Source organism: Myripristis murdjan, chromosome 6 (genome assembly GCF_902150065.1).
Source record: "Myripristis murdjan chromosome 6, fMyrMur1.1, whole genome shotgun sequence".
Classification (NCBI taxonomy): Eukaryota; Metazoa; Chordata; class Actinopteri; order Holocentriformes; family Holocentridae; genus Myripristis; species Myripristis murdjan.
The window spans coordinates 34366267-34427214 of NC_043985.1; the positions used below are offsets into that span (position 1 = coordinate 34366267).

General features: G+C 41.7%; 2 protein-coding genes across 2 annotated transcripts; both read right to left on the reverse strand.

Moving 5' to 3' along the window:
* Positions 1–10723: 10723 nt before the first annotated feature.
* Positions 10724–22864, reverse strand: LOC115361028 (peroxisomal succinyl-coenzyme A thioesterase-like). The gene is made up of 10 exons (XM_030054264.1): positions 22669–22864; positions 22156–22255; positions 19785–19975; positions 18487–18635; positions 15262–15381; positions 14020–14102; positions 13750–13843; positions 12985–13065; positions 12309–12450; positions 10724–10833 (listed from the first exon to the last, which is right to left on the reverse strand). The coding sequence occupies exons 1-10, from the start codon at positions 22862–22864 to the stop codon at positions 10724–10726; spliced, it is 1266 nt and encodes a 421-aa protein (XP_029910124.1).
* Positions 22865–33179: 10315 nt separating this feature from the next.
* LOC115361029 (peroxisomal succinyl-coenzyme A thioesterase-like) lies at positions 33180–41434 on the reverse strand. The gene is made up of 10 exons (XM_030054266.1): positions 41230–41434; positions 40047–40146; positions 39570–39760; positions 38886–39031; positions 38517–38633; positions 38014–38096; positions 37765–37858; positions 35593–35673; positions 34194–34338; positions 33180–33330 (listed from the first exon to the last, which is right to left on the reverse strand). The coding sequence occupies exons 1-10, from the start codon at positions 41432–41434 to the stop codon at positions 33221–33223; spliced, it is 1272 nt and encodes a 423-aa protein (XP_029910126.1). The 3' UTR covers positions 33180–33220.
* Between the last annotated feature and the right edge of the window lie 19514 nt (positions 41435–60948).

Below are 60948 nucleotides of genomic sequence, written 5' to 3' on the forward strand. Positions count from 1 at the left end.
CAGTTTTGTCCATTTCAGTGCATTTGTTTGGGCAGGTAAGCCTCAGGTCATGGAAATTAAAGTGATACTTCACCCATAAAACATCAATTTTATATCAAAATCTCATCGTGTGCTGCCTTCTGCCTGTGATGAGGAAAGTTTTACTCACAGGCCTTCATGCTGAACTCATATTTAAAAAAGCACCAGCCATCTCTGATTTAATGGCTTCATAATTTTACAATTATTCCTAATTTTACATGATTTTACAACAGCAATAAACTGTCCAACGTTCTGTTTAAAACTCTCACACTTGTCCTGCTGCTCGTAGGCTTAACGTTCATGCAACACACATGTTGTCTCTTAAATGTTGCAGCGAAAGCCACTTCCATAAAATCGTCTCATGCGCGGTCACGAGGCGAGCGCGCACATTCACGTGTGTTTCACTGGACGGGCAGCTGACGAAGTTTTGTTTGCTGCAAAATTTCAGTGAAATGACGTGTTTGTGAAGTTCTGAGCAGGTGACTGGATACCAGAGACTTGGATTATAGAGCATGATGAGAGTGAGCTTTTTAATCTGAACTTTTGATTGAATCAGAATCAGAAATACTTTATTGATCCCAGAGGGGAGACTGCATCAGTGGCAGTTGCTCAGATTCTCAAAAGAAAAATGTATATAAACCTAAGTGAAATGATAAGAAATAGAAAATGAAAACAAGATAAAACAGTGTGGACTTTGCAGCGGTACCAAAAGGCCACTAGATGGCGCAGTCTGCACTCCACAGTCAAAGTTCAGACAAAAGTCAGACATTTTCCAACAGGAAAGTCGAGCAGAAAACTTCCTGTGTTCCTTTAAAGAGAAACTCAACACTTCATTACATCAGATAGCAAGCCGCTGCTGCGTCGCCCCCTAGTGGCTGAAACTTTCAGGTATGTCTGGCCACACCCACTCAGTCATGCGGCCACAGGTGTTTTTATCAGTGGGAGAATACCTGCAGCTGCATCACCAAGTGGGTGTGGCCACAAACATGCCAGAATGTTTCAGCCACTAGGGGGCGGCGTGGCTGATGTTTTACTCTGGTGTTGAGGCGTCGCTTCTCCGGAGAGATTTGAACCATCAACCTGCTGATGTGTCGAGCAGTTGATGAACAAAGCAAAAGCAGAGCAGAGTTCAGTTTAATCCCACTGTCACTGACAATGACTTTTGATTTAAAGATCACATGTACCGTCTTTTTGTTACTGGTGTTACCTTACACCTTACTTAGGCCTGTTTTTTTTTTAAAGGCTTTTATGAAATATTATGTTTCAGTCTCTTCAGCAAATGTAGTCTGAGTCACAGAAGAATAACGATAAAACTACCAGTCATGATGAGATGATCTTTTATTAATATTTATCATCTTTGTTAAAAGTGTGACCGCATGTTCTTTGTTCTTTTGTGCAGCCATGTATGAAAACAAGCAAAAAACATATAAGCAAGTAATGATGCAATCCTTTACATCTCAGTGCGTGAGTGTATTCAATGGGTGTAAAATTATTCTGTCAAACGTGACACATTTTGGTTCATGTGGCAGAAACACCAGTGACATCGATAAGCAGGGGCGGACTGGCCATCTGGACGTTCTGGAGAATACCAGAACGGCCGGTGCTGCCAGTTGACCGGCGGCTGGCTGGTCTTTTTTTTTTTTTTTCTCCCCTTTTTGCTTGTAATCTACTGTTGTTCCATGTCCAGACTGATAGGTGGCAACAATGCGCTGGTAGGTCCTTAGATGCGCAGCCGTATCAAAGATACTCGTGGTAGTGTGTGCAAGTTGAGATGACTAGAGACCATGGACACCACTCGTGTTGCTAATCCTAAAAAAAAGGAAAGAAAAGGGTGGGGCCGAAGCGAAGCATCCAAATGCAGGGATGCAAACAGTGCGCCGAAAAGCGCGACTCGCTTTTTTCATGGCCATTTGGGTGACTTGTGTGAATCGTGCAGATCCGATTAGGTTTTTTTTCCCCCCCAAAAAAATGTGTTGTTTTGGGCCGGGCTTAGTCAAAGTCCAGGGCTGTTTTTGAGTCCCAGTCCACCCCTGTTGATAAGACCCAAGATCCTCATTCCTCAACTCTAATGAAGTTCCTCTGCTTCTTTAATATTTCTTTTTTTTTTTTTTTTAAGGCAGCAGATTAAGAAACACCAGCAGGCACATGGTTTTAATTAGCCGGGTTTAACTCGGCTGTTTTATTGGCTGATAAACACACAGACACATTAGATTGAGCCTCCCACGCTGGCTGACGGCTTCACTGTGTGTGTGATTAAATATATAAGGAGCTAACATCACTGCTCTTCACACTCTTCATCTGTGCTTCGTCATTTATTACAGTTTTGTGTTTAATTTCTTTAAGGATTTTTTTTTTATCTTTTCTTCTCTTCATTCTCTTTTGTTTTTGTTTTTTTTTCATTTCCGCTGTATTTTGCTGAAATTGTTCTTAATGTTTTCTTCACTTCTGTTCACTTTTTTCTTTTGTCCTCCTTTTGTCTGTTCTGCTGTTTTTCTTTCCTCTCTCTCTCTTTCTCAGGCCTTCATTTTCTCTCTGGATGTACACGTTCATCTCGGCTCTAAAGTGGTGAGCTCCTGTCAAGTTGAACTTTGGCGCAAGATCGCCACTCGCAGGCCACAGGTGGAATTACAGTCAAGCGCACACAGAGGAGGCCTTCTTTTAAACATTCAGTTTTTACATTTTTTAGCGCACACAGAGGCTCAGCGTCGGCCAATCAGCTGCATTAGAGCGAAAAAAAAACTGCATATATATTATATTACACAAAATGAAGCGCTCAGACATGACTGCTGTTGTCTGCTTGTGCCAAAACCAGGTAATATCCTCTGCCTCGTACCAATCACTGTATCGATCAGGCTGGTGCTGCTAAATTGATCAGCACACACTCACAGTAATCCATTCATGTTGCTCTGCACAGGTGAACCTGGGACACATAACCTGTCACCTGTATCACACAGGATTCCCACCGCATCACACCGCCTGGTACAGAGAAGAGCCTAATGGTTTATTAGCATTATTAATATCATATTTTTATCCTTGTTAATGGTCGGTTGTTTCGGTTGTATCTTGTAATTTAATCTCATTTATCTAATTGTTTAATCTAGCTTTTATTTACCTCTATCATTATTTTTAAACCTCTTAAATTGATTTTATTGTATAATTTTTTTCTTTTTATCAATACATTATCTAGTTTTTCCATCGAGTTTGTTTCGCTCTGTTTTACTACTGTTAGGCAGTACTGTTAGGTCAAATACAATAACCATTATGACGACCTCAATAAAATGTTGAACGATGCAGTTATGATTTTTTTTTTATTTATTTTATTCGATTTATAAAGGACAGTGTGAACTTACATAAGTTATTCAAAAGAATAAAAAAAAAATGTGATTGCACCAGATTTAGCAGGGGAGCTAATTTCCATCTGCAGTCCTTACAAAAAACATTAAAGCAATCAACACAATAAAACAAACACACCTGCACATATCAGATACAAATACATACAATATAAACACCACATAGTATGGTGACAAATGTAGGAAAAATCTGATGATCAGCTTTCTGGAGGAAGTAAAGATGTTGGGTCTTTCTGGTGGTTTTGTTTTTCATGCTCCTGAACCGTTTGCCTGATGGCAGCAGGTCAAAGTATTTGTGGAGCGGGGGAGAGGGTCTCACGGTGTTCAGTGCTCTGCTCCTGCAGGGATGGGATGTTTCCATGGAGCCATGTCTCCGTAAAAGCCAGCACACAGCAGTCTCTCCAGTCTCTGGTGTCTCTTAGCAAGCGGAGCTCGTCCAGCTTGTTCACCCTCTTCAAGTCGTCTTCAGTTTTAGGAAACCTGTGGAACATCTGGCCAGGGGCTGCAGGTGAGAAAAGCCTCTGACACATTTCCAGTCATGTGTTTATTAATGTGCACTGTCCAACATGAAATACAACTCTGTTGACAGTAAACCATCAGGTATAGAGCGTTAAACATGTTAATGTGACTTGGAGATCAACAGGTGAAGGGAGGGGCACAAAAGGAGAGGGGCTCCAGTCACAGCTCTCCAGTGTGCAATGTGCTCCCTTACCAAAAAGTAGTATACTCAAGTATACTTATAAGTATACTTTTTATGAACTAAGTATACTTTCTGTGAACTAATACTTAGGTAAGTATACTTTTCAGATTACTTTGAATGTACTATCAGGAATATACTTAACAAAAGTATACTTAGTTTATACTGACAAGTACACAGACAAAGTTTAAGTATAATCCAAGTATAACATACTCGATATACTTTAAGTATATTATCCAATAGTAGTTAAAACTTAGTACAAGTATATAAAACCTGCTTGCAACATGGAGTGTTATTTTACTGTACTAGCTGGCTTGTTGTATAGCTATTTTACACATTGGCTGCTTTGCCATAACACATACACTGTGAGTGAACCTGTAGTATACTGCTTATACTTGACTACATTTACACTTAAATACTACTATATTTATGTATATACTGTTTATAGGTTCAAGGTTGCCAGTTGCCACACACAAGGTTTGGAAGGGATCAGCGTCATCAAAACACTTGATGACGTTGATCATTTGTATGTTGCCGAATGTATATGAACGTGACTACAATATGATGATTCATGTGCAGTGTGTATTTTCTTTTCTTTTCTATTCTTTTTTTTTTTTTAATTGTAGAGCACTTTGGCACAGTGTTGTTTTTAAATGTGTTTTATAAAGAAAGATGGATGGTACTTTAAGTATGAGTTGAATTCTGATTTGAGCATTGTGTACTTGTGTGTGGCAACTGGCAACCTTGAACCTATAAACAGTATATATGTAAATATAGTAGTATTTAAGTGTAAATGTAGTCAAGTATAAGCAGTACACTACAGGTTCACTCACAGTGTATGTGTTATGGCAAAGCAGCCAATGTGTAAAATAGCTATACAACAAGCCAGCTAATACAGTAAAATAACACTCCATGTTGCAAGCAGGTACATTTTTATATACTTGTACTAAGTTTTAACTACTATTGGATAATATACTTAAACTTAAAGTATATCAAGTATGTTATACTTGGAGTATACTTAAACTTTGTCTGTGTACTTGTCAGTATAAACTAAGTATACTTTTGTTAAGTATATTCCTGATAGTACATTCAAAGTTATCTGAAAAGTATACTTACCTAAGTATTAGTTCACAGAAAGTATACTTAGTTCATAAAAAGTATACTTATAAGTATACTTGAGTATACTCCTTTTTGGTAAGGGCGGCCACGTTTCTCTTCGTGCGTAAAACTGCCATGGAGAGCCGGCGAGGAGCCGTGAAGTTGTCTGTAAGACCAACAACCTTCTATAAAAGCGCCAGAAAGGGCAAAAGTGTGGATCCGCGCAGGAAGCAGCGGTCTGGTCCGCTTCCCCCGCTGCCCCGGGCGCTCTGAGGCCGGAATGGAAGAGAGATGCGGCCGCGGAGACGCTGGAGAGAGAGAGGAGCGGAGCTGAGAGGAGGAGGGAGGGGGGGTCATCTGTCAGACCAGCCCAAGGGGGAAAAATAGTAATCCCGTAATAAACCTTAGAGGGAGTATCACAGTGTCACTGTAGAATTATCTGGGGTTATTTTGGTGCTGGACATGGGTCTAAACTGTCCAGCCGACTGAATCAGCTGAAATCGCCTAAAGTATCATTACAGGGACTGTCAAGTGTTTCTGTGGTTCGCAGTAGTGACGCTATTATACATGAAGTGTTTTTGATGAAGCTGGCTTACAACACATATTTAGAAACAAATTGAGGTGTAGTTAGGCAAATTAAATCTATATTGTTTGATAGCTACAAACAGAAATGGGCTGAAGAAATATGGAGAAAACCAAAGTAAGAACCTATTGTCTGATAAAAACCAGACAATAGCTACTAATACCTACTTATTTAAAAAGGCCTTTTGTTAGTGTCTGCCCGATTCTCCTTTTAATACTTTATTGTTCTTTTAATCCTTTTAACTCAACTCAACTCAACTCAACTTTATTTATAAAGCCCTTTAAAACAACCACAGCTGCAACAAAGTGCTGTACAAAAATAGGCAATAACAGGAAAATAAATATTAAAATAATTGTTTATTGTTTTTAAAACAATATAAAACAATAAAGCAATTTAATAAAGAGAATAAAACAATAAAAGTAAATTAAAACAAACACAGACAAATAAAAACAATAAATAAAACAAACCATAAAACACTGAAACAACACTAAAACAATTAAAAGTAAATTAAAACGAACACAAACAAATAAGAACAATAATTAAAACAAACCATAAAACACTAAAACAGAAGCGGAGTCTCATGTGGGGTTGAAAGCCAAGGAATAAAAATGGGTTTTAAGACGAGTTTTAAAAATGGACAGTGTGGAGGCCTGTCTGATGTGGAGGGGGAGCTCGTTCCACAGTTTCGGACCGGCAATTGAAAAAGCTCTGTCCCCTCTGAGCTTCCGTTTTGACCTCGGCACCTCCAGGAGCAGCAGGTCAGCTGACCTGAGGCACCGAGCAGGAGCGTAGGGGTGAAGAAGCTCAGAGAGGTAAGGAGGGGCCAGACCATTTAGGGATTTAAAAACAAATAAAAGAATCTTGAGATGAACCCTAAAGTGCACAGGCAGCCAGTGGAGGGAGGCCAGGATGGGGGTTATATGCTCCCTCTTTCGTACTCCAGTTAGAAGGCGTGCGGCTGCATTTTGCACCAACTGGAGACGTGTGAGGGAGGACTGGCTGACTCCAAAATAAAGTGCATTGCAGTAATCTAGCCGAGATGTAATGAAGGCATGGATCACTGTTTCAAAGTGCTGATGTGCTAAGAAAGGTTTGACTTTTGCCAGCTGTCGAATGTGGAAAAAGCTGGACTTTACTACTGAGCTGATTTGCCGATCCAATTTAAAATCACTGTCCATTTTAAAACCCAAGTTTGAGACTGTTTGCTTTAAAAAATCTGCCAAAGGGCCCAAGTCAACAGGGAGGGGTTCACAAAGGCCACTGGGACCAAACACCATCACTTCTGTTTCTGTTATAACATTTTATTGATCCTTTAATCTTTCTTCTTTCTCCTCTGTAGCACTTTGAGATTGTTAAATGTAAAGTGCGTTACAAATAAAATTTATTATTATTATTATTATTATTACTATTATTATTATTATTATTATTATTATTAGCTACCAGTCTGAACTCTATGTCACCCTTAACCCTATAAAGCCATTTGCATCATATATGATACACATTTTCAATTCCGTTTTTCGTTTTCAGTTTAATCAATACTTGACCAAAATCCTGTTGTATACCTTTGAACACTTCCCCTGTTCACCCTGGACCATACCATTGGCACTTCAAGTACATATCATATATCATACACCAGAAAGGTCGTGTAATAACATATTTTTGGATTTTTCTTTTTTTTATATATATTTTGTTATAGGACTAAATAAAGGGTTCAATTTCAAAAAATTGGAATTTTCTGCCAATTCTTTCATAGTTCAGGCTTTATAGTATAGTATAGTATATTGACCAGAAACCAGCGGTCTGTCTGTGCCCAGTTCCGGTGTGGCATTTTGCCCCTGGCTCTGGAAACAAGTCGCTTCCACTCTATCCCGGAAGAGGAGACAAAATGTTGCTTGTGTGACCTAAATGAGGTTGAAAATGAAATGCATTTTCTGCTTTATTGTCCATTGTACCACGCTCTTAGACGCAATCTCTTTTGTAAGGTTTCTGGCTGTGATCTACTCTCCGATGAATGAATGTTGCTATATCTCTTTACCAAAGAAGTGTTCCCACTCGCTAAGTATCTGTCAGACGCATTTCAGCTACGCAAGTCTACTCTTTATGTTGTGAGCTAGCGTGCCATTATATTTAATGCAACTCGTTTTGTTTTGCCATCTTGTTTCCTTCTGACTTTGTATTTATCTTTTTTTTTTTTTTTCAGTGTCCTGTAAGCCCATAGGGCTGGGCACCATTAATGGTGCATGACACACAAAAATGAAAACTAAACTAAACTAAACTAAACTACATGATGGCATTTAAATAGACTTTAAGAACTTAAATCCTATGTGTAACAGCCCACTTCAGCTTTTTGTGACTTTATCATAGTTGAACATATTTATATCAAAGCATGCATTCCTTTGTCCTTATAATCCAATATTTCGGTAACACTTTACAATAAGAGTACAACAATTAACGTTAGTTAATGCCGTAAAAAACATTAAGTAACAGGTAGGCCTAATAAACATTAAGTAACAGGTAACTAACTGTTAATTAATGCGTCTAAGAATCAAATACTAATGCTGTTCATGCTAAGGTATTAATTTATATGTTATTTAAGGGTTATTGTAGATATTATTAACATTAGTAAATGCCATAATAATCATTAACTAACAGTTAATTAACCACTATGGCATTAATTAACGTTAACTAACGTTAATTGTTGTACTCTTATTGTAAAGTGTTACCAATATTTCTAACGGCAACGTCAGCACAGGTAAAATGTGGACATTAAAGTTGAATTTGAGACTTACATCTGAAAGCTGACATTTGTCTTCGTCAGGAAAACAAGACAGTCACCAACTTTACAGAGACAAGAGACACAACTGACAGCATGACACTGAATGACCTCAGCCACATCTCCACTTCTTATGAACACAGCTGCAAATCAAGGGTTAGCCTTTAAACTCACCACTGAAGAAAAACATGGAGGATGGAAATGGAAAATGGAAAACAAAATATGATGAGGTAATTAGGCACCACATACACACCAGTTGAACAGTATTTTCTGAACATTATAGTGGTTGACATAAAGGATATAAAATGATTTCTAGTCATTTAGAAAGAATAATGCAGAGGAGTAATGCTGGGTGAGACTCTTGAGTCAGCTGGACTGTAAATGGCCTGTAATGTTTAGCGGCGTCTCTGCAGTTTATCACAGGAAAATCTGAGCTCCTGCAACATAAAGGAATTATTTCTTATCCGTCTCTGGCGTTTATTAGACTCCTGATCCAGTAGTGGAAGACCTACAGGTCAGTGGCGCCCTCTACAGGAAAGCCCCTTGTACTGCATCGACTGGTTGGCCCTCCAAACAGCAAGCAGGCAGTATGAGATGTTTGTGAGGGGCCAGTGGGTTTCAAAGTGAGGTTCGGGGGACTTCCGGGGGTCCCCAGCAAACTGAGGTTCAAATGCCTCTCACAAGCATTTAAGAACTGGATCCTCCAGCATCACTCATCTGACATTTTGAAATATATAATTACAATACAATACTTACAATACAATTGTAAGTATTGTTGGATTGTAATTTATTTTTCTGTAATTTTGATTTTTTCAGATTACTATCTTGTAATTTTTTTTCTCAATTTTCTATTTATTTTTTGCTGAAATACTCAGAATTCTTCTTATTTAGTTTTTATGTTTTATTATTTAAAAAAGCTTAAAGCTATTCAACACTGTTATGCTATTTATTAATATATTAGTAGTAGTACTAGTAGTAGTAGTAGTAATTAGTAGTAGTAATATTTTTCAAGACTAATCTATTCCACTATTCAAAAATCATAAGTCGTCTCATGACCCCCTGGGGGTCCCGACCCTTAGGCTGAGAACCACTTGCCTAGTCTGGTTTTTTTTTTTTTTTTTTTGTCTTTACAAGTGAGTCAGAAAGAAAATATAAACTTTTATTAGGAACCATATCTGATTTTACTAATTTTACATCCATCAGATTTCACCAAATTCTTGTTTTGAAAGTTTTTTGTTTTTGTGTCAACAGAGTGAGAGTGAGACACAAACCATCACCTGAATAAGTAACATGAAGAACCAACTACACACTGATAGTAGAAATGAAAAACCTCCTTGTCATAGTCTTACTTCTTCAACTCCTCTTCCTCTTCCTCCTCCTCTTCCTCTCTGTCCTCTGGCGTCTGTTCTTGTCCAAACCAGCTGTGAGCCTGAGGCTCCAGCTCTGATTTGTCTGAGAACTCATTATCAAAAAGTGTTTTTTCACACGTAAATGTGAAAAGGCAGTTGGCAAAATCATATAGCAATATAAAGACCAGTATCTGTAGTTATAATTTTGCTGGCAGTGTGTCAGAGGAAACTTCCAGCTGTTATAATGGTGGGGGGCGTCCGGAAACCAGGCTGATGATGGAAGGAGAGAAACAGACTGAAAAAGACTGATTGCTCACACAGTTCTAATTTTTAAAGGCAAAAAGGCAATGGGGCAAAAAAGAAAAGGAAGAAGAAGAAGAAGAAGTAGAAGAAGAGGAAGAAGAAGAAGAAGAGGAAGCCCAGCCTCTCAGATCCTGTCTGTGTTTTTATACGGAAGAAGAGGAACTAACTTCTGCTAATAATGACAGTGAAGTCTGGGTACATTTCAGCATGATAGTGACTTTAGGCACGCAAATTCCTGGATGATAATATTGTGATTCTGGGCTAAAATCATAGCATTTCCTTCTCACTAAATCTGATTGCAAAGTAGAATTAGATGAGGCTCCATGTGGCTCCTTGACCAAAAAAAAGAAAGAAGAAAAGGATGTAGAGTTTTTTTTTCTCATAAATTTATGACTTTAATCTCTCAGTTTTTTCTCAGATTAGTGCCTCCCTTCCCCCGGCTCTGTTACTTTATTTCCCCATAGTGGTTCAAATATGCCGTTGTAGAGGTGTGACATCACCACTCAACACCATGAAAGCAGCAGAAATGTGTTGGTGGCAGATTGTTGTGGCTCAGTCGGCGCTGCAGTAAAGATTCTCCTTCAGGAAGTCCAGCATCTTCCTCCAGGCGTCTTCCTGAGCGTGGGAGTGCGGCGCTGCTTCTCCGCCCCACAGCATCATTACTGAAACCAAAACAGCAGCAACACGGTGACTGGAAGAAGAAGCTGCTGACTGCCCAACCATTTTTGGGCAGGAAACCAAACACTTCAGTTCACGAGGCAAATTAGTGTGATGTGGTGAGAGCAGGTGGTGGGGCCGGGCTCAGCACAGTTCTCTTGTTAGAGGAGCTTTTCAGGTTCAGAGGACAGTGTTCTCACCTGGGAAAACCACCTGAACTGAAGCAGGAAATAAACTGGGGATGATCAGTGAGTGTGTGTTCATTAAAAGGTTTTAAGGCAGGACAGAGGCAAAGACCCACCCAACACAAAGACTCCACGAAGTGCCTTAGCACCATTTTCGGTACACCTACAACTTGATTATCCCGCTTACACCATGGTCATTTACACAGCTGATAATGAGTGAGCTTTGACAGCTGTGCTTTTAATTTTGCCATGGTCACATGTCTGGTAGCAGGTGACTTTAGCACACTGATCAAACTTTAGCCAAACTGCAATACATGGTTTTAATGCACACCTGCCAGCTAATGAGAAAAGAGTATTCACCCACACTATGGTGTAAGAACATTTATAGAGCTGCAACCAGAGATTATTTTTAACATTTTTGTTTTTTGGCATTTCTGCTCCAGTCAACAGCAACAGTAGAGAGAGACAGGAAAGGCAGGACGACATGCACCAAAGGGCTCAGGCATGAATCGAACCCAGGCTGCCACGGCAAAGACCCCACCCTGACACAGATGGACCTCCAGGGCATCCTCAACCAACCATTATTTTCATTGTCTGTTACTCTCTTGACATTTTTTTTGATTAGCACATTAATCTTTTAATATATACAGTGTGAAAATAGAGTCAAAGTTATCAGAGTCCAAAGTGATGTCATCAAATTGTTTCTGTAGTCCAAAAACACACAAAATACCAACCAGGAGTTGGACAGGGTTTATGTGTTTTTGGATATTACTGAACGTTAGAAACATGAGGCTGCATGAGGCTTGGTGGAAGGTTGGTCATGGGACAAGGAGGAACTGGGGAAATACCTTTATTACCTTTTCACACTGATTGGCCAAAGGGGGTGAGGCTTTTGAACAGATTCACACAACACCATGAAACTTTGTGGAAAGGCTGGTCATGGGTCAAGGATAAACTGATTCATTTTTCGCAGCAAAGGAGGGTGTAGCGGTGGCCTGATGAACTCATCCTGAATATCCAACAAGTGGAACTGGCAGATCTGGACAGCTGCATCGTGTTGGCAGAGGAACGCACTCTACTGAGGGCCATCCCGCTTTATCAAACATCAGATGATGTTTGGCTTTTTCACTTCCAGTAATCTCTTAATTATTGCAGATCAAAAATGAGATAGTTACTAATTTAGAACTTGACACGACAAATATCAACATTGTGAAACTCAATGCTTCCTTCATAAACACAACACACACACACACACACACACACACACACACACACACACACCATGGTTAACATACCACTCTCCTTATGGAGTGGTGTTCTAAACTTGCTGGCCCGGCAGTGTGGGCTGTACGGCGGCTCGATCAGGTGACCGGTTCCGGGATACGACAGGACGGTCAGCAGGTGGCTGTTCCCCGCTCGCTCCATCATCTGCCTCATCTGGGAACACACAGTTAAAATACTCAATGTATTCTCCTGTTCTCTGTTTTTTTTTCTTTGTTCACCACAGGTAGATAACAAAAGTATTTGTAAGATGAAAGGATTTACAAACCACAACAAAGAGTCATTAACACATGGACACATTGCAGCCTTAAACCTCTTGATGCACTCAACCTTTCCACATTTATTTTACTCTTGAAAAAAAAGCTTTGCACTTTACCTAACATAGCAGGTACATTATAGCAGTGCAGATAATACAGATAATGCAGATACAGTACAGTTGATATCAGACTGACACTGAAAGGTTAGGGAAAGGTTTGTAGACTAATAATAAAAATAGATGATTACAGTCTTCTGACCGAATGGAAGATGCAGTAGGGCCCCTTCTAACCCATACCTGTCAGGGTGATTACAACTAACAGCATCCATTCAATGGTATGATAACATTCAGATCAGGTGTAATGACAGTTTGCTGATATATTAGTGCCGTCTGACCTCAGACTGTCTGTCATGACTCAGGAACAGGAAACTCACATCATCTGCAGATTCAGGCACAGGCATGTTCTGATCATCCTCACCCACAACCAACAAGAGAGGACACTGCAGCCGGCCCACCTGCAACACAGCAAACATCCACTGCCTGTCAGTCATTTGGTGATAAAGTGTTGTCATTTATTTTTTTAGTGAACCCAAGTGGCAGATACAACTTTCTGGCTTCTGACTAACAATTAACGTTAGTTAACGTTAGTTAATGCCGTAACGGTTAATTAACTGTTAGTTAATGATTATTATGGCATTTACTAATGTTAATTATATCTACAATAACCCTTAAATAACATATAAATGAATACCTTAGCACGAATAGCATTAGTAAATGATTCTTACCTGTTACTTAATGTTTATGATGGCATTAACTAACGTTAATTGTTGTACTGTTATTGTAAAGTGTTACCGCTGTATCCGTGCAGCATGGCTATGTGGATGGTAGAGCTGTGGGGGCATATCACTGTTTGGTTCAGTTTCTACATGGTGTAAGTGAGGGACCTCCCTTTGCTGCTGCAGCCACTGAACACATCATCCTTTGAGTCCATGTCAGACACACACTTGAAACCCATTAAGCCAAATAAAAATGTTTTCTTGCAGACGGTCCCAGCAGAAGGATTTAAACACATTCAGCACAGTTTTCTCTCATTACATGGCCGAAATACATTTAAGGCTGATGAGACAAAAGTGCATCTGTTAGACTTCCAAAAGTATCAGGAGGTGTGAGACAGAAGTTTTTTAGCTGATTTCACTCACGTCCACTTTCTTGCTGGTGTCGGTTGGGATGGGCAGCAAAACACTGCGACAGAACAGTTGGTTCTCTGCGTTGCAGGGTAATTTCGTCTTGCTGCTGATCAGAAATAAAATGAGTTACCAGACTTGAAGGAAAAATCCTCCAGCTTTCACTAGACATTGTATTAATGAGGTCTCATTTACATCATACTACTACTGCCATTACTGTTAACAGCAAAAAAAAAAAAAAAACTAGTCAGAGGTGATAAAGCAATCTACCACAATATGACTTACTTCCTGATGTGAGCAAAACAGTCAGCTACAGTTCCTTCCACTGGTTGGACGTGAGTCGCACACACACACACCAGGCATCTGGGCTGGAAGACCACACACACACACACACACACACACACACATACACACACAATTTAAATACACACATCCGTGTATGGAGGTAATTTTTTCAAATATTTATAAAATTAAATTTAATGGTAAGAAGATCAATTCACAAAAACAAAATCAGAAATCAATACTTACAAGCCCAAAGTATGAATTTTGCAAAATATCATCAAATGCACAAATTTGAAAGGCAAATAAATCAGATTTGCATTCAAACTCACAACCGTTGCAAACTCAATGAAAAAATAGATGTGAATGAAAAAAAACATTTTCAGCTCTTCAGTTTCAATCACTACAATTCAGTTCCTCATGAACTGCACTTCTTTAATGATATATTTATTTTTGAATTTGAAGAAGTTTTAAAAGAATGTAGCTTGGACCAAGTAAAGCTTTAAAAGTTAAGTCAGTAAAGTCTTACAATCTATTTGTAAAACTCAAAGGCAACCAAAGTATGGAGGCGAGCATGTGTGAAATATGATCTCGTCTCCTCAAGTTAATCAGGAGCCTGGCAGCAGCATTTTGGACTACTTGGAGACAGGAGATTGTTTTTCTGGCTCAGTGCTGAATATGAAGAATTGCAATAGTCCAAACAAGATGAAATAAAAACAAGAATTACTTTTTCAAGATGTCTTTTGGTTTAAAAGGGCTTAATTCTAGCAATGACCCAAAGTTGGAGGAAACATGATTCTATCACTTTGGTCACCTGGATGTTAAACTAGAGCTTGGAATCACAGGTAACACCCAAATTGTGAGCAGGACAAGCAGCTGGTTCAGAGTGGAAGGGACCGGTGGAGCAGACGGGACAGTTTAAGAAGATCTCAGATTTCGCTTTGATCAAATGAGGGAAGTTGTGTAACAGCTTTTCATTTCCACAAGACAGGACATAATGTGATTTGACAGAACTGACAGAATCTGGATGTACAGCCGAGTGTCATCTGCATAACAGCAGAAATTAATATCGTGTCAAACAAAGACAGGGATCGTTTGCTGAATGAGGTTTATTTCTGATTGGATTTTGGGGGATTTTTTTGGAACTGACTGATTGATACAGAGATGCATCCATATTATAGCTATGGAGAAAAGGAGGAAACACAACTGTGTGCAGGTAAGACAGGAAGTGTGCAGGTATTTCCTCACCTGGATCACATTGGAGTAAACAGACATTTTCAGAACCACAGAGGAGCCGAGGGAAATTCCAACCAATCCGATCCTGTTCTTGCAGACCTGAGGGTGCTGCTGCAGCACTCTGTAGGCGTCCTGCAGGACAGCCACAGCACCAGACCTCAACACAGACCCAGGGCTTCTGAAAGCCCTTTTGAATGACATCAATGTTTAACGACAGAAACAACCACAAACTGAAACTCTCCCACTCATCCAACCCAAGTTCGTATTTCTTCTCAAGCAAGAGCACTGTTCATTAATAGGTAGCTAACATTGGGTACCTAATATTAACGAATGTTAGCTAATGTTTTGTAACCTTAACCCTGACCTTTTCCTCTTAACCAGGTATTTTTAGTGGCTAGCCCACGAACTGGCATGTTCGCTCGCTCAGGGAACTTTTTGGATCGTATTAGAGACCCTCGCGGATACAAAACACATCGCCTAAAATAAAGCCTTACATACTACTACTACTCCTACTTCTGCTACTACTACTACAATTAATAATAATAAATATAATAATGATGATGATGATGATGATGATAATGATGATGATGATGATGATAATAATAATAACTATAATAATAATAATATGGAGATATTCCCTGGGGATATAAAAAGTCAGAATGAACTTTATTTTCTCATTGACAACTATGTATTTTTTATATTGGTTTTTGATTTGTATAGGTTTCAAGGTCCAGAATTTGCTGAGACTCACTCAATACGTACGTAACCGTAGAAGTTTTAATAAATTTGAGTATGAAAGAAAAAGAACAGATATCCCCCACACAAAAGTGGCACACGGAAGGTCACTGAATTATATCCCTGAATTAAATGTTCATAAAGCTATTCAGCTCAGAGGGCTATTACATCTTAGCCAAGCAGGGGAAATGAAGTTTGTACAATATGGAGTTTGCTTATGAGGGACGAAAAATGACAAAACAATAAATAAATGAATAAATAAATAAATACGCATATAAATATATAAATGCAAAAATAATTAAATTAATAAATATTTCTACATTTATTTATTTATTTATTTCTGTTTTTATTCATGCATTTATTTATTCATTTGTGTATTTATACATTTATGCATGTATTTATTTATTTATTTTTACATTTATTTATTTATTCATTTCTACATTTATTTAATCATTTATTTATTTATATATTTATTTTTACATTTATTTATTTATACTTTTATTTATTTCTACATTTATTCATTTATTTATTCCTTCTTTTATTTCTACATTTATTTATTTATTTCTACATTTATTTATTTATTCCTACATTTATTTCTGTATTTCTACATTTCCACATTTATTTATTTCTGTATTTCTGTGTCGTATGTTAATAAGGTGGGCGGTTCTTACATTAGTCTTAAGCACGATTGGTTTGTGGGTGTGATCCTATCCACTGCTACTACCTGGACTGGCAGTAGCAGTGGATAGCAGTGGACTAGCTAGCTGCTAGGGCATTAACAACGCCAGACTTTTCCACGTCGTCGACGTTACGTCGACCCGTCAACACCGGGAGATTTTTGGGGGGCTAGCGGGGCTCTAACCGGAGGGAGGGAGGGGTTGTAGTGGAGCGCCGACCGGGCGACCGGGGGGTGAGGAGGCTGTAGTGGAGCGCCGACCGTGTGTGTGGGGGTGTGTGTGTGGGTGTGTGGGTGTTTCTTCGACTTTCGACGGGTCGATGTTTACATTAATGCCCTACTAGCTACTGTGTAAAACGCAATGGAAAGCGTTTTGAGAGCCATCGTCAGTGATTTAAGGTCACTGGCGAATGATGTGGTAAATCATGCACCCACCGACTACTTCCAGTAGTCCGACTACACACACGGTCGGCGCTCCACTACAGCCTCCTCACCACCCCGGTCGCCCGGTCGGTGCTCCACTACAACCCCTCCCTCCCTCCGGTTAGAGCCCCGCTAGCCCCCCAAAAATCTCCCGGTGTTGACGGGTCGACGTAACGTCGACGACATGGAAAAGTCTGGCGTTGTTAATGCCCTAGCAGCTAGCTAGTCCACTGCTATCCACTGCTACTGCCAGTCCAGGCAGTAGCAGTGGATAGGATCACACCCACAAACCAATCGTGCTTAAGACTAATGTAAGAACCGCCCACCTTATTAACATACGACACAGAAATACAGAAATAAATAAATATGGAAATGTAGAAATACAGAAATAAATGTAGGAATAAATAAATAAATGTAGAAATAAAAGTATAAATAAATAAATGTAAAAATAAATATATAAATAAATAAATGAATAAATAAATGTAGAAATGAATAAATAAATAAATAAATAAATGTAAAAATAAATAAATAAATACATGCATAAATGTATAAATACACAAATAAATAAATAAATGCATGAATAAAAACATAAATAAATAAATAAATAAATGTAGAAATATTTATTAATTTAATTATTTATGCATTTATATATTTATATGCGTATTTATTTATTTATTCATTTATTTATTGTTTTGTCATTTTTCGTCCCTCATATTTGCTAAAGACAGAGGCCAAAGTAAATGAAAGGGCAGCCATAAAAAAGTTTCTTATCAATACAGCAACAATATAAAATCAGTGAGTTTTTTTTTTTTTTTTTTTCCTTAGTCATGAAAACTGAGGTTTACTGCTCAGGTCGTGTTGTAATGCAGCATTATCACTGTGGCAGCTCTAACATTATGCCATCTGTAGAGGTGAATGAACCTTCATGCCTCTGAACTGCTTTTATGGGTCAATGATCACGACCAAACACAGCAGACACCACCCCACACCAAAGACCAACAGGCTGCAGCCCAGGAGACAGTGTGGTGTCTGCAGCTTTCATCCAGTCCAGTTCAACACGTTTTCAAAGCATTTATGATCTGGCCTCGTTATGCATGACAGTGCTGAACAACTGCTCTCTGGATCACCTGAGATATATTATCACTTTGTTTTCTTATTTACCCTTTATGAAAAGTCAAAATCAAAATCCCATGGAATTCTTCCACCTGAAAAAATCTACCATTAACATCTGCAAAGATTTTTCACCCCAGTCTCTCCTAATTGATATCCTATTAGTTTGTACTTTTCATTCATTGCTCCCAACATCCTGTTTCAACAGGAAATCAATCAAATTAAAAACAGGGGTGACATTCAAAAGGCACCTTGAAGCTCTCATGCTTTCCAGTCTGATCTGATTGTAATACCTCAAAGTATTCATTTTTCACATCAGCCTGTTTCAGATAGTCCAGGGCCAGAGTGGCGAAGCCGTGAGAGGCCAGCAGCGCTGAGCGGTACTCCACCAAACCGCCGCTGCTGCCCCATAGGTCCATCAGGCCGGGGAACGGTCCAGGCCCTGCAGGGGCAAACGCCAAAACAGCCGACTTTACATTCAGAGCCACACTGGCCACAAGATCAGATCCTGCTTTTTAAACTACAGCGAGAAAGTTCTTCTTCTGTTAGGTTGATTTCAGGGATATTACTAAGTGTCAATTAATCTATCAATATTTTTTTAAATTAATCATTTCATCTGGTGCCAAAAAATGCCAAAATATACACACAAAGTCTCATGGGAAGTTCACAGAACCCAAATTGTAGTGACTAGCAGCCTAAAAAGCCCTTGAACTCTGTTTCTGCTTCTACATAATAAATGAAACAAGTGTGTGGAGGGTAAATATTCACCTCATCTAGCATGGGTCTAACTACTGGTGTGTTGTATGATGGGAAAAGGCACAAGGGGAAGAAGGGAATTGGTAAATTTAAAAGAGGTCAAAAACTGACAGGGTGAATAAAATGTGTTGGGATTCCTCTTTGCAGGAATGGAATTAGGAAATTTCATGTTAGTGTTTAAATTACATACAGTGGTGGACTGGGCTGAGGGCTCACCAAAACACAGATAGTGATCATTCAATGGGAATGATACCACTCATCAAATGACAAGCTCAATCCACAACATTCAAAGACAAATGGAATCGAGTCAAATCTTTGGCCTGAGGGTGGCGCTAGAGGAAGAGGCATGAGGTCACAAAAGTTGGCAGGGTCAAGCTCTGGGTAGCATGAGCTCTCCACATTCCAAGGCAATCCGCTCTATAGACTTCACAATATCAGTGTACTCATCACATGGTGCTCTTGCTAGCAGGATGCACTCATCAAATGTCATGGAAATCTGCCCAGCAGGTTTAAAAATGTCAGATTTTACCTTCTGGCCAAAAGGTGGTGCCAGAGGAAAGGTCATAGGGTCACTGCAATCAAAGGGAATCTTCCTCTGGCGAGTACTAACACAGTCACCAATCATGTTTAACCACTGAGTAGATTTCATGGTACCTTGTGTAGAATTCAGCACTTTGACCTCAGGGTGGCGCTACAGGAAAGGTCATGAGGTCATTAAACAAATAGGGTGCATGCATGTAAGTCTCATGAATGTGGTCATCACCAGCCGGCGGGGCAAAAAGAAAAAATCTTTGACGCTCAGTCTGGCAGCTCAGGAACTCTCCTCTGCTCCTACCTGGAGGCAGGAAGAGGGCCCCGGTGACTCCACCCTCTGTGATGTTGACTCTGCGGACGCCAGGCGCCATGTACCAACGCTCCACCATCACACTGGCCAGCACCGCCAGATCCATGAAACCCTCCGACTGGTGACCCTGGTACACCGAGAGCCTCACCTGCATGGGCGTCTGGACGTCCCGCTTCCTGAACCTGAAGACGGATGAGGCAAAGTTTGCTTAGAGGAGACGTGTTTTCCACACAGAGAGTCCAGAAAGTCCATTTACCACTGTTAATCAAGCTACTTAACAGTGACTGTAATTACTGCTACCTCTGTCCTCTGTCCACACCCAAAGTGGCAGTGCAGTGTACAAACCAACAGCACCAGTTTGACAGAACAGGAGGCTTATTTCAACAACTTCATTCTATCTTTGTGCAAAACAGTTTATTCAGTGCTTTTCAGTCTGGTTTGCAACCACATCACAGCACTGAGACTGCCCTTGTTGAAGTTCTGCATGACATTCCTTTTAGCAGTGAGGCATCAAAAATTCCAGTCTTCATATTACTGGATCTCAGCGCTGTGTTCAACACTGTTGACCATAAGATACTATGCAACAGACTGGAAAAGTGGGTGGATCTAAATATGCTTTCACAGTTTCTCACGCTGGAATGTTGGGGGAGTGTTGCACAACCTGAATGACATAACTGTATACTGTAGGAAATTATCAGGTGTTATACCATGGTCTGGGTGAATACTCAATTCTGATTGGCTGCAGGGTGTCCATTAAAATGTGTTATAGGACACCTGTAAAAAAAAGTTCCGGTCAAATAGCCTGATTGTTCTAAATTCTTGCGCTGGCTCAAATGCCAGTTGGTAACCTTGGCAACAGAAACTCAGAACATACGTTAACATACGTTATTTTACAGTTTATTTATCACAACGGCAAGACAGTAGACAAAACATGAGTGATTTTGTAGTTTCCTTCAACCTATTTGGTGAATTTGATCATTTTGAAGACTGGGATGCAGCAGAAGAGAAAGAGAAAAGAGAAAATAAGAAGAAGGAGATGCGACACAAGGAGGTGACACCGGAGGAATTGAACAATTTAGAGGATGACAAGGACGAGGTAAACACAAAGAAAACCACGAAACGGGCAGTTAAAACATTAAGAGACTTCCTGGCTCAGAAAAACATGGACATCAACTTTGAGAGCCACACTGCCACTACTCTCAATGACATTTTGCGACTGTTGTATGCGTCTGTCCAGTCGACTAAGGAAGGAGGAGAATACAGTGTTGCCAGTTTGAGGAGTTTGAGAGCCGGCATTAACCGCCACTTAAGAGAAGTCAACATCATTAGCGACACTGTGTTCAAGAGCAGTAATGCGGTTTTTAAGGCGATACTGAAGCGTTACAGAAAGAGTGGGAAAGACACCAGCTTCCACCATCCTCGTATCCCTGAGTCGGACCTTGAGATAATCAGATGTTCATCTGCGCTGTCTCCCGATACGCCCCTCGGCCTCGTCAGAAAGGTGTGGTTTGACATCCAGCTGTATTTGGCTTGGCGTGGCAGGGAGGGGAACCGTGAGCTGACCATGACATCTTTCAGCATCCAGAGAGACGAGGATGGCGTTGAATACATCAGCCTAGCGCATAATCCTGACACTAAAAATCATAAAGATCTGAACGACCCACACAAGCAAAACCTAAGAGGTTTTATGTTCGCAACGCCCGGGGATCCCCTGTGCCCAGTAAAAAGTTTCAAGAAGTACATCTCTAAATGTCCCCCAGACGCAAAATCTTTTTATCTGCACCCGAATCGCTCCATCACCGTGGCATCTGATGTGTGGTACTCCAGGGAGCCGATGGGTGTCCACTACCTGGGAGACATGCTAAAAAAAATCAGTGAACAATTCTAATAATAATGTAGCCCTATGTATTATGCCTAACCCTTCTTCTGCCCTCATTAAAAGCCTGTGTGTTTATTATTGTTTCTTTAAGGTGGGTCTGTCGTGGATTTACACGAACCACAGTCTCCGGAGCACGGCTGTGGGTCGACTCTCAGACGCCCACACCCTAACCCTAATATGATCGAGACACCACTGATCTATAACTGCAGATGCAAGGCTACCTCAATCTTTTCTGCAAATGCACCATATGTGGTAGTGCTCTAAGTACACTCGTTTGACACCCCACATGAACACGTCAGAATTGCATGAGCTCTCATTCGAAAATGGCAGGATGCTTTCTAGCATACAGCGGCACCTGCTGGAGTCATTACAACATGGATGTCACTGAAGTTATTTGGGGTACATGAAACATTTGATTCATGGTTGGAGGCTGAATCAGCAGCCTCAGCAGAAAACAAAAGAAACCCAGAAGGAAACAGCAACCTGAGCCCTGGTCTGCTGCCTGGCACCGGCCTCAGGCTCCACAGCAAACCCATCGGTTCCACCCCAACATATGTTCCTCCAAGACTGGGGTCTTCAGAAACTATAAAGCACAAGGATGAAAACCATAAATTCTGACTGTCAAAAATAACTAGTTGATGCCAGTGTTTCCAGTGTTGCTACACATTTGTTATCTCAAATTAACAGACATTTCTCCAGACATCCAGAGTTTTACGAGTGAATTTGAAGTGTTCGCTACTCAAAATGAGCATGTCCTAGAGATTTAATATGTTCTCCACATTGTCTTTTCCAGACGTTTTGTGCAACTTCTACATTGTTTTCCAGAATATTTGTGGAATTTCTGCTTTCCATGACCTGAGCATTTTGTTCCAAATTAGTTTTCCTGACAAAATTTCTAAACTTTTTGCGTGAAGCTCAAACTTTGTCAAACAACGTTTTGACTGAATGCTCTTCCAGAATGGGGCTGAAGATCGGGACCATCAAGGAAGTCTGTACCGTTCACGTCCCCGCCAGCATCCGTGACGTAGTGACCGAACGCCTCCCAGGTGTCTCCGTCCTCTGAGTGCAGGAGGGCGTGCACGGTCAGCCGGTGAGCAGGCGGCGCGTTCTGCACTCGAACACTGAACTTTTCATCCACCAGTCCTCTCGATGGCTGGACTGACAGCAAGAGACGCCACAGGTTTGTCTCCATCCTGAACTGAGAGGAAAATAAAACAGTAACACTGAATATTAAAGGGGAGAAACGGGCAGATTTTAGTTTTACTACTGCAGACTTGGAGACAGAAATAATCTGATTGGTTGAGTTAAACTTCAATGAATGGAGACACAATGCTAGCTAGAAAACTTGAATGGCAAAGAAGAAACTCTGGCCAAAATCTATCTGTCAGGTGTCAGGAGTCAGGTGAGGAAACTGACTCCAAGACACCTGAAGAGTTCTGTGTAGGCTACACTTATTTTGTCCTTTGGAAGCCCCAACTTAAACTAATATGAAGCCAGAAGAAGCAATTTTCCTTATGAATTAAAACTCAGTCTTTTTTGATTTTGCCATAATTGTCCATTTGACCAAACATTGTGCATGGGGCTTATATTACAAAAGTTATATTACAAAAGTACAAATTTGATGAAATTTGGCAATAGGTAACACAAAGGCAGCAACAGTTCTGCACACTGCATCTTTGAATAAAGTCCCAACACAATCTGACGGGATGTCATCATGTTGTTCTGGGGTTCTGGGCAAGAAAAGCCCGCAAGTGCTGTAATTGGCCATAAAGTTAGCTGGCCTGTTGCTCATTTGTTGCTCACATGCACTCAGCCAATCATAACCCTGACCTTAAACAAATGGTCCAGTCTTATCCAGAACTCTGGTGGGATTCATAATAGTGTGAGGTCTTTGCCTTCCCACTATTGTCTAACATAAATTTGGAACTCTAAAGCCACTAGCAGGTTGTCTTTTACACCAGCAGATGGTGACATAAACGTTTGTGGCTAAAATGATTTAGTACCACAGAGGAGGAGGCTGATTAAACTAGTCCTATTGACCCGGGGCTGCACCGTTACTGTCCCACTATTACACAGCAAACCACAACCTCTCAAAGATATGAGCTGGGCCAGTGAGTACCAGCTCACTTCAAGCACCAGGTGTTATCACACTCCCAAAAACAACACATTCTCCTTCCCAGGGCATTGAATACTGCAGCCTGGTCACGCCCTTTTCACATCTGACACCGACACCAAAACCATCATTCAGCATCAGGATGAGATGCATCAGGCTCTCACTTTTATCACATGTCAGTGTCACGTGGTTAGGGTTAGGCAACAAAACCACTCAGTTAAGGTTGGGTTTAATAAAAAAAACAACAACACTTGTTTAAGGTTAGGGAAAGGTTAGATTTGGCAACAAAACCACCTACTGCCACTATCAGCCAGTCAGATGTCAGCATCAATCAGACAAAGTTGACAATAGCCCACCAGCACAAAATTTGATGGGTAACTGCAACAATTGACCTGGAGGTACTGTAAATTTGGGAGGAATCATTTGACCAGATTTTATGGGTAGCGCTTATATTACACCTCCTGGGTGCAGCTGGACATGTGCAGGCGGTATGCCTAAGTAACATGGGAGATTTGGGGACATATTCACCTCGAAGTGGCACTATAGCAATGTTTGAAATGGCCGCATCACAAAGGCTGTTCCAGTTTTTGCCTGATTGGTTAGGCACTATGTTTAAAACTATTAGCTATTTTTGCAAAACCTTCCACCAAACCAGCAAAACATACATCTCTTTCAAAAGCAAACAATTCTTGCAAAACCTGTCAAATTCCTTTAAGAACTTGTAGTTTTTTTGTTTGTTTTTTTTTTGTCAATACAAGAAACACCCACCATCCCACCAAACACCCACACCCACCATCATTTGAATGAGCACACAAAGCACCAACGACACACTGACAGTATATATGAACAGCATCTGTGTTTTTCTGTATGCAGGCAAAGGAGTTTGCAATAAAGTTTTGTCACACATGATACACACAGGTATCCAAATGTGTCACGTATGGATGTGTATTCCAAACATAACACACTATCAGTGCAAATAAGGAAAAAAAAAAAAGTTAATTTTTTTCCCCCAAAATGTTCTACTGTTACTCAGCACAGGGAAAATCTTGCCTTCTTTGTGAGTCTGGCCATGAGACTTCATCTAACTTCTTCCTCCTCCTCCTCCTCCTCCTCCTCCTCTTCCTCCTCCAGTTCTCTCCCCATCTTCCAGTCTTTAAGGTCAGCAAGCTAGCTAACTAGCGTACCTTTTCTAACATAGAAAACAGTGTTTCTTTGGATCCACTCAGTAATGTTTAACTCAATCAGTGAGATAATTTTGTATCAGAGGACTGTTTATATAGTTCATGTCAGTCACGTCACACTGATGCCTCACTTCCTCTGTTGTTGATTTTGAATTCATAAGTAACATTACTTCATTTCAATTAGAGCTGCTGAAGCTTCCAGAGGAGACATCATCTTCCTCACCTTTTTACATCTGATAATCAACAAGGCAATAAGCAACCCTTCTTGTAAATATGAATAAATATTAGAACTGTGTATTTACAGTGTACTTACTGCTGCACAGAGGAGATGCAAGTCAAAACACAGAGCACACTGTGCTAGAAACAGAAAATATCCACTAAGCTGCTGGACGTCGTGCTTCCTCTCTGCTCGGCAAACAAATGAAGAGCGGCTCTGGCAGGTTCCACTTAAAAAGTTCCTCTCCAGCAAAGGTCCAACCCTCATATATAACTTTCTGTGTGACCGGTACTATAAAATAAATGTAAAAAATAAAAAAATTAATATAAAATGTAATAAAGTACAATTTAAAAATAAGGCAGCCATTCTCAGACACATTTTAAAAGTAAGAAGAAGGAAATAAGCAGACCCTACCAATTGTTTTAAGCTCAATAAACCCAGATGATATTTGAGCAATTTTTCCCATTTGTCTGGGACAATGAAATCTTCCTGGACAAATGGATCAGCACCTAAAAGTCCCTGCAAGACCTTCCATGCTTCACTTGTGCAGTTAAAACGGAGCCCTCAGCCTTTTCCTGTCCAGGTGTATCTTCACGTTTTGACAAATAAAGGCTGCTCTCAGGTAGGGGCCCGGTCTTAATTAACTGCTTTTGTGGTTACCACAGATGTAGTTTTGTTTTTCTTTTTAGTCAGTCAACTGATATGTTCCTGGTAGACTGATGGATAAATCCTCAGGATGAAGAGACAGTCCTGTTCAGATGAGGACTGACGACAGCAGAATTTTATTTTCATGCATATTTTTATGGGAATCTCTTTGTGAAACTTTCATTTGAGAGTAGGCCTGTTTATTTCACTTTTCTTACATTTACAGCGTGTCTGGTGGAAGAGTGGCTGACCTATTTTTGAACTGCAAATTGAAATCCTCAATACTACATCCATGTAGGCCTACCAATCACAAGAAAAGCTGGCCATCAAGATATGATGGGATAGCTCTTTGCTGGGGAGGAAATTTGGTTATGAGCAGAGAGGAAGCAGGACGTCCAGCAGCTGAGTGGGTATTTTCTAACACAGTGTGCTCTGTGTGTACAGTCTTAGCTTCTCTGTCAGCACTAAGTACACTGTAAATACACAGTTCTAATATTTACACTTATTTACAATAAGGTTTGCTTTTTGCAAATTCCTCCTGCTCACCCTTTGACACAACAGTTAGATCTCTTTAGGAAAACAGATGTAAAAAGGGGAGGAAGATGATGTCTGCTCTGGAGGCTTCAGCAGCTCTAACTGAAGTAAAGTGGTGTTGCTTATGAATTCAAAATCAACCTCAGACGAAGTGAAGCGTCACTCGCTCTGCTTAGACTTGACTGTGTTGTGACAATAACTTACTTATTACTCTTATTTCCCTTTCTCACATGCAACTTGAAAAACCCATTCATGCTTCACATACTGCTTTTTATGTCAGAAAATAATTCAGACCATTGACACAAATTCTTAAAATCCTCATTTTGACCTTTATTTACCCAGGGCAGTATGCTGAAGAGAATAGATGCCCCACCCTGCTTCAGCACAACCTCGGTCTGCCCTGCTGGCCACCGAGCAGCTCAGATGAACCAGTGTTACAGCTGACAAAGTGATTTATTTTTTATGTCGTGTTGGTTAACACATCCACAAACCTGTCTGTTTAAGAAATGTTGCTGCAGTGGCAACAGATGCCACGAGGGAAGCTGCCCACAGGTGTATGGTGTTTGTCTCCTTGTCTGCCGAAGTGAAACTAAAACCATCTTTCCCCCTTTTTTGTGCCAGTTCTCAGGTCATTTTTTGCTGATTTGCTCATTACCATTTCTTCCCATGTTTTTGAAAGAAATTAAGTATATTGACTCTGGTTCCAAATGGCTTAATTATTTAGTCTTTTTTTATAATAATTTTTTAATTGGAATTTTTAAATATTGTTTGTAGTTTTGTGTGTAAGTGAAAATAGAATTTGCCGTTTTAGCGCTTAACACAGCTACAAGTGCTTCACACGCAGAAAACAAAAACGCATTCATAGAAAAATAAACGTAGCACAATATACAGTACAGGCCAAAAGTTTGGACACACCTTCTCATTCAATGCGTTTTCTTTATTTTCATGACCATTTACATTGTAGATTCTAACTGAAGGAATCAAAACTATGAATGAACACATGTGGAGTTATGTACTTAACAAAAAAAGGTGAAATAACTGAAAACATGTTTTATATTCTAGTTTCTTCAAAATAGCCACCCTTTGCTCTGATTACTGCTTTGCACACTCTTGGCATTCTCTCCATGAGCTTCAAGAGGTAGTCACCTGAAATGGTTTTCCAACAGTCTTGAAGGAGTTCCCAGAGGTGTTTAGCACTTGTTGGCCCCTTTGCCTTCACTCTGCGGTCCAGCTCACCCCAAACCATCTGGATTGGGTTCAGGTCCGGTGACTGTGGAGGCCAGGTCATCTGCCGCAGCACTCCATCACTCTCCTTCTTGGTCAAATAGCCCTTACACAGCCTGGAGGTGTGTTTGGGCTCATTGTCTTGTTGAAAAATAAATGATGGTCCAACTAATCGCAAACCAGATGGGATGGCATGTCGCTGCAGGATGCTGTGGTAGCCATGCTGGTTCAGTGTGCCTTCAATTTTGAATAAATCCCCAACAGTGTCACCAGCAAAACACCCCCACACCATCACACCTCCTCCTCCATGCTTCACAGTGGGAACCAGGCATGTGGAATCCATCCGTTCACCTTTTCTGCGTCTCACAAAGACACGGCGGTTGGAACCAAAGATCTCAAATTTGGACTCATCAGACCAAAGCACAGATTTCCACTGGTCTAATGTCCATTCCTTGTGTTTCTTGGCCCAAACAAATCTCTTCTGCTTGTTGCCTCTCCTTAGCAGTGGTTTCCTAGCAGCTATTTGACCATGAAGGCCTGACTGGCGCAGTCTCCTCTTAACAGTTGTTCTAGAGATGGGTCTGCTGCTAGAACTCTGTGTGGCATTTATCTGGTCTCTGATCTGAGCTGCTGTTAACTTGCGATTTCTGAAGCTGGTGACTCGGATGAACTTGTCCTCAGAAGCAGACGTGACTCTTGGTCTTCCTTTCCTGGGTCGGTCCTCATGTGTGCCAGTTTCGTTGTAGCGCTTGATGGTTTTTGCGACTCCACTTGGGGACACATTTAAAGTTTTTGCAATTTTCCGGACTGACTGACCTTCATTTCTTAAAGTAATGATGGCCACTCGTTTTTCTTTAGTTAGCTGATTGGTTCTTGCCATAATATGAATTTTAACAGTCGTCCAATAGGGCTGTCGGCTGTGTAGTAACCTGACTTCTGCACAACACAACTGATGGTCCCAACCCCATTGATAAAGCAAGAAATTCCACTAATTAACCCTGATAAGGCACACCTGTGAAGTGAAAACCATTTCAGGTGACTACCTCTTGCACACTCTTGGCATTCTCTTGATGAGCTTCATCTAGAGAATGCCAAGAGTGTGCAAAGCAGTAATCAGAGCAAAGGGTGGCTATTTTGAAGGAACTGGAATATAACACATGTTTTCAGTTATTTCGCCTTTTTTTGTTAAGTACATAACTCCACATGTGTTCATTCATAGTTTTGATTCCTTCAGTGAGAATCTACAATGTAAATAGTCATGAAAATGTAGGTGTCTGTAGGTGGCTAAGCAATCATGGAGGGAAGGAATGTGATTCAGGGGCCAGTTGTTCAAAAAATGTAATCTGGATAAATATGATCCAGGTTGGATCAAATCTTGAAAACGGGTCATTCAAAAGAAAAAGGGATTCTGTAGTTGGATTGGATCACATAATCCAAACTTAGTTTTGATCTGGATAAAACCTTCAGTTTGTGTTGTTCAAAACTTTTAGGTAAGATTGGGATACATATGATGGAAAGCTGGATTATTCTGATCTCAGGTGAAGGGTGGATTTAGCGTGGATTTCAGGGAGCAACATACAATAAAACTAAGTTAAAACTAGGCATAATACAACATTTGTATCATGTAGTGTAGATATACACATTCATTTTTAATTTGCACTTGATTTCTTCAGCCATTATAATTAGTCTACCTATTAAATCTATCCCTACACAGTTGGTACTATTGACAATAGTAATGCAGTTGGGATTACAACTAATGAGGCCTACCAGGCAATAACACAACTCGCTAATGACAAAGCATGTGGCTTTCACCAGCCCTTTTAAACATCTACATGGATGATCTTTCTCACCAACTAGGCGCCTGTAGAACTGGCTGTGTAATTGGAAACACTCTTTTAAACCATCTCATGTATGCTGATGATTTGGTAATTTTTTCCCCCAGCAGTGCTGGATTGCAACAACTACTCAATGTATGTTCTGATTATGGGATCAACCATGATATTTTATATAATGCTAGGAAGAGTATGGTTATGTTATGCAGAACTAAAGAGGATAGAGACCTTACATTTCCATTTTTTTTATTTAACAGGACAAATGCTGAGTGTCTGTACTAAAACAAAATACCTCGGCCATTTCATCACAGACCAAATGACTGATGATGATGAAATTAATAGACAGTGCCGAGTCTTATATGCTCAGGCAAACATGCTGGGAAAGAAATTTCATGTGTTCAGACCAGGTGAAAATTTGTCTCTTCAGAGCATATTGTACCCTGCTTTATACTGCCCCATTATGGTGTAAATTTAAGAAGGTGAGTATTCATAATCTTCAGGTTGCATACAACGATTGTATGAGGATACCATTGAAACAGCCGAGATGGTGTAGTGCAAGGGAGCTGTTCTGTAAGGAGAGAGTCAGCTCATTTCAGGCTTTGCTTAGACATCTGATGTAAAAGTTTATCTGCAGACTGAATGATTCTCAGAATGCCATCATTGCTCAGCTGGTTAGCCCTCGTGTCAGTGAGGTGAGATACCGGCCACCTCTGTGGAAACATTGGTACGACTGTCTTGTTTAGCACTGTTTTTCTTTTTCTTCTTGAATATTTTTATTCTTTTTAAAATCTCTTATGTATATGATTGAGTGACTTGTTGTTTTATGTAATGACTGTTGTATGTTTTTATTATGGATCTTGAGTCTGACAATAAACAATGATGATGATGATGATGATTATCAGTACAGTTAATTGAAAAAAAATAGTAACATAAAATAATTCATACAATTAAATTTAACATTTCTCACCAATAATTAGAGTGACACAGTCAAAAGTAATTTTGTACAACTGTTCTAAATTACTTTCTACTCTTATTGCACAAATGAAGAAATCTGAATGGACTTTTTCTTTCTGATCGGTGTATCATTTGCATAACAATGGTATAATATGTCTTGAAAAAAATGGTAAGATATGTCTTGACCCATAGTGTTTCAGTTCACTATGTTTTCTAGTAGTTCTTCTAGTTTTCTATTGTTACTTTTCATTTCACTGATCTCCTTGTTGTTGTTTTTTTCTATTGTTACTTTTACGTTCACTCTTCCCTTTGTGGTTTGACTGGTTGTAAAGCATATAGCATAAAATTATCACCCAATTCTGTGTTTCACCTTGTTAGTCAACTTCACTCCAACTCATTACCACCAATTTTACACTTATTTTTGTAATGTATGGTCAATAGACCTCATTTACATAAAATTATACCTCATTTTTGAGTAAAAATAAGCAGAAATTCTGAATTATTTTGACTATAGTTAAACTCAGGCATATAAATGGATGTATTATCGCAGACTGGTATATGTGAAAATGAAATGCAATCATTTCAAATGTTTGGACCACCACCCAGCACCACCCTTTGATGGGCAGATCAAATTGACCAGGGAATATCACAGTAGGGGAGAAATTGAAAAAAATATCCATAATTCAATGCAAGTAGTGATCATCAATTTTATTTGAAGTGAGTGTAACAGAGAACCATCTGCCATTTTCAGGCAGTTATATGGAGGAAAAAGTGGAGGGGACATGCCCCCCCCCCCAAATTACGTCCGTGGGCTTAGGAAAATGAGCTGAAAAAGAGGCATTATCAGTGGAGGCGTTATCACCGGCAATCACACCTACAGGTTTGGGTTAGCAGATCCCTACTGCACCGTCTAGTGGCCAGAAGCTGTTAGCATCTACTCCTATCATCAATCTGTCTTAACCAATCAGATGGGAACCTGGAGCCAGACGTACCATGACATAATATAAAGGCAGTACATACATCCACACGAAGCTAGACAGGAACGCCCACAAACGTCGCATCCGGTTTTAGCCTGGGTGGAAAACAAAGCCTTAGCGACCACTTAAAACAACGAGCGGACAATGGTTAAGGGCTGCTGTGTTATGTTTTGCACATCGAATTTTGCTAAAAATCTGAAATAAAAGTTTATACGTTTGCCAAATATAAACACAGAGCCCATTAGAAGGACAAAGTGGTTGCATGCCATCCGCCGAGAGGATAAATCTGGCCGTCTGTGGAACCCTACCACATCACATGTTTGGGTCTGCGGTCTCCACTTTATTACCGGTAAGTTTGTAAACTGCAAAAATGCATTTTCCTTCTTGTACCTGTATGAGTGACAAACAGAACCTTACTGATGCTCTTGATTATTGATAGGTTATTGTTACGTACGCTTATGTAAAGTGCTGTTTAAAACAACTACCTGTAATTCACTCAAATGAGCTCGATAAACATGATTAATTCATTACTGGCTCTTGCTGTTTGATATTAAGGTAAGTTTAATTGAACACAGCTGTAGAAAATGTAAGTGTCTCTTACCAGGCGACTCAATCAGATAGTTGTAGATATCTCCGTACGCGACCGGAGGCCATTGAGTTGGATCATCTGTCCAGTCCTTCATAAGATACGGACAACAATCGATTCCGATTTTGGTCAACTTTGACAGGTAGCGTTCTTTGTCGGCTGGCAATAAAGAATCAATGTAAGCCATTGATATTAATTTGAAAATCTCTATTTTATTAGGAAATTGGATTCAAAAATCGCGCTGAATGCATGAGAATCAATGAGAACAAACCAATGTTTTCCACCCAGGTGACTCCGCCCCCCAGCTATGACGCACTGATGACACTATGCCGTGCGTATGTATGGGTGGATGGGTAAATCAGTGACCTTCTCTCCAGAGACCTGGGATTGAGTCCTGACTGAACAAGAGCCTCTTAGCTAGCCAGTGTTGTGTTAAGTTTGCTAAACTTAGCCATTACCTTTCCCTTGCATTAAATATTACCTTATCCTGAACTTATTAATCACGACTAAGCCTTTTCTAACCTTAACACAACCTTAACCAAGAAACTAACAAAAATTAAGCTAATGAAATTGGCTAAAGCTAACACTGAGTGGTTAAAAGTGACTGATGATAGCAACAGATGCTAACAGCCTTCTGACCTAACAGGAGGTGCAGTAGGGCCCCACTAACCCATACTAAGTGATTATGACTGATAATGTCCATGCAGTCGAATCAGGTGGAAAATAGATGAGGGGAATGAAGAGGATGAGGAGGATGAAGGAGATGAGGATGATGAAGGGCAAGAGGGGCATGAAGAGGACTAAGATGATGACAGAGATGAAGAATATGATGGGGATGAAAATGATGAAAATAGATGAGGGAATGAAAGGGATGAGGGGAATGAAGAGGATGAAAAGGGTGAGGAAGATGAAGAGGATGAAGTGATGAGGGAATGAAGAGGAGGAAAAGGACAAAGAGGATGAGGAGGATGAAGAAGGCGAGGAGGTTGAAGAGGATGAAAATAGATGGGGTGAATGAAGAGGATGATAAAGGGCATGAAGAGGATGAGGAGGATAAAGAAGACAAGAGTGGTGATAATTTTTTCCCCACATAATGGTCCTAATATGCCATCAGAGACGTGCACCATCTTCACTCCAAGTCTGTTAAACTGCAAGTAAAGTGATGATGCTTCTTGTTATTGGCTATAAAAAGGTAAAAGCAGGCGAGAGGCCGCCCTGCTGCAGCGCTGCAGCCTGATGTCGGTGATCTGGCAGCAGAAATGCGTTGGTGGCAGATTGTTGTGGCTCAGTCGGCGCTGCAGTAAAGATTCTCCCTCAGGAAGTCCAGCATCTTCCTCCAGGCGTCTTCCTGAGCGTGGGAGTGCGGCGCCACCTCTCCGCCCCACAGTATCATGACTGAAACCAAAACAACAGCAACACAGTGACATTAATCCGACTCCGCTCCTCATCCTCCAATTCATTTGGGGGGATAAGCACCTTCACTTCAAACTGTCAAATCTGCAACATGGCAGACAGGAAGGAGGACCAGCTGTACCCAATTTCATCCATCTGGTTAGATCCTAATGCATCAATTTCATGGCAGGCTTAGAGCACATGTGCCAAATCACCTGTTGGAGGTTTTGGTTGGAATGAAAACCTGCAGCCTCTCAGTCTCCGTGGCACCAGTTTCACACATGTGCTTTAATACGCTCAATGTGAAAAATAAAGCCAAAGTCTCATGGGAATTATCAGAGCCCGAAGTGATGTGACAACACCATGGAACATTGTGGAAAGGCTGGTCATGGGTCAAGGATGAACCAATTCATTTTTCGCAGCAAAGGAGGGTGTAGCGGTGGCCTGATGAACTCATCCTGAATATCCAACAAGTGGAACTGGCAGATCTGGACAGCTGCATCGTGTTGGCAGAGGTACGCACTCTACTGAGGGCCATCTAGTTTTATCAGAGACCATCGTAATGTCTTAGTGAGCTTTGTGAAACTGGAATCAGATGATGTTTGGCTTTTTCACTTGATAAAAGACAAATGATTAATCTTTTATCAAAATTATAATCAAATAATTCTCTGTCAGTCTAATCAATTAATATACTGATTATTTAAGCAGTAATTTCATCATTATTATCTGTTAATTATTGCAGATGAAAAATAAGATAGTTACCAATTGAGAATGTCACACAACAAATACCAACATTTAAAGCTCAATGCTTCCATTGAAAACACAGCCACACACACACACACACACACACACTATGGTTAACTTACATTTGTTTGGACTGATAGTAGGTGCGTTAAACTTGCTGGCCCGGCAGTGTGGGCTGTACGGCGGCTCGATCAGGTGACCGGTTCTGGGATACGACAGGACGGTCAGCAGGTGGCTGTTCCCAGCTCGCTCCATCATCTCCCTCATCTGGGAACACACAATTACATTACTGAATATATTCTCCTGTTTTCTTTATTTCTTTATTGGAGGGTGGGGGGTTAAACTGCAAGGTTACTATATATATAGTAACCTTGAATTAAAAGGTTACTACATAACAGTGAATTAAAAGGTTACTGTATATATAGTAACCTTTTAATTCACTGTTTAAATGTCTGTTCTGGCATTTATTCCTGATATTCCTTATTAGCGCATATCCAATCAGATAATGTGTGATATGCATGTGTAAACAGAATAATTCAAAGAACTTGTAATTGACGTTTTTTCTTGTCTTTGTGTGTGCAATCAACTTGTGAATTTTTATAGTGATATCTGAAAGTAAATTTTGATCCCTTTTCCCTGTGTGTTAAAAACAGTGTTTTTTGGTAATATGTGGTCATAAATAGGTGATTTTCAAAACTTTCCACCAATGGGATTTCCTGGGACTTTTTTTCCCTCACTCAGGACAAACTGAGGATACAAAATCAGTTGAGTTTGCTTCTCTTGCAATTTGTCCTAGGTTGACCCCAATTTTGGCCTAAAATTACTGGACTATTGAGTGGTCAGTAGACTAGAAAGCGCTGTAGAAATGCAGTCCATGATCACCTCCACACTCAGTAGGGCCCTACTGCTCTTTCTTGTGGATCAGAATCATTATCAGCTATTTCTATCGTCAGTTGCGCTGAACCACTCAAACATTCGTTTCAGCCACTTTCATTAGCTTAGATTTCATTAGCTACTTGGTTAAAGTCAGGAAAAGGTCTAAGAAAAGGGTTTGACATGATGGTTAAGTTTAGTATAAGGTAACAGTTAATGTTGGGAAAAGGTAATGGCTAAGTTTGGAAAACTTAATGTAATGTTTGCGATCTGAAAATGAACACGGCTCTTCCTTCAGTCTGGTCTCCATCCCGGGTCTATGGAGGGAAGACCACTGTGATTTATCCATCCATTCACAGTTGGGTTTTATACTACATCTTGGTACATCTGGCGTCAGGTTCCCATCTGATTGGTTAAGACAGACTAAGGATAAAAATAGATGATAACAGATTTCTGACCCAGTGAAAGGTGCAGCAGAGCCCTACTAACCCATAGCTGTGGGGGTGATAACCACTGATAACATCCATCAATGGTGTGATAACATTTGAATCAGGTGTACTGGCAGTTTGCTGACTCATCATTGCCATCTGTCCTCAGACCATTACATCTCTTACGACCCAGCTTCTTATTCCAAAGCAGGAAACTCACATCGTCTGCAGATTCAGATGCAGGCCAGCTCTGATCGTCCTCGCCCACAACCAGCAGGAGAGGACACTGCAGCCGGCCCACCTGCAACACACATCCACTAGTCAGTCATTTGTGGATAAAGTGTTGTAATTTACCTTTTTAGTAAATCCATGTGGTAGATATGAGTTTATGTCATTGGGAGCTGACCATGATCCACCTCAGCCCCCCCACTGCGCTCTGGTTAACTCCTTGTGCTGATCTTCCACACCCCTGGATTTGTTGAAGCAGGGCCTGTGGTTGCTCCCTTGCTGTCGTATATTCCCTTCATATGGCAGTCTGACCTCTACCACTATTTGAAAGGGAGGAATTTGAGATATCTTCCCTATAGGCTAAGGGATATCATCTCCACATAATGTACAATATGCTCCGCAAACAGTCTCACTGCTGTGTCCAATGATCTCATTGCTTCCACTTTTAGCACCCCCTGGAGGTGTAATTTTTCCTGGTCCAATTCTAATGGTGTCAAAAATGACACTGTGCTTCATGTCTTTGGTATGACACCTAAGGCCATGGTCACGTGATGTCCATGCTGGTTGTAGCTTGAATTCAGATGTGACTGTCACAGGTGCCAATGTCAGCGCAGCCAGAGCCCCCACCCCCTCGGTGCTAGGGATGTTAACATCAGTCCCAGCAATTGTGTCTCTAGGTTTTTTCCATCTGTGCTGGGTCAGTTTGACATGCAACAGTCTCCTGTCTCATTTCTGTTACACGATGTCCCTCTCGGCTTAATCCCCACAAGGTGGGAAGTGGTGACACACCTCATCTTACAGTTAAGGTGGAGTCTTGCAGAGAAAGTCAGCTCAGGGGTTGTGGGACAGCAGATCAATTTCAAAAAACACTATCTATCTATTTGCCACTGAAATACTACTTACAAGCAGGGGCGGACTGGGGGGAAAAAGTGGCCCGGGAGTAATTGACAGACCGGCCCACTTCATGCATGGTGTGGGGAATAATAATAATTTAGCATGTGGGTTACAATACAAATTCACAAAAAGAGTACAGAAATAAAAATTACAGAAACCCTAAATGCCACTGTGTGTCATCTAGCCAATGACAGGCAGAATAATAAGAATCACTTCCCTGTCATGGTTACAACAAAGTGAGGTAATAAAGTAAGGACGCCCTCTTGTCTGGGTAGGAATTGAATTCCTGGTCTCCTGCATGGAGCGGATAGTGCAGGCGGAGACACTATCCGCTCTGCCATCGGGGATTATTGTACTGGTTTGGGCTCATTCTCCATTCATATTGATAAATTATGAAAAACTGCCAATCGTTTTGAAAATTGACACCACCACTTTTTTTTTTCTCCACAAGACGCACATTTTTCATATAGGATAATAATAATAACAATAACAATAACAATAACAATAATAATAATAATGAAGATTTTAAAAAAAAGATCTGGAGCTTTTGAAGAAACATCCGGGGCTTAAGCAACTCTGATTGTTGACAGAGAGTTTATTTATTTATAACGCCGTTATTCCCATCACTGATGACTGACAAGTGACAGTGACAGCTGCAACAGCCTGAGGAAATGGGTGGGACATACCCACATGGACCAAATTTGATTGGCTGTAAGCATAGGCAGTGATACGTGAACACAGGTATAGCCTATCACAACAATAGCTGCCCGACCCAGCCCCCCACCACCAATTCCTAGTGGACAACAACGTTGTTGGCCGTTGCGCTAGACTTTTTTCCTTGTCTTTTTCTTTTGCTTCTTCGTTTCATGTGTTTCGCCCACAGGCCCAGCGGCCCACCAGGGAAATCCCCGATATCCCCGTACGCCAGCGCACCCCTGCTTACAAGATCTATTTCAGGCTGGCCATGTAGCTTCAACAGTGAAGGTCTATGCAGCAGCTGTATCTGTGCGGCCTGTCTGTGTGGGTGGTAGAGCAGTGGGGGCATGTCATTGGGTTTTCCAGGTTCTATGAGGTGCAGGTAGGCCACAACATTTTACGCCTGATAAACACGTTTTCTTCCCTGCAGGAGGATTTAAAAACATTCAGCACAGTTTTCTCTCATTACATGGCAGAAATAAATTTAAGGCTGATGAGACAAAAAAATGCCTGTTAGACTTTCCAGAAGTATCAGGAGGTACGAGACAGAAGTTTTCTAGCTGATTTCACTCACATCCACTTTCTTGCTGGTGTCGGTTGGCATGGGCAGCAAAACATTACGCCCGATCAGTTGGTTCTCTTCGTTGTAGTGTGATTTCTTCAAGTTTCTGGTCAGGGATAACATGAGTTACCAGACTTGGAGGAAAAAATTGTTCAGCTTTCACAAAAAATTGCTAGCTACTACTGCTAACAGAGAAACCAGTTGAACCCAGTTAAACTAGTCACAGCACGTGATAAAGTCATCTACTACAATATGACTTACTCTTCAATTTTATAGAAAAAATCAGCTATAGTTCCTCCCACTGGTTGGACATGAGTCGCACTCAAACACACCAGGCATCTGGGCTGGGAGACCACACACACACACACACACACACACACACACACACATATACACACACACACACACACACACACACACACACACACACACATTCATCAGCTGGGAACAAACCCCATCAGCTTAAGTAGCCAAATAATTGAAGTTTAATTTCATGGATATCAATAAAACAGGAACAAAAGTACTGTTTTCCACCAATAAATGATTACTAAACTAATGAGCTAATGACTTAAGTTACTCATTACTGCAAAAAATAATCAGATTCCTTGTTTACTTTGTAACTCATTACCCCAACAATGGAGCAATAAAACTGGATTGACTGACTGACTAATACAACAATACATCCATATTGCAGAGTCTGGCTGCACCTTGATACAAATCTCATTGAAAAAGCACATGAAGACAGTGTGCAGGCATTTCCTCACCTGGATCACATTGGAGTAAATAGTTCTCAGAGCCATAGAGGAGCCACTGGAAAGTCCCACCAATCCGATCCTGCGCCTGCAGACCTGAGAGTGCTGCTGCAGCACTCTGTAGGCGTCCTGCAGGACAGCCACAGCACCAGACCTCAACAACTGACAGTTTACCAAAACCCAAAACACTCTGCCTCTTACTTACTGACAGAGCTGTTGAAACAACATCTAAGAAGAGTTAAAGAACAGTTTGTTTTTCAGATGGATTTTATGTCACGCCCCCACATGCTCTGTCAACAGGAAACATCAAATTGAAAATCGAAGAGGCTCTCAAAAGGAACCTTGAAGCTCTCATGCTTTCCAGTCTGAACTGATCATTACCTCAAAGTATTCATTCTTCACCTGAACTGGTTTCAGGTAGTTCAGGGTCAGAGAGGCAAAACCATGAGAGGCCAGTAGCGCTGAGCGGTACTCCACCAAACCGCCGCCGCCCCACAGGTCCAACAAGCCGGGGAACGGTCCAGGCCCTGCAGGATCAAATGCAAAAACAGCTGACTTTACATTCAGAGCCACACTGGCCACTAGATCAGATCCAAAAGGTGTTGGTCTACCAATAAAGTATTGCCTGAGGCTTGATCTCAAAAGGTCAGATCCTCCTTTCTGAACCACATTGGAAAAGTTCACTTTGTTGTGTTGATTTTAGGGCTGCAAATACACATATTTTTTTAACATAGCTTAATCTATCAGTATCAATATTTTTTTTAATTCATTATTCATGGGTCATGGGAAATGTGCAGAGCCCAGGGTGATGTCTTCAGATTACTCCCAGCAACTGCTTAACTTCCCCTCAAAGTGTCTGAGCAGCAGTCAACAGTCCTTCCAAAAGATTGCAAGAAATGCTGCCTTGGAGTGTTACAAGACTTACAAGCCAACACGGTCGTTCTTCAGCCTTGCCAGCTCGCGTGAGGAAAAAAAAAATAAAACAGTGCAGAACAGTTCTGTTTAGCTGTTAAATCTAATTTTGACGCTCAGTCTGGCAGCTCAGGAACTCTCCTCTGCTCCTACCTGGAGGCAGGAAGAGGGTCCCGGTGACTCCGCCCTCCGTGATGTTGACTCTTCGGACGCCAGGCGCCATGTACCAACGCTCCACCATCACACTGGCCAGCACCGCCCGATCCATGAAACCCTCCGACTGGTGACCCTGGTACACCGAGAGCCTCACCTGCGTGGGAGTCTGGACATCCCGCTTCGTGAACCTGAAGACGGACGAGATTATTTGCTTAGAGGAGACGTGTTGTGAATGAATGAAAAACTGACCGCTGCTACAAGCTGGTTAAATAAATCACTCAGTACATAAAGTCCGGTCCATTTACCACTGTTAATCAAGCTAGCTAACAACAACTGTAGTGGCAACTTACTGGTTATTACAAAGAAAAAAAAAAGCTTGAGCAGATCTTCAGGTCCCTTAAGGCCCTTTTATGGACAGAGAAGCAAACTTGCGTCTAAATTTAAAGTTGATGCAGTACTGATCGATCAGCCTACCGGAGCCCTGGTCTGCTGCCTGGCACCGGCCTCTGGCTCCACAACAAACCCATCGGTTCCACCCCAACATATGTTCCTCCCAGACTGGGGTCTTTGGTAACTATAAAGCAAAAGGATGAAAACAATAAATTGGGATCCTTAGAGTTAAAGGTTGATTACAGCAGGGCTGCAGTTTTGTTCTGAGAAATGAGGGGGACGGACCAATATCGACAAACTAACATATCTGATGTCTAACAGCAATTGGTTCCACAGTTGTGGTGCCGCAACTGCAAAGGCTCTTTCACCTATTTGTTTTAGTTGTGACCGTGGGACGTACAGGAGACATTTGTTAGATCTAAGAGACCTAAGATAAGATAAGATATTCCTTTATTAGTCCCACGGTGGGGAGCTGAGTGCCATTGCATTGGGTCTATGATATAATATGAGGCCTGACCAGTAAGAACCTTGAATCCAATCAATAAGATCTTAAATTGAATCCTAAATTGGACAGGATGTCAATGAAGAGAGGCTAAGACTGGTGTGATGTGCTCGTGCTTTCTAAGACCAGTCAGCCTGGCAGGTGCATTAAGCCTGGGGAAGAACAAAGAAAACAGAACTGCAGCATTCCAGGTGTGATGTAATGAACACTTGAAGAACTTTTTCCACCCAAAGACAGAAATGGCTTGAATTTGGAGATCATTCTTAACTCATAGGAAGTGTTATCAACAACAAAGCAGATTTTTTTTTTTTTTTTTTTTTTGTCGAAACAGAACACAGAATCAAAGGCAACAACCAGATTTCCAGCATGTAACTTCACATATGGCATGAGGTGGCTTAGCTTACTGGCCAGATGGCCTCTGGACTTAGAGGGACCAAAGATAATGACTTCAGTTTTGTTACTATTTAGCTTAAGGAAATTATTTGCCATCCAGCCATTAATGTCCTTAAGACACTCCAGTGGAGGCTGGAGGGAAGCCCTAGATTTTAGCAAGAGGTATAGCTGTCAATCATCAGCATAAAAGTGATATTCTCCTTTTTCAAGACGTGGAATTTTTTCAAGGAATTTCTACATTGTTTTCCAGAATATTTGTGGAATTTCTGCTTTCCAAGACTTGAGCATTTTTTTCCCAAATTAGTTTTCCAGACAAATTCCAAATTTTTTTGTGTGAACCTCAAACTTTTCAAGGAAAAGGGAAGTCTGTACCGTTCACGTCCCCACCAGCATCCGTGACGTAGTGACCGAACGCCTCCCAGTCGTCTCCGTCCTCTGAGTGCAGGAGGGCGTGCACGGTCAGCCACTGAGCAGGCAGCGCGTTCTGCACTCGAACACTGAACTTTTCATCCACCAGCGCTCTGGATGGCTGGACTGACAGCAGGAGATGCCACAGGTTTCTCATCCGTCCACCCATCCTGAACTGAGTGGAAAATATTACAAAAGGTTCTGTAACTTCTGAATGCATTGTGATATTGCAATCAAATGGGATAGACATGTGCAGGAGTCAAGGGAACCTGCAAATTTGATGCCACTTTACCAGTAGCTAGCACACTGACAAATTATCTTTCACACCAACATATGGTGACGATAACTAATAAGTAATTTGTAGCTAAAAATGATTTCATACCACACAAGAGGATGCTGACTTTAAACTAGTCTTATTGACCCAGGGCTGCACTGTGTCTGTCCCACTATTACATAAGAAACTACAACATCCTCAAGATGTGAAGTGGATACTGGGTCCTTTTGAGCACTGGGTGTCATAAAACTCCAAAAAAAAAAAAAAAAAATCTTGCTCGCTCATGCCCCTTTCTGTCTGATACTGATGCCAAAAGTGCCCTTCAGGGTAGGTAGGTAGGTAGGTAGATACTTTATTCATCCCGCAGGAAATTCACATTTTCTTCAGCAGTATCCACAGATTACAAATTAAGTGAATAAAAAAATAGAAATAAAGAATAAGATCTAAGTATAACAGAATAAGATCTGAGTACAACAGAATAACCTAAGTTAAGTACAACCCAGTGTGCAAAAAGCAATGTGCCACAAAAAAACAGAAAACAGAAAAAACGTGTGCATGGGTGTATAAAATGTGCATAGAGGTAGGTCAATGTGCAAATTTAGAAGAAATATACAGTATACACATGATAAATAGCAAAATATACAGTATACACATGATAAATAGCAGAATCTACACTATACACATGATAAATAGCAGTAAGCAATATAGACACTATGAACCGGGATTATAAAAAGATAGGAATATGCACAATTTCAACAGAAGTATTAACAGTAAAACAGAAGTAATAACAGTTAAACAGCAGTGGAAAATAGCCTAACCTGAAGAACACACGCTCCGACTGAGGTTCAGAGTTAGTGTGAAACTATGAGACCAAGACCGTCAACAGAACCTGACGCCCGGTACTGGGAATTCAGGAACTGTCAGACTAGATCCAGCCTCATGGAATCACCCCTTCCCCTCCAGTCTTTACGTGTTATCTACCAGTATTGCAGTATGTGTATAATGAGTTATTTCCTCCGGGTGGAGTTAAAAAGCCGCATGGCGTGGGGGAGGAATGATTTCCTCAGTCTGTCAGTGGAGCAGGACAGTGACAGCAGCCTGTCACTGAAGCTGCTCCTCTGCCTGGTGGTGGCGCTGTGCAGTGGATGCAGTGGATTGTCCATGATTGACAGGAGCCTGCTCAGCGCCCGTTGCTCTGCCACAGATGTCAGGCTCTCAAGTTGTGTGCCCACAACAGAGCCCGCTTTCCTCACCAGTTTGTCCAGTCGTGAGGCGTCCCTCTTCTTGATGCTGCCTCCCCAGCACACCACCGCATAGAAGAGGGCGCTCGCCACAACAGACTGGTAGAACATCAGCAGCAGTTTTTTGCAGATGTTGAAGGACGCCAGCCTCCTGAGGAAGTACAGTCGGCTCTGTCCTTTCCTGCACAGAGCCTCCGTGTTGGCTGTCCAGTCCAGTCTATCGTCCAGCTGCACTCCCAGGTATTTATAGGTCCGCACCATTTCCACACAGGCACCGTTGATGCTTATGGGCTCTGGGTGAGGCCTGGTCCTCCTGAAGTCCACCACCATTTCCTTTGTCTTGGAGGTGTTCAGGTGGAGGTGGTTGTAACCACACCATGCTACGAAGTCCTGGATGAGTTTCCTGTACTCCTCCTCCTGTCCACCGCTGATACATCCCACGATGGCCGTGTCGTCCGCGAACTTCTGCACGTGGCAGGACTCCGAGCTGTACTGGAAGTCCGACGTGTACAGGGTGAACAGGACTGGAGAGAGCACAGTCCCCTGCGGCGCTCCTGTGCTGCTGATCACAGTGTCTGACCTGCAGTCCCCCAGTCGCACATACTGAGGTCTGCCTGTCAGATAGTCCATGATCCATGCCGTCAGGTGTGAGCCTACTCCCATATCAGTCAGTTTGTGACCAAGCAGCTGGGGCTGGATGGTATTGAAGGCGCTGGAGAAATCCAGAAATGTGATTCTCACAGCACCACTGCCCCTGTCCAGGTGAGAGAGGGATCGGTGTAGCATGTAGACGATGGCGTCCTCCACTCCCACCTTCTCCTGGTACGCAAACTGCAGAGGGTCGAGGGCATGGCTCACCTGCGGTCTCAGATGGTGTAGCAGCAGCCGCTCCATGGTCTTCATCACATGTGAAGACATCAGGATGAGATGCATCAGGCTTTCTCACTTTTATCACGTGTCAGTGTCACGTGGTTAGGCTTAGGCAACAAAACCATTGGTGTTAGGGAAAGGTTAGTTTGCAGCCACAGACCATTTTGTTAAGGTGACGTTCAGGCAACAAAATGGAAACTGGTCACAGTCTTGGTCATACACAAAAGATCTCACTGGCTGGGAGAGGGGCAACATGTAAAGACGTGTTGGCTTGGGGCTCCACACGTGGTTATACTTTTTGTCTTTAATACTATCTCCCCAACTTCAAAATTGGTTTCAAACCTGAAATTTTTACCTTGTTAAAACTAATTTTTGAAAGGCGTCTAAATTTTTGTAGAGCCGTACTCCTACTGGACAATGCCTAAACACATGAAGCTCAAGCCAGGCCAGGAAGCCGCAGAGTTACTGGAGAATGACGCTCTGTACACGTCAAGCATAGCAATCAAGACGCTCATGATGGCCATTAAGGAATCGGAGCTAAGGGTATTAGCAAAGATAGACTCGTCAAACAGAAAAATTGAAGACCTTTCGAGGGAGCTGCACCAGCAGATTGCAAATACCCGCGCCGAACACACCAAAGCAATGAAAGAAGTTGAAAAAGTTAATGCTGTGCATGCTACGCGCATCGCCTAGAACTATTGTGGTTAAGTTCCATTACTTAAAGAGAAAGTGGACATCCTGCAGAAAGCTGCAGCTGCGGCAGCCATCTTCCATAACAACGGATCCACATTTACCCCGACTACACACCCTCGGTGTGGGCTAAGCGGTTATTATATATGTAGCATTTATGTGTGTGTGTGTGTGTGTGTATGTATGTATGTGTATATGTATATATATATATTTATATACACTACTCACAAAAAGTTGGGGATATTCGGCTTTCGGGTGAAATTTCAGGATGAACCTAAAATGCATTATAACCTTTACAGGTGAACTTAATGTGACCTTCTGTAAACTTTTGAATGCACATGTCCAACTGTTCAATGTTTCAGTACTTTTTGCACAAGTTGCTGTTCTCTAACAAGGAGTTTAACGGCAAAATTCACATCAGGTGTTTGATGCTCCAGCTCATCGAGGTGGTATCATTAGGGAATGGCTGCTGGAGACTGGGATACCTCAAATGGAGTGGCCTGCACTTTCTCAGACCTGAATCCCATAGAAAACCTATGGGATCAGCTGAGTCGCCGTGTAGAGGCTCGGAGCTCTGTACTCCAGAACCTCAATGTCCTGAGGGCCGCCCTTCAAGAAGAGTGGGATGCCATGCCTCAGCAGACAATAAGTCGACTTGTGAACAGCATGAGACGTCGCTGTCAAGCTGTAATTGATGCTCAAGGGCACATGACAAGTTATTGACACTGACATTTTTTGTTGTGGTATATCCACCATTGTTGTTGGCTTTTGTTTCAAGAAATTGTTTGAGATGAGGAAATCACCAGTGTATGCTTCTACTTAAATGCCCTACTTTCATGATATAATATCACTGTAGCGTGAACTTTTTATATTTTCCATAAATTTCACCCAAAAGCCAAATATCCCTAACTTTTTGTGAGTACTGTATATATATATTAGACTTAGACTTAGACTTCTTTTATTGTCATTGCACAAAAAAACACAGCAGTGAGATTTTGGCAACGAAATGTCGTTGCTTGGCTTCCGGATTACAGCAGAGATGGAATTGTGGGACCGTTTAGGTATATATAACTATAAATATTATACATAAATATAGTCTATATAACTGGTATGATATGGTCTATATAACTAGTGCTAAAAAACAGGAGCTAAATAGTAATGAGTGCAATTTAGAATAGCTAGATAAAACAGAATGTACAACAACAGACTAAACAGTGTAAACAACTGAATAACCAGTATAAATAATAATGAGTGCAATTGAGAATAACTAGATAAAAACAGAATGTAAACAACGGACTGAGCAGCGTAAACAACTGAATAACCAGTGTAAATATATATATATATATATATATATATATATATATATATATATGCCTTGAACAATTATGACAATGACAATTATGACAATTATGTCAATTAATGACTTTATACTTTATATCTTCTGTTTTTCTGTATTCAGTTGACACCATAGGGACTTGGTTATTTGGTTTTGTATTGCTGTGCGTGACCCGTGCAGAGTTTTTTTGTAGAGTTTGTAGTAGAGGTTAGTCTTAACGAGTTACATGTTAGTGTTAGGCTCATACAGTGAGGGAGCGGTCTCCAGTTGGAGACTTTTTTTTTTTTTTTTTTTTTTTTTATACATATGCAGCAGCCACATTCTTTTTTTTTTTTTTTTTTTTTTTTTGGGCATTTCCCTATATACCATAACCCTAACCCTACCACAATTTTCAAAAATACTAGAAAAACTCTTCAATAACAGACTGGACACCTTCATAATAAAACACAAACTACTATCTGACAGTCAATATGGTTTCAGACCAAACAGGTCAACATCACTAGCAATAATGGAAGCAATTGAAGACATCACAAATGCTATTGAGCAAAAACAATGTGCAGTGGGAATATTTATTGACATTAAGAAAGCCTTTGACACGATCAACCATTACATTTTACTAAGAAAGCTGGAAAGATACGGCATCAGAGGTATTGTGTCAGACTGGGTGAGAAGCTATCTGCAGAAGAGACAGCAATTTGTTAAGCTGGGTGATGTTTGTTCCTCATGTTTGGACATTGTTTGTGGTGTCCCCCAGGGGTCAGTGTTGGGCCCTAAACTATTTATAATGTATATTAATGATATTTGCAGTGTGTCAAAGGTATTGAAGCTGGTGTTGTTCGCTGATGATACAAACATTTTCTTTTCTGGAGAGAATTTAAAGGAAATACTGGAGGAAGTTACTGAAGAAATGAACAAACTGAAAATATGGTTTGACAGAAACAAATTATCCTTGAATTTAAATAAAACAAAAATAATGTTATTTGGGAATTGCAGAATTAACCAACATGTACAGATACAAATAGATGGGGTGTGGATTGAGAGGGTTCATGAAAATAAATTCCTTGGGGTGATAATTGATGAGAAAATCAGCTGGAAAACGCACATCAAACATATACAAAGTAAAATATCAAGAAGCATTTCAGTTTTAAACAAAGCGAAACATGTTTTGGATCATAAGTCATTACGCACCCTGTACTGTTCCATTGTCTTGCCATATTTCATTTACTGTGTAGAGATTTGGGGAAATAATTACACAAGTTCCATCAATTCACTAACTATACTTCAAAAAAGGGCAATACGGGTCATTCATAAAGTCGGTTATCGGGATCATACTCACTCACTCTTCATACAGTCAAAATTATTAAAATTCATAGACATTGTGAAATACCAAACAGCATTAATCATGTATAAAGCTAGTAAGAACCATCTGCCACAAAACATTCAAAAACTGTTTAGGAATCGGGAGGGGGGATATCAGTTAAGAGGAAAACACATCTTTAAGATCAACAAAACCCGTACAAACAAGAAAAGATTTTGCATTTCACTCTGTGGGGTAAGACAATGGAACACTCTGGGTGAGGGGATCAAACAATGTCCAAACATAAAACAGTTTAAAACCAAATATAAAGAGAATGTATTCAAAGGGTATAGGGATGAGGTGGGGGTGTGATAGTCACTAGGTGAGCACAGGACACTGTATTGTTAATTATTCTTTATTTATTATTATTGGATTCTTTTCTTTTATGTTGTGTGTTGTTATTGTTAAGTACTTTTGTCCTTGTCCTTTAATATAAATATAAATATATTAACTGGTGTATATTAATTAGAAATTATGATCGTAGTTATTACTATTGCTAATATTGTATTCTTATTATTATTATTATTATTATTACTATTGTTATTGTATTATTATTATTATTATTATTATTACATAATGGTTATTGATAGTAGTAATATTTAAGAAGCAGGATAAATCCATCAGGTACTTGTAAAGGTACTAGTAGAGGGGGTGGGATTACATAATTCATTTCTGGTCGACAGCCTTTTTATAACATGAGACGTTTATTGAACATTATGTACTCTTCTCACTCTGAAATCCAGCCTGAAATTGTTGTCTCTTTAGATGCGGAAAAGGCTTTCGATTGGATAGAGTGGGAGTATCTGCTGACAGCTTTAGAGAAATTTGGATTTGGACCTGCATTTATTAATTGGATAAAAATTTTATATTTTAAACCAATGGCCTCGGTGTGTACCAATAACAATACTTCTGAATATTTTGCCCTTCATAGAGGAACTCGCCAGGGATGCTGTTTGTCTCCCTATTTGTTTGATATAGCAATAGAGCCTCTTGCGATTGCTATCAGATGCCATCAGAGGATCCAGGGGATAAACAGAGGTGGCACAATACACAAATTAGCATTGTATGCAGACGACTTGCTTCTCTTTATTTCTGATCCAACGTCAAGTCTCCCTCAATTGTTGAACCAACTAAAACAATTTGGGGAGTTCTCAGGCTGCAATTTGAATTTATCTTAAAGTCTGTTATTTCCTATTAAGGAGCTGGCGAAGCAACACACCTATGAACAGTTCCCTTTTAAAGTTGAGAAGGAATGCTTTACATATCTGGGTATTAATGTGACAGGTTCATTCAGAGCACTTTTCAAACACAACTTCAGGTGGTTGCTTGACCAAACAAAGGGAGACTTGGAGCGCTGGTCAAATCTTCCCATATCCCTGGTGGGACGTATAAATTCAATTAAAATGACAATTCTGCCTAGATTCATATTTCAAATGATACCTGTTTACCTACCTAAATCTTTTTTTAAGTAATTGGATTGTCTTATTTCTATTTTCATCTGGAATAAATCCCCCTCGCGTATTAAAAAAGCAAGTTTAGAGAGGCCAAAATCTGAAGGTGGATTAAGGTTACCAAATTTCCTACATTATTATTGGTCAGCAAATATCTCCAAGCTCACTTATTGGATTACAACATTCAGTAAGGGGGTGGGACCCTTGTGGTCACATACGGAACTGCAGTCTAGTCTCCCTGTATCTACCATCTCCTTGCTAACGTCTCTGCTACCGGTCACTTTGAGGATTTACAGTCTTAATCCAGTGGTTGAAAACTCTGTTAAGATATGGACTCAATTTAGGAAGCATTTTAATTTTACGCAAAAGCCACACCCCAATGACATTCAGTCATCTCTTTCTGTCCTCACAATTGGACCTGGCATTCAAGGCATGGCATTGCTGTGGATTGGTGTATTTTGTTGACCTATTTCATGAAAATTCATTCAGGTCATTTAGCTCATTGTGTCAAAACAACAATGTCCCAAAAAATCATAATTTTCGCTACTTTCAAGTACGTAGCTTTGCCTCTAAGTATTTTCCATCATACCCTTCCCCCTATTAGGGTGGCCTGGGCGGATGATATAGGCGAAACAATCTCTGATGAAATGTGGGACTCTGCTCTTTCGCTAATACAGTCCTCTTCTTTCTGTGTGAGGTTAAATTTAATACAGTTTAAAGTATTTCACCGTTTGCATTACTCCAGTGATAAACTGGCAAAGATTTATGATTCTGTTCGCCCAGAATGTCCTAGATGCCATCATACTCCATTCTCACTGGGACATATGTTCTGGTCTTGTCCATCTCTATCGGGCTTCTGGTCTTCAATTTTTGAAGGCCTAGCATCTCTGGGTAATAAAACAATAAATCCTAACCCATTTACCGCCATTTTTGGTGCAGTAAAGCTGGAGGTAGGCCTCTCAGGCTGCCTAAAGAACGCAGTCGCGTTCGCTTCCCTGCTAGCAAGGCGGCTTATCTTGCGTAACTGGAAAGTGAGCAGGCCTCCATCTTTTACTCAGTGGGTTCGGGAGGTATTGTCAATGTTAACGCTGGAAAGAATCAAATTTGCTGTGCATGGGTCTTATCAAAAATTCGATGAAATATGGTCTCCGTTTCTTAGATATGTTGCTGGCCTTCCACTTCCTGTGGACTGTTAACAGTACTAGTCCATCACCTCAAATTTTAAGGTCTTTTTAAGGTCTCTATGGTTAGAATATCTGTGGCTGCATACCTGTTTATGTACTTATGTAATTTCTCCCCTTTTTTTCCTTTTACTCAACTTTATCAATTTATTTTTATTCTTTTTCTTATTTCTTTATTTGTTTTATTTATTTATGTATTTTTACAGTGTAGTTAGTTTATAACACTTGTCACAAATTTATCCTTAATATGTATCTGACCCTGGATGGGGTGGGGGTGGGGGTGGGTGGGGGGGTGGGTGGGGGTGTTTGTATGTGTGTCTTGTACATTGAAATCCTGTTGCTTACACACCTGCTATCCACCCCATCCACCTCTCTTTGTGGACTTTTAACTTTGCACAGTTTTGTGTTTACAGTTTTGCACAAAGGGCCCTATCTTGTGCCACCCGCTACCCACTGCCACTACCCGCTACCCGTGAATTGCGCATTTAGGAGCTTCCGCTATCCCTAAACGGTATCTTGCGCCCATGCTACCCGCTATACCTTATGCTGACTCCGTTATTTGCGCCTGGAGGTGTGTTCGTGGGCGTGTTTTATGTGCTATCGCTAAAATTGTTATCTTGATGACACACTTTAGGGAAAGCGGATAGCGGGTGGTCAGCACCACCCGCTATCCCATTTGGGCTTTTACAAGAGTGCGCCCAGGCGGCTTCAATGCGCGCCCCGACGGAGCCTCGCCACGCACGCAGTCGGACTGATACTGGGACGCCGCCGGAATGGACTGAGTATATTACTCATATAGACTGTTTGAGGAAAGACTGTTTTAATTGGACACTTACGCCAGTGTGTTTTATTGTTTTATCATAAGCCAGCAGCTGTGCTATATTTTAATTTTTAATATTTTATTTGCCAATCTACCTTGTCAATAAATTAGTTTACACATAGTTCCCCCTCTGCCTCTTGTGTCTGTGTGGTGTGGCCCGGGGATTTTACTCAGTACAACCTTGTGACATGGCCACTTGGACACGTGGACGTGCACATGCGGCTCCACCTCCCCGAATTAACTCGCCAATAATATAATATATAAGCCACCTTGCTTTAGCCACCTTGCTTTAGCCTCAGTTGAACCCCTGAGAAAATCTACCTCCCTCTCTCCATCATGGGTTTCGGTTTGCGGATTTAGGATAGCACAGCCTGCCCTTAAAGGCAATGGCACCTGGCACACTGATTAGTGTAATTGGCGTAACGCCCAAAACACACCTATGCATAATGTAGCGGGTAGTTTTACGGATAACGGGAGGTGCGCAAGATAGCAACTTTTGTGGGGGAACGCCTCTTGCGCAATGCTAAATCCCCAAATAACGGGTTTAGGGACTCTGGTGCAAGACAGGGTCCAAAGTGTGTTATAAAATTAAAAACTGCATGTAAAGCAGAGAACAAGCATCAGTTTGGTAAAAGCAGTGGCTTCAAGTGTTAAAGGTTTCAGAGACAGAGCTTCAATAAGAGCTTCAAGAATCACAGACTTGAGTTGAATCTTAATGGATAGAGCCACAGTGTCAATTAGCTAGCTAGAAAGCTTGAATGGCAAAGAAGAAACTCTGGTCAAAACCTAAAGAAAATCTGTCAAGTGTCAGGAGTTAGGTGAGGAAACTCCGAGACACCTGAAGGGTTCTGCTGGATCATGTGTACACTTATTTTGTCTTTTGGAAGCTTCCACAACTCAAACTTATGTTAAGAGAGAAGAAGTAATTTTCCTTATGAATTAAAACTCAGTCATAAGAGTGAAACAGTCATTACTGTGAAGACATCTGATAGTTGCAATTGGCCACATGGCCTAAATTCAGCAAGCTAGCTAAGCAAGTTAATGAGCTTACCTCTATAACAACAGGTTAGAGCTTCAGGCTAACATAGAAAAACAGTGTTTCTTTCAGACCGTTCATTAATGTTTAACTCAACCGGTGAGATCATTTTTGTCAGAGAAATGTTTATATACTTCATGTATGCCTCACTTCTTCTATGATTGATTTTGAATTTATAACTAAGATAACTTCACTTCTTTTCCTAAATAGATGTAACTGCTGCTTCAAAGGATGACCAGGGGGAATTAATCAGCGAGGCAATAAGCAAGCCCTCCTGTAAATATGGATAAATTATAGAACTGTGTATTTACAGTGTACTTACTGCTGCACAGAGGAGATGCGAGTCAACACACAGAGCACACTGGGTTAGAGACAGAACATATCCACTCAGCTGCTGGCCGTCCTGCTTCCTCTCTGCTCATCACACATGCTCTGGCAGGTAAAATTCATAGAAACATAGATAGATAGATTACTTTATTAATCCCCAAGGGGAAATTTAAATTCCCCTTTTACATCTACGTTCGAGGTATTAAATTCAAATTTTGGGAGGTTTGATTAATCAAATTTCCTCCCCAGCATAAAGGCATCCCATCATATCTTCATGTCCCACTTTTCTTGTGATCGGTAAACCTAAAGGGATGTAGTACTGAGGATTTATATTTACAATAAAAAAAAAAAAAAAGAAGTCAGCCACCCTACACCAGATACGCTGTAAAAGTAAGAAACAACATCCCCCATGAAATGTGACATGAAACAGCCATTGCTATTTCATATTTCAGGAACTGTTTGCATAATCGTTGTGGGCTTTAAAATTTTGCTATTTTAATTAGGGCCCGAGCACTGTCCCAGTGCGAAGCCCTATTGTTTTTGTAAAGTTTTTTTTTTTTTTTTTTTATTAGGGCCCGAGCACAGTGCTCGGGCCCAGTGCGAAGCCCTATTGTTTTTGCTTCGTTTTTTTTATTTATTTTTTTTTATTATTATTACGTCTCTTTGGCTTAATTTGACCCCCTAAACATGCTCAAAAACTCACCAAATTCGGCACGCACATCAGGTCCGGCGAAAAATTCGATAAAATCAAAAATCGGAACCCCCCGGTTAAAAATGGGCTCGGTAGCGCCACCTAGGGACGCAAAGGCAGCCCCTGCGGCCCACAGGAATGTCATAGAAAGACCAAACCAGCGCCGAAACGTAGATCTCATCAAGCCCGACATTTTTCGTGCTCGTGCCCCCCACCTAACACCAACAGGAAGTCCGCAATTTGCATTTGAATGTCACGTTTTCGCCCAAATTTCCGCTTTGCATGAAATCGCACTCCTCCCAGGGCGTTAATCGCATCGGCTTGAAAATTTAATACATGACAGAGTAACCAGTGCTTAACAAACGATCTAAAGGAAATCGTAAAATTTCGAACCGTTTGGATTTTATAAGGCCTCAAAGTCAGAGTGTCCACAACCAGCGCCTCCACTTTTTCCCATGGACCCTGGTGGGAATAGCGCAGCATGCTAGGGGCTAATTAGGCCCTTGCTGACTAAAGTAAAAGTCTGACAGCTTTCCAACCTATGCCGATGGAAAGAGGACCAAAATTCCTACAAAACTATATATCATGGTGTGGATTGAAAAAAGTGTGTGGCCACGGTGAAGACTAGTTTAACAGGTGGGACTCCAGATTCTCTGCTCTGCACTGTTCTCCCTCCCCTCCTCCACTCCTCTGACTCACAGTAGCTGCCTGCAGCCTTCTCCCAATGCACACTCATTGGGAAGGAGCAGTAACAACTCTGTGTGTGTGTGTGTGTGTGTGTGTGTGCTTAAAGCCACAGCCACCGGGCACAAGTGGGCACGAGGCGGCACGGGTGCGAACAGCAAATATACGACAGAGAACATAGTGCTTAACAAAAGTTCAGAAGGAATTAGTAAAATTTCGAACCGTTTGGATTTCACAAGCCCTCAAAGTCAGAGTGTCCACAATCAGCGCCTCCACTTTTCCCCATGGACTCTGGTGGGAATAGCGCAGAATGCTAATTAGGCCAATGCTGACTAAAGTAAAAGTCTGACAGCTTTCAACCCTATGCCGATGGAAAGAGGACCACAATTCCTACAAAACTATATATCATGGATTGGAAAAGGTGTGTGGCCACGGTGAAGACTAGTTTAACAGGTGGGACTCTGGTCTGCTCTGCTCTGCACTCTGCCTGCCCTACTGACACACACTAGCTGCTGGCACATCCCCCAATGCACATTCCCCTTACAGTTTTTTTCAATTGCTTACACACAAAACCTTTATATATCACACTATTTCTAAACTCTTTCACTCAAACCTCACAACTTCACTTCAAATCAGCAAAACCATAAACTAATTCTCAGCCTTGACACAGTTTTCAATTTAGCTATTCACTTTTTGCAAATCAATACACACAATTCTCTTGCTAACACACAAAAATCTGTCAGGAAGTAACTTGATTTCCCATTTCAAACACAACCAATCAAAATGCCACACTTATTCATCAGTGCCTCAGACTCTGTCCTCACATGTGTAAACAATAATTGCTTTACTGAACACCAACCAATCACTCTTGACATAGGCCTATAAAACTATCTGTCTTGAACAATGGATAACAATGCAGAGAGCCAGGGGATTCAGACAAAGACACAGAGGATGACGAGTCCAGGTTCATGGAGGACGCTTTGGAACAGTGATGGGTTGTTTGCGAACGGACCGGCTCCTGATTGGGAGCTGTGTTTTTTTTTTTTTTTTTCCAGGAGCCGAATTTTTTTTTTTTCTGCGAAAACCGCACGATTGGTCAAGATGTGGGGTACCGTCTGTCTCTGCTGAGCGCTTCACCCCGAACCAGCAGTTACACACACACACACACACACACACACACACACACACTCTCTCTCCTCCATATGTGATGGTTGGTGTACTTTGCTTTGATGCTGTACAATGCTGCATCCACAACAGCAACTGACTTATTCAGAAGATTAAATATTTTTGGTTCCATTATTGCTTGTGTTGATTTCTTTTTGCATGCTACAATATCTTCACTCTTATATGGCAATATATCAAGAAAATCCATAGAAACAAAAGAGCTTTAGATTTAGAGCAACAGTGTGTAAATGATATACACAAGTATGTGATACAATGGGAAATGTGTTTGTGATGTGAGACAAATGCTTGCTTTTGAGATGGGTTTACAATATTTTGAATACTGTGTTTCATTTTGCAGTAGATAGGGTGTTTTTTGCATTTTGTGTGAGCAGTAGTTGGATTTGTCTGTAAAGTTTTGAGAAAAAGACAGAGCTTTGAAAATGTGTGTAAGCAATTGAAAAAAACTGTAAAAGGAGTGACAGGTCATGTCAAGCACACAGTAGGACATGCTAACGGCGCCATCTGCTGGAGGAGCACCACTAGCAACATGGCCAGAACTGTGTGTGTGTGTGTGTGTGTGTGTGTGTGTGTGCCTGAGCAAGCATGTGTGTGTATGTGTCTGTGTGTGTATGTGCGTGCATGTGCGTATGTTTGTGTGTGTGTGTGTGTGTGTGTGTGTGTGTGTGTGTGTGTGTGTGTGTGTGTATGTGTGTGTGCCTGAGCGTGCATGTGTGCGTGTGTCTGTGTGTGTGTGTGTGTATGTGTGTGTGTGTGCTTATTGCCACAGCCACTGGGCAAAAGTGGGCACGAGGTGGCATGGGTGCGAGGGCCCGTCCAACGCTGCTTGCAGCTTTAATTTGTGCTGTTTTTGAAAGCACTTTCTGTCAAAGAACCTGCACTTGTCAGAGTCAGGTGCTACAAAGCATTATGGGAAACAACTGCTTTACCTCTGATCTCGGTGCTCATTGGCTCAAGAATGTGACCAACATCACCATGTTTCTGTGGTGAACCGTACCACAGTACCTGGAAGCTTTACTCTCTCTCATGTAATGTGTGTGTACATATGTGTATGTGTGTGTGTGTGTGTGTGTGTGTGTGTGTGTGTGTGTGTGTGTGCATATATCTGTAGGCTGTTTCCATGCAGTCTTTGCAGAAAATAATGAGTAAACATGGCAAAATGTTTATCTAGACTTCCTTTGGGTGCTTTGGATCACATATTGAACTGGCTTGTACTTAAACCCTTTCTTTTCTTTCTTTTGACCCCACAAAGGGTTAACACAAAGGGTTAACAATAGAAGCCAAACAGAGGTGGTAAACATCATTTGCAAGCTGGCAGCCTGAAGTTATTCTAGACATTAATCTGTAAAGAACATTGTGTTCTGATTAGATAAAAGTGAGGGACTATCCAAGGGCATCAGTGTGGAAAGAGCACCCTCGCCCAAAGACAGGTGCTATACAAACACACCTGCACTGTCATGCGAGTTTGCGAGCAAAAGCACACAAAAGGAGTGTATCATTATTATATTTACACTACCAGTCAAAAGTTTGGACACACCTTCTCATTTAAAGTTTTTTCTTTATTTCCATTATATGGAATTTACATTGTAGATTCTCACTGAAGGCATCAAAACTATGAATGAACACATATGGAATTATGTCGTGAAAAAAAAAGTGTGAAATAACTCAAAACATGTTTTATATTTTAGATTCTTCAAAATAGCCACCCTTTGCTTTGATTACTGCTTTGCACACTCTTGGCATTCTCTCCATGAGCTTCAAGAGGTAGTCACCTGAAATGGTTTCCAACAGTCTTGAAGGAGTTCCCAGAGGTGTTTAGCACTTGTTGGCCCTTTTGCCTTCAATCTGTGGTCCAGCTCATCCCAAACCATCTGGATTGGGTTCAGGTACGGTGACTGTGGAGGCCAGGTCACCAGCAAACCGTCCCACACAAGCACCACTTGTGCACAAGCTCCTTCACATAGAAGAGAAAAAAATATATATAAATAAAGAAAGAAAGAAATACAAAAATAACCAGTCTGTATCGTGTATATAATAACACATTCATTATCAATAAACAAAGGCACATTCCCCTGCCTACCATACACATTCCAAACAAACAAGCAAAAACACATAAAATGAACACTGGAAAACCATTTCCAGCATTAAGTCACTCCACTTGAACTCATTCATCAGGTCACTTCTATCCATTGGTCCATCATTTCAATCAGCCTAGTCACAGGCCTCAACAACCTCCCTGCTCTGGACCGAACACATGGTGAAGGCCCCACTGGCGGGAGGGGAGCACTACCATCCCGAAGTGTGGGAGAATGTTCATTTGACCCTGCAGCCGCAGCTACACAATCCAACTCTGGGGTCATTTGAGGAGGGTCCCAAGATAGGAAACCTCCAGAGACAGGTGAAAGGATTGGATCACCTTCATTATCAGGCAGATCAGAACCACAAGCTGGTGGCTCATCAAGGGGCAGCCGTGGATAAGGAGCTTCCTCAGCTTCCTCATGCTGACTGTCAACCTCCATACTTGAGTCACTTGATCCATCAGACGGCAACTGAGAAACCCAGTCTCTGGTTCTATATTCTGCAGCATCCGTCGACTCAACATCATCCATCACAGCTGCATCCAACTCCGTGTGCGGTTCCACTGAATCAGAGGAAGTGGACAATTCCCAACCATCCACAGCTCCCCCCCGGACATTCCGATCATACAGCTCAGCATGCCTCTTTAACTGCTTGGACGCCGTTGCTTGTGCAATCTCCATTGCTTCCTTGAGACTCCCCCGCAGATGCTGAACATACTCATCGTAACAGATGACCTCGGCAGTATCCAGGACAGTGCTGAAAGCCATGTCAATGGGCAGTCTCGGTACTCTGCCAAACATCAGTAGAAACGGTGCATACCCCGTGGTCTCATGGATGGTGCAGTTATAGGTGAAGGTCAGGGATTTCAGCGCCTGAGGCCACCTGTGCTTCGCCCTCGTGGGTAGAGCCCGAATCATATTGCCCAGTGTCCGATTCATCCTCTCACATGAGCCATTGCCCATCGGGTGATATGGCATCGTATGGGACTTCTCAATACCGGCAATACTCAACAGTTCCGCAATCAGGGCACTTTCAAAATTGGCTCCCCTGTCCGAGTCAATACGCCTTGGAAATCCATAAAGACAGAAGTAGTTATGCCAGAGCTGGTGGGCCACGGCTTTGGCAGACTGGTTCGGACATAGAAAGGCACTCGCCATCATCGTGAACAGGTCTGTGACAACGAGCACGTCCAGTGATCGGTTCTTAGAGTCCTCCGCACACCAGAAATCTATGCACACAACCTCCAGAGGCTCTGTTGTTATGATGTGCTCCAGTGGTGCTCTAGCCTCTGGTTCTGGGGTTTTACTCACGATACAGCGCCTGCAGCATTTCACGTGCTCTCTCACATCCTTTTCCAGCCCTGCCCAGTAAAACCGTTGCTGAGCAAGGTACAGGGTCCTTTGCTGGCCCTGGTGACCAGCTTCATCATGGACACCTGTCAACACAACTGCCTTCAGGGAAGCGGGCACAATATACAGGAAAGACTTTTTCTTTGTAACAGGGTTCTTCGACACACGATAGAGCACGCTTGCCCCAACACTTCAGCAGACGGACAACATCAGCCGGCTCCAGAGTACGCTCTCTCCATGAAGGTCATCGCCCCCTTTCCACAAAGAAGAACACCCTGCTCAGCACTGTGTTGGTTCTCTGCTTCTCCATGAGCTGGTCATGAGACAGCACCTCGGTTCCAGCCTCTTCCACCAGCAAGATCGTTTGGGGCAACTGTGGCAGCAACAGCGCGTGAGGCGTCACTGCACGTTCCTGCAGCCTGTGTGAATGAAGAACAGCCTCCACTTCCTGTCTTGACAAAGTCCCAGGCCGGACAACCGCGGCACACTGGCAGGTTACAGAAGACTCCACACCGGCTCTCTTCTCCAATGGGTGAGTAGTCTGACGAAACGCGTCCTGAACCTCCTCTGTGCCCACAGCCTCAGCTTCAGCCAACAGCTTGTCGTATGCCACTCTTGTCAAGCGGTGAAGTGCTCTTGGACGAACAAAGGGCTCTCTGCTAAGGGCATCTGTGACAATGTTTTTGGGGCCTGGGATGTATTTGACATCAAACTGGTAAGGAGCCAGCTTGGTGACCCATCTCTGTTCGCACGTGTCCAGTTTGGCTTTGGACAAGATGTAGGTCAACGGATTGTTATCCATCCAAACTGTAAATGGGTGCATCCTCAGCCAATGATGGAACTTGTCACAGATGGCCCATTTCATGACGAAAAACTCAAGCCTGTGTGCTGGGTATTTTGACTGTGCATAGGAAAGTGACTTACTGGTGAAAGCGATCGGTCTCGCTACTACACCCCCTTCTGGCACCTGAGACAAAACGGCTCCAAGGCCGTTATTGGAGGCATCCACTGAGAGGAGGAAGGGTTCATTGAAGTTCGGATGGGCCAACACAACCTCATCCAGCAAAGCCTGTTTCAGCCGTGAGAATGCCAGTCTACACTCCTCTGTCCAGTCAGCGGCTGTCAATGTCCGTGGAGTTGGGCGGCACCTCCTACCCTTCCGACTTCCCCTCAGTAGGGCGAACACCAAGACATCATCCAGGTAGCAGAGGAGGCTAAGGAAATTTTGGTGACCGAAGATGTTGAGCATCATCTGCATGAAGGTCGCTGGGCTGTTGCACAGGCCTTGAGGCAAGCGATTGTACTCATACAACCCAAATTGCGATGTGAAGGCCGTGTACTTTCGGTCGTCCTCATGAACCTCCACATTGTAGTAGCCTGATGTGAGGTCCACTGTCGAGAAAAAGGCATTGCCGCCCAAGGCTGCCAGTGCATCAGCCTGATGTGGTAGCGGGTGAGCGTCCTTGATGGTGCGGGCATTGATCCAACGGAAGTCGGTACAGAGTCGGAGGTCCCCTGACTTTTTCCAAACGAGAACCAAGGGTGACACAAAGTCACTGCTGGACTTCTGTATGATCTCTCGTTCCTCCATCTCGTCCAGCACTTGCCTGAGTTTCTCATACTGATTTGGTGCGACACATCGGTACGGCAACCGGAAAGGTCTGACGTCGCTGAGTCGTATCCGGTGAACAAAGCCTGTAGCTTTTCCACAATCCAACTTGTGCCTGGAAAAGATGGACTGGTACTGAGCTATCAATTTGACAAGTTTCTCTTTGCAAGCTGGCGACACATCACAGGCGCCAAGGTCAATGTCAGCCAGCCCCAGGTCATGCAAAATTGAGTTTGGACTGCCTTGACGCCCATTGCATCCTCTCTCTCCGTCCCAAGCATCTGAGAAACTTGAGTCATCAGATGTAACGCGGGACTCGCCCCCATTGTCAGAGACAGCATCACTCGACTTCTGCACCTGCTGATGAAGAAGAGCCTCAGAACACTCCAAGTCTTCCAACTCCATGCAGGGATAGACGTCTGCGAGCTTCGCGTTGCGTTTCAGTGTCACAGGTTTAACGGAGGGGTTAATCACTTTAAGTGGCAGCCAACCATTACCACGAAGCAACGCCACGGTCCTCCCAACCAAAACTGACTTGGGGCGTGACCTAGCAGTGGTTGGCTCCATAATAACAGCGCTGCCCACTGAGATTTCACCAACACTCTGCAGTCGTCCCCACACCAGGTGCTCACTCAGGGGATCAAGAGTCACTGCTTTCTTTAGTCTCACTGTCCCCACCTTGTCAGGAACATAACTGCCTTCCCACACCTCCACATTAGCCAACAAGCTCAGCAGTTTATTCTGTACAGTCTCACTGCTCTCAGACGCAGGCTTGTGACTCAAAACCCTTCTTGAAATTTTCAACCATTTAATCAGGTACTTCAGAAGGTTACTTCCAACAATGAGCTCTGTTTAACAACCACCAGCGTTGGAACTACCACTGAGCAGCCAAACAACTCCATCTTTAGATCACATACACCCAAGGTTGTAGTCTTCAATCCACCACAACCAACCAACACTACATCCGTAGGGGTAAGGTGAGTGCTTTCCACCACACCTTCCTGCAACAGCCGCTGCAGAACGTCAGAACTCAAACTGCATGCCATTGAGCCAATATCCAGCATTGAATTCAGCTCCACTTTGTCATTGATCGCCACTTTAGCATGAAACAGTCCATCATAAGGAGCAATTCTCTGTGTGTTTTGAAATATAACTTTACCCTCAGACTGCAGTTCCTCACACACACTCCTATAGACAGATTCCAAATCGTCATTATCTGTTGCACTTGGGGGATCAACCTTCGGCCCAACACTTACCCCCCCTAAATGTTGGCCTGTTCGTTTCCCTTATGCTGAGTGGCTGGGTCGTTGAAGGCAGCAGCACCCTTTGGGTTTGACATGGCAGGCTTTGGACAATCGGCACTTCTGTGGCCGGAGGCATAACAGAGATAGCACAGGTGGTTGGCCCTGCAATGGAAGTGAGTATTGTGCTCCCTGTCTCCACACACTTCATATGGCAGCGAGGCACGCACTCTGTTCCTATGCCCTCCTTGTCACTGACGCTCTG

What these genes read in the sequence shown, in the direction of transcription:
- LOC115361028 (XM_030054264.1), bottom strand. Translation starts at nt 22,864, where the DNA reads ATGGAGACAAACCTGTGGCGTCTCTTGCTGTCAGTCCAGCCATCGAGA. An exon ending in GGCCCTCTTCCTGCCTCCAG is followed by an intron (nt 18,636 to 19,784) that starts GTAGGAGCAGAG and finishes TTGCCCCTGCAG; the next exon opens with GGCCTGGACCGTTCCCCGGC. An exon ending in ACACCAGCAAGAAAGTGGAC is followed by an intron (nt 13,066 to 13,749) that starts GTGAGTGAAATC and finishes GCTGTGTTGCAG; the next exon opens with GTGGGCCGGCTGCAGTGTCC.
- LOC115361029 (XM_030054266.1), bottom strand. Translation starts at nt 41,434, where the DNA reads ATGGGTGGACGGATGAGAAACCTGTGGCATCTCCTGCTGTCAGTCCAG. An exon ending in TGAAGAATGAATACTTTGAG is followed by an intron (nt 38,634 to 38,885) that starts GTAATGATCAGT and finishes GCTGTCCTGCAG; the next exon opens with GACGCCTACAGAGTGCTGCA. An exon ending in TTTACTCCAATGTGATCCAG is followed by an intron (nt 38,097 to 38,516) that starts GTGAGGAAATGC and finishes GTGGTCTCCCAG; the next exon opens with CCCAGATGCCTGGTGTGTTT.